Source organism: Athene noctua, chromosome 1 (genome assembly GCF_965140245.1).
Source record: "Athene noctua chromosome 1, bAthNoc1.hap1.1, whole genome shotgun sequence".
Lineage (NCBI taxonomy): Eukaryota > Metazoa > Chordata > Aves > Strigiformes > Strigidae > Athene > Athene noctua.
The window spans coordinates 13,699,366-13,766,645 of record NC_134037.1 but is presented as its reverse complement, the minus strand read 5'-3'; the positions used below and the strand labels follow the sequence as shown (position 1 = coordinate 13,766,645).

At 41.4% G+C, this 67,280-nt stretch overlaps 2 protein-coding genes across 2 annotated transcripts; one reads left to right on the top strand and one right to left on the bottom strand.

Annotated features, from left to right (window-relative positions):
* The first annotated feature begins 13,264 nt into the window (after nt 1–13,264).
* Nucleotides 13,265–13,783, top strand: MSGN1 (mesogenin 1). The gene has a single exon (XM_074921995.1). It carries the CDS (start codon nt 13,265–13,267, stop codon nt 13,781–13,783), a length of 519 nt encoding a protein of 172 aa, XP_074778096.1.
* Nucleotides 13,784–22,377: 8,594 nt separating this feature from the next.
* On the bottom strand, nt 22,378–37,412 carry LOC141974164 (uncharacterized). Its single transcript, XM_074933506.1, has 22 exons — nt 37,390–37,412; nt 37,073–37,136; nt 36,609–36,672; nt 35,582–35,674; nt 31,919–32,046; nt 30,709–30,852; nt 29,989–30,072; nt 29,280–29,447; nt 29,115–29,211; nt 28,795–29,018; nt 27,906–28,059; nt 27,622–27,830; nt 27,418–27,535; nt 27,060–27,265; nt 26,490–26,607; nt 25,702–25,871; nt 24,871–24,944; nt 24,665–24,792; nt 23,647–23,836; nt 23,096–23,237; nt 22,735–22,831; nt 22,378–22,430 (listed from the first exon to the last, which is right to left on the bottom strand). The coding sequence occupies exons 1-22, from the start codon at nt 37,410–37,412 to the stop codon at nt 22,378–22,380; spliced, it is 2,748 nt and encodes a 915-aa protein (XP_074789607.1).
* Between the last annotated feature and the right edge of the window lie 29,868 nt (nt 37,413–67,280).

The window sequence follows — 67,280 nt, the reverse complement described above, 5'->3', positions numbered from 1 at the left end:
TCTCCTTCTCCATTATCTTTTTAAACTGAAAATACTAGCTTTTACAGCGTGGTTTCAGATAGGGGTTTGCACTGTCTATGTATTTATTTTGAACATCATGAGAAGTGTGGGGTTTGTAGGTGTTCTTACCATCAAGTCCAAATGAAGGTGATGGGATCACACCCATGCATCTCCAAGCCCAAATGCACCTTTGTTCTGGTGTCTGTTGATATGCCCTCATCAAAGAGGATGACACTCTGTTTCCCAGACTTTTCTTTGTTCACCTTTCTGAAAATCCCAAATCTTACTGCTTGCAGGTTGCTGAGAATTTGCAAATAGATATTTGGGAAAAAATGTAGCCTTGTGGTTTTTGTGATTTCTAAAGAAATACTGTTTTCAGTTGATGGTATAATTATATTTTCCCCCAGTATTACTGTCAGTTGCTAACTGTTATGATTGTTAGTATGCTACTTGTAAAAACCCATGGAGTATGTTATTCTGTTGTTCTTTAAGAATATTCTTTCTGGCAATCTCAGAAGAAAAAACAACGATAATCACATGATTAAGAGGCTCTGAGATATAATATTGAAAGCAAGCAGGATTCACAATTACATTTTCCATTTTGTTGGTTTTGGTTTGGGGTTTTGGTTTTTTTGTTTGTTTGTTTTGTTGTTGTTGTTGTTTGGTTGGTTTGGGTTTTGTTTTTTCCTTCTGCAAAGGCCAAGTTGATTCTATTTACTAAAAAAGCCTTTCCCAGCGCCATTTCTGCAGCAGCTTCCACACTGTAGTCTCTGGTGGTAGTGATTTGGAGGGTATCCCATAGTAGTTAACTGATTTCCATAGACCAGTAAAGCAGATTTCATAAATAATTTTTTAAAACGCACTAGACCTTTGCTTGTTCTGTTATCTATAGCCCACCAATGAGGTCTTATGGAGGACATTCCTCTCCCCACACTGATAATCTGAAAAATGTAACTGTGTAAAATGGGCATTTGGCTGTCACTGAAAGTGTTTGGATTTCTACACAGAACTGAAAAATTCCTTCAAGAAAATGATGTGCCTGCCAATAATAGTGGTGTGTATCTTGAAACAACTTCTTTGTAATGGCATATTTATCTTGTAAGATACCAGCAACTGAAGTTTTACATTTTTTATGTTTTTCTTTCTTAGTAAAAAAAACAAACAAACATTTTGTGCTGGGAGGCTATGAATTAGAGATACAGAAAAAAGGACTACCAACAAGGATAAACATCTTCCAACTGCCAGGCCACTCTCACCATGGAAGCCCAAAACTTGGAACTGCTTTAACATGACAGTGAACAGGGAAAAGCTTTGAAAGCTGTAGGATCCTGGTGGTGTGACATCCATGTAGCTAGCTATATAACCTTGTACAGCTTTCTCCTATGAACTCATACCTTGCTACTTGCTCCTGGGGAGAAGACCCTAGTTTGTACATTGTGTTTAACCGATCATATAATTCAGAATATAACCAAGTTGGTGACTGTGAAGGGATGAACATTTCAGAGGGGGAATATATCAAAACTTTGACCAACAGAAGAGCCAGTGAGGTACCAAGCATCCCTGGTGCAGATAACAGTTACCAGCACAGATGTTCTGGGGTGTGTCACTGTAGCCAGTACAAATGTTTCTTGTTGAATAGAAGAACCCCTCATCACCAGCTCTATTAAGTGACTCTGTTGTGTAAGGCTAATATGATGTAGGCCTTGCTGATGACTTTACCACTGAAAAGGAGCTGAAAGATTCATAAGAAGAGAACATCCAACCCCAGAAGCCACAAGAGGTGGGATGATTGCTCAAGAAGCATGAAGTCAGCAAAAACCTGTGGTAACTGAGGGAGAGGTAAAAGTGGCAGAAGGGTATCGTGGCGATTGATTGACTCAAGACCAAAAAAACCTTACCACACCACACCTGTAAGGAGCATGCATACTAATTTACATAGCAAGCGAGGCTAATTTGAATATAACTAACCAATAGCAGATGAAACGGTAATTACAGACCAATGATTGTAAACTTAGGTTTTTGATAATCATGTAACAAGATAAATAGGCTGTAGTTCCTTTGTGTAGCATGCTAGCTTTGTTTTTTGCCACCTAGCGCCCATCTTTGCACAAATATGGAGTAAAATGATAGCTCTGTATGCTTTTTTGCACACCGGGTAACAAACCATGTTTGAGGGACAACATCACCAGTTCCCACCGAGGACACTTTCTGAAGATGCTGGCTGAGCTCAGGATCCCCAGTCAGCTCCCCTCAGACAACCCTTTGTCCATCCTGACCAAGAGCTTGCTGATCAAGGTACATCCTCTTTCAATGATCCCAATAAAGCTCACTTAACAAAACCTCTCTGCAATTGTTCGTCTAACAAAATACAGTGCTAGGATTTCCCCTTATAAATAAAGATTAAGTATAGAGCAATTGGGTTTTTTCTTTAACTCTTGCTCTTCTAGTCAATTAGATCAATCGAATATTCTATTATATCACTGAAACTAATTATAAAAAACCCAAGACATACACCTTTTAGGAAAGTAATATGTTTTCAGAATAATGACAGCCTAAAATAAGGATAGGAATGGCATATATCTAGAGAACATACAGTCTAGGAAGTGCACATAAAAAAAATCCCCCTAAATTTAATTCAAGCTAAGAAGCCAGTTGGTAGTTGCTAGTACATAAATCACAGTAGCTTATAGTTTGGCAATTAAAAAGAGTGTCTTATTTTAAGTACTCTTTTAATAACCTATTGTCACAGATCTCAGTTTAACTTTAAGAGTAACATTATGTGATCACATATTTTATTTATGAATCATTTAAAGAATTTGTTATGCAGATATTCTGATTAGTGGGCTATTGGACCATTAGCCAAATATATCTAAATGTAATAAAACTCACAGGAAGATAAATGACTTTCTTTTTCTTGTTCTTTTCAGCCAATTCAGGCTAATTTAAGCCTTTCACAGAATGGTGATAATGAAGGATTTGTTCTTAGCAGCATTATGGCAGGTGATTTGCATTTGAAAGTTTGACACTTTTATAGGCCTTTGATCTTTTCCCTCCAGTGCTGTGCCCCTGGCCAGACACCACATGCAGGTTTTACCAGGTGGAAGATCTAGGGGCAAAAGTAGCTCTGAAAGTCACTCTAAAGATGTACACTAGAAAAAATAATCATATAATTTGTGTCCAGAAAATACTCTACTGGTGAATTTGAGTGTCTTTTATCTAATGGAAGACAAAATATATTTTAACTTCTTTTATTAGAGTTTCATTTGAGCTAGAGAAAGTGTGGAAAATTTTAAAGGAAAACAGTCTGATGTAAAGCCCACTGAGATGTAAAGATTGGCTTCTTCTTGGTTTGAATTTATTGTTGAAATGGAACTCACTGTAGGACAGATCAAGAATTTTGGCATCAAGTGAACTCAAGAAAAGGGCTGTGGAGCCATGGAGCCATTTCTTACATATTATTTATATTTTTTGATTTGTTATTAAAGAAAAAATAATAATTCTCTGGTTAGGAGAGCTATCATAGGGCTGGAAGAAGAAGCCTTGAAAACAAATCAGGGTGTTAGTGGCACCATGAGTAAAATTAAGCATATAACCTAGGACATATAAGTCACTAACACCCTGATTTTTAAATTTTTAAAATTTTTAATTTTTAAATATATTATGAGTGATCTTAATGTTTACTATTTGACCCCAAAATAAGTAGGGAGTCACGGTATTCAATAGGAACATAGCTGAATATTTGAAACAGGACTATTGCATCCCTCATGATTGTCTAAAATTTAATATAATCAGATGATTTCTCTTCTGGAACATAATGGTTAATTCCAGGTCTGTGAGACAGGGGCTCATTTCAGTGTCATCTCAGACTTGATTCCTAAGGTAGTCTGGGTTCACTGATTTAAAAAATCCCTACATGAAATTCCTTCCTGTGACATGAGCAGATGATACTTCTCCAAACTGAGCTTTTCCTCTGAGAGAAGAGAAGGCTTGCTAGGTTCCTTGGAGGAGGACAGCCTGTCTGATCTCAGGAAAACTCCAAGGATGGGGGTGTCTGGCCACATATCTGGCTTCAGGCTCTATGTTGTATTTAGGAGGATGCGGCTCAGCACCTCGGAATACTCAGCCTTTTTAAAGCTGTGTAATGAGTATTGATTAGCCATTGTCTGAAGTACATTGAAAGTAGCAGGGACTGTGTAAATGTTAGCTTACCTTAAATGCACGTTAATAGGGAATCCCCAATAGCCCTTCTGAGTACTTTTTTTTTTTTTTTTCTTTCCCTCCCTCTGATTTAAAAGACGTTCCTTCAGTTTGAGAGATAACTTCGCATCGAATGTACTTGAAGATTCAGTTCTTGGTACATTTTGTTCTTCAAAAGAGAGCACTATCAATCTGTGTTACTTTGCTTTCAACTCATCACAGAATGTCAGGTAACAGATAAGAGCAAGAGATGGATGAATGTGAATCCCAGCCTGACAGGGCAGGTCAATGTCAGGGAAATTAAACTTTATCTTCTTCTTTTTTTTTTTTTTTTCCCCCTTTTTTCTTTTCTGGGCTTGTTTGGTTTTTGGGTTGGGTTTTCTTTGCTTGGGTGTTTTTTTTATTTTTTACTACAACCCATTTGCCAGTATTTACTTCAGTAAAAACATTTCTCTGGGGGCTCAACTGGCTTAAAGCAATATTACCTGGAGAATTTAGGTTTAATTGTTTTCTGATACTGTCTCCACTTTATACAGTATTTTGTAATAGGACAGTGTCACAAGCTTTAAGTTAACCACTGGTGGGCATCATGCAGAAGATCTCTGTAGAGAGGTAATCCCTCTCCTGACACAGGCTATATCTACAGAAGGGAGAGATTTGGAGGAGTAGGAGCAGAAGACAGGATCTTTTTATGATCATGCAGGTCAGTAGCAGGGCTGAGAACAAGACGTTTGTGAACTGATTTCCTGTCTGTGTGATTGTGCTGCCTCTCCAGACAGCACTTTACTGTTATCCCTGGTTTTCAGCAAACTGGACCCTAAGCAGAATTTTTGCCACAACCAGTTGCCCTCAAGATTTGCATACCTGCTGGTGTAAGATCTACCTGCTTATTCATGCATGCCCCAATTTTACACATCCCAGTCAACATTAACTAGGCAGGAATTTAGGGTGCAAACCAGATGTCTGTGTTTCATCAGAGTGATGGTGTGGTCAGCAGCATACAGTTAAATGGGCTCTCAGAGTGAAGACAAGCTAAGAGTTTGATCAGTAATCCCATTTTCCCACCAGTTCTACATTTTATCTTCTCTATGTTTGACCTAATAGCTTTATAAGCTTGACTTACTGGCCCATACATAAGTTTTGTTGGTAGGAATTCAGGTATTTTCTTTCTCGTGTGTTTCAAAATAGGAATGAAAATAATATAAGTTTTCAAAATAGTGGTGGCCTAAAGTAAATTACTTCTTGCAACTTGACAACCTTAACTGAGCCCCTATCTGTAACTGTATACGATAACTATAACTACTGTGACTATTTATTCAATAACCTGTGCTTTGGACTTCCTGACAAGCCTGTTTCAAGCGGATAATTAAATGTTTCCTGCTTCTAACATTAACTTTACCCATGCAACTCAGCAGATAAAGAGATTTATATGGGCAGGGAATATTAAAAAAGGCACTGTGTTCTACTGTCAACTAGTATCAAGAAGCACCAAAAGAATGAGAAACAGACTGAAAAACCTTAAAAAGCAAGCAAACAAACAAACAAAAAAAACAGAGAGAAAGGAAAAGAAAATATGGAGAAAAGAGGGAAAAAATGTTTATTGATAGATGGGACAAGCTAGAGAGAGAAAAATTGAGAAGAGGTGGAAAATGAAAGCTGATCATGAGTCAAAGAAAAGGATGAGAGTCTTCAGTGGTAGAGAATACAGACCTCTGCACCATGCCCTTGTCACCCAAGCACAGCTGTCCAAAAATCTAATCAGGCAGGAAAAATATCTATGTCTTCTACCACCAGAAGTACAGCAGGAAACCTATAATGCATCATTGAAAGGTCAAAGGCTTGCAAGACTCAGAGCTTGATGTGTTTGTTGTCTCTCTTTCTTCCACTGTGAATTTCAGAGTTTGGTTGCTTTCTTTTCACTCTCCCATCAGGTAGTCGCCAGGAGTGGTAAGATCTCGCCTGAGACTTCTTGTCTCCAGGCTAGACAGAGCAACTCCCTGGGCCTCTCTCCATACAGTGTGTTCTCCAGCCCTCTGGCCAGCTTAGTGACCCTTCTCTGGACTTGCTCCAATATGTCAACCCACTGAGCCTGCACTGCTGCGTGGGGTTATCCCACCCAGCACAGGGCTTTGCATTTACTTTTCTTGCACCTCCCAGGGTGCTCCTGGATCATTTTCTTCAAGCTGTCCAGTCCCTCTGAATGTCAGCTCTGCTCTCCTATACATTAACTACTTCCCCCATTTCAGTATAATCTAAAAACCTCTGTGTGTGCAATGTTACCTATAAAAAAAATGGGAATGATTTTACTCAAATGTATTTGTGGGACTGTTATAACACTGAATTTAATTTGTTAGGCAAAATTCATGGAAGCAGTCGGAGCAAATGCAAAAAAATATCCCAAACTTAATGTGCCGTTCATGTTCATCAGTAGACTGAATGACAGACTTGTTTTTTTTTTCTGGGACCGACTGTGATTAAGATTTAGCAACTTGCCAAGAAATTTATGATCACAGTTTAAAATCAATGGTCCTCACCCACAGGTTAACCACATGCTTTTGAAAGGTGGCTTGAGCAGGCACACAGCTCTTTATTTCAGAATGTGAAATATGTAAGAGCTAAATAAAATTTGTAATCTAACACTTGTTATGTTGTCTCTTACCCAGACAATGGATCCATTTTATAATTATTAAACTGAGCTGCAGTCTGTGCCCAGAGCATAACTTCATTTAGCACTGAGATGAAACATAGTTTCTATTAGCAGCATGCAGAAATTCTGCACGTCAGTGCTAGGACACGGGGGAGGAAGAATTGAGCGGTACTGATGAGGAGGTTCAGTGGATGAAAAGGAACAGCCTGAGCTGGAATGTAATCACAGCAATTGAAAAATAACTGCCTTCACAAACACCCAGCTTCAGCTGTGCAGCTTGACTAGAAATAGTCACAACTGAGCTTTTAATGCAATTTTCCTTGCTATTGAAATTTCTTGTAAGATTTACCCAGTTTTGGAAAATTCATCATGCTGCAAAATGAAGTATATAGAGAACAGGGCATGAAAGGCCTGTAATAGCAGGAAAGCAAGAGTACAAACCCTTAGGTGCTATCCCGTTTTTTAAAAAAGACCTGTGAAACCACTATCACACACGGCAAAGGCAATCATCAAGCTGTTCATGGGGAGAGTAAAAGAAACACCTGGAGACAAACTGTGTTGTACTTTATCATTTATTAAATTTGAACACATGCTTTTGGGTAGAAAAGGAGGCATTGCTGATGATCTTGAAATATTTGCAAGAGGTAACCTTCCACCTCTCCCATGAAAAACTGTCCACTTCATTACAGCAGGCAAAATTTTTTAAAACCAAATGTGAAAGCCGATACAATTAAGCTGCACTAAGCAATAAAGGAGTTCTCTTACTGAAACAGCTTCTATTATTTTTATAATATGTTACTTCTCATTTTCTGAGAAAAATAAACCTTGTTAGGCTCCCCTTCCTCCCCCAACTTTGCCCGTTCCTTCTGGCTGAAGTAGCCAGTAGACATTAAAGACCAACCACGTAGTTGAACCTCCTTTCAACTTCTGTTAACAGGGGTATTAAAAAGACATTCCTAAATATCAGCTGAAAACCACTAGGTAATAAACTTCCTACTTAAAAGGTGGGTAGGTGTAAATTCCACACGTAGGGCTTTTCATCTGGGAAGCCAGTTGCTTGAACATCAGATGTTTTAAATGAATTGCCGAGCTGATGTCACTTGTCGGTTCATGGAGACTGCCACTATTTGGAGGATCAAATACTTACATTTGATGATGTATAACAAATAAATGGGTCCTGATCCTGCCAGGGCAATGCCAGAGAGATGCTTTTCACTATGCAAAGCTCCAGTGAAATCAATGTTACTAACCTGAATGTTTCTTCTCCATGCTCTTTGGCATTTTGGAGCTGTGCCCTTGAGAACATTAAAGGTCTTAAACATTTATGGCAGGATTTTTTAACATCACCAAAACTAGCTTATTTCTGGTCTTCTGCACGTGAATAACATTTTCTCTTGTGATAACCACAGGTTTGTTTGGCCAAAGGTGGTAATAACAATTAGACATCCAATTTACAGTTTTCACTGATTATCGTAAGGGATGTGGGTTCCCTTTCATAGGGCTGGAATCAGGATCAATCCTGGTTCTCTTACTGCCTCCTTTCCCTCTGGGAGTTGTAGCTAGCTATTCATCCGTATTCTTTGGCATATTAACCTCAATTAAAAAAATTAAAAAAAAAAAAAAAAAAAGTATGTATTTTGTTGACCAGCTTGCTTACCTAGAAGTCTTATTTATTCCAGTTGAGGTAGGACCCAGATTAAACCATCTTCCACAAGTAGAAAAAAAGCTGCAATGTCTATGCATTTTTTAAAAAAAAAAAAAGCATCTATCCAAAATAAGGGAAAGCCTTAAAAAGCAGAGAAGCATTGTCTGGTGGCTAATGTGACAAATGTGGTTGATCCTTTCCTTCCTTTATTGCCAGCTTGAGTGTAAACTGAGGTGTTCAACACTGTTTTTCGGAAGTGTTGAACACCTGCTGCGCCTGCTGAAGTTATTGAGACCTGCAGCTGCTCACCCCCCATTTTATATAGGAGCGATTGACTCCTCATCTGCGCCTGTCTAAAGCAGGATGGTAACAGCCACCTCCACAGCAAGTGGGCGGTGTAGCAGCAAATACTTGGGAAACCTCTTTTTAAATAAGAGATTAAGTGATTTTAAAAGCTTTGGGAGGCAGATATTTTTTCATGGTACAAACTGCAAGGTGAGGCTTTATCGTCTAAGTGCTCTACAAGGATATTAGTATGATCTGCTTCTTGTCAATAAAATAAGACTAGACTTCTGTCCTAATTGTAAAGGGAGGCTGACTGTTTTGTGATCAGTCCTGTTGAAGCACATTTATCCACGTTTACTCAGTTTCAGCCCGCATTCTTCCCATCCGATACGACTTTTTAACTTATTGTTACAAGTCTGGTTTTCCTACTAAATTCACTGCTTGGTAGAAATACACTCTAACACAGAAAAAAAAAATATGTAGATCGATAGTTAAATAATTGTACACAAAAAACCCCATTTATCTACCATACTTGCAGATGGCAGTGATTGTATGGACAACTTATTTTAAATTTAAAACCTGAATCAGACACATATGAAAGTTCTAAAAAATCCCTATCTGTGGGTAGTTTTTTTTAAAGGGAAAAATTTTTGTTCCTTCTGTGCATCCATGCTTCTCCTCCCTTTCATAGTGAATTCAGAAATATGAGCAGGGAACCTTTCATTTTAAAGGAGATGAAGACTGAGATGTTAACTTTTATATTGCCGAACAAATGACTGAAATGAAAATCAAAACTATCAGTCAAGCAGAAAATGCCTTATCATCTTTCAAGTGTCAGTTCATATTTCATTGCTGTTAGCCTCATACCTCACTACCCTCCAATGTTTTGACATGGCTGACAGACAAAAAAGGAATTCCTAAAATTTGCAAGAGGTAGAATAAAATAAAGATTGCAAACACTTTTTAAATTTTTTTTTTTAAATGTGTATTTATTTTCTAGGAAGGTGCCATCTGAAATACTAGACTTTATTAGCTCTTTAGTGAGAGAGCATCAAATAGTCATAGGGTAGAGAAAAATCAACCTGCTATCCAGCCTGTAGCCATGCCTTCCTCTGTATGGTACTTTTTAAGGCCCTGTTATAAAACAGCACTGTGAACTGTTCTACCATTTCCAGTAATTTTTGCCTGTTAGAATTGTCTCTACTTTGTGAGATTTTCCCAACTGAGGATTCTAGAATTTCCTAACTGAGGATTGTCATACTTGTGGGTGGAAATGTAGCAGTATCCAAAAGAAGCTAATCCAAGAACAGCTACACACCATGAGACTCTATTGTCTTACATAGGCTATGGACCGTAGAGAGATGTTAGGTACCTTCCTGGTTTGGTTAAAACTGAGGCATGCTTCCTGTAAGTACATTTTGGGAACCTGTGAGCTGTGGGTAGAAATGGGTGGGTATTTTTCAAAATTGAACCTTTGGCTGCATCTATATCAGTAGAGCAAAGAGGGCCACAGCGCATTCTTTGGCTCTGAAGACACATGCTAAGGCAAAGCTTGCTTTCGCATGGGTAAACCCTTTGCTCATGCCTATGCCTTTGGTGGCATCCCTTGAAGCACAGCCAGGGAATATCTGGGACATAGCTAGGTGGGTCCAAGCTAAGATAGCACTCTGGAGCATGATCGTAATAAAACAGTATGTGCAACTGCAAGGCAATTTTCAAGTCTGAGCATTAGCTCCATATTATCTATTAATATAGAAAAGCCTGTAATTTTCTTGCCCATGTAACATTTTATAAGAGATAAGCTTATAAGATCCAGTGATTTTTCATGCAACCAGAGCAGTTGTCCACATACTTTAATATCCTGACTTGGTTGCTCTAAAGGTTTACCCATAAGATACAAGAAAAGATACAGCTATTTTTATAACTTGCATTCCTTTTCCCTGCCAAATCTCATCCAAATCCCTATATATCAGAATACAGAGATGAAATCTGGCTGTGTTCACCTGTCATTTACAGCAATGGCATCTTGCACGTGTACAAAGTCTTTTCCCCCTTGATGTCTGAGCAGCACGTTCTATGATTTACTCATAGATTAGGGGTATAAACTAGTAACGTGCATTCTTTATGTCAGCAAACAAGTGACTTGTTGAAATATTTGCTTCTAAATTTGACTGCATTTAATTAACATTTGATTCCAGAATCAAAACTGCTGAGCAGTATATACATATATATATGCTCAATATGTGTATTTTAATATATTTATATATATACACACATACATATATTTGCAAGCTCCTTTTGCTTGACACACCCTGGTAGAATTTCTTCCTCTTCCACCTTCCCCTTCTGATTTTTGTCTATTTGTAGACTTCGAGTGGTTGTGTTTGCCAAAAAATGGAAAGACATAAAATAAAAGCAAGGGACATGTCAAATGGTAAAGGCACTATAAACATTAATATGGAGAGGAAAAGAGAAAAGGAGTGTGAGAGGGATTTTAACTGAGACAAAACTGAGTCCCCTATTTATGCTAAATCAGACCTTGTGTCTAACTTGTGACCTTGTGACTGTTGTCTTCTTGCTCAATGAAACTCATTCAGTTCATCACTGAAGTCACAGAAAATACTTGTTGTTTATCTTAGTTTTAATTTGTAGCAGGCATTTGTGATTCTTAGTACTGTTTCAGCTTATTTTCCTTAAGGAGCAAAGCAGAGCTCAGAATACAAAAGGGTAACCATAAAATCTAAAGCAATCCTGACTGTGGAGAGCTGTGCCCTGAGTTCCTGTGTGTGGTAGATGTCATCATGGTCAAACTGTCTCAGCCTAGGTTGAAAGGTAAAAATCCTTGACTTTCTGTTTCTTCCTTATTCATCTCAGCCTAAAATCTGGAAGTCTCCCACAAGCCGCTTCCCAAAATTTTGATCTTAAACTCATAAAAATTTACAAAAGCCATCGTAATGACTATGGTGAATATTGGATTGGGGGTTTTTTGAGTTGTTGTAGTGAGGATTTCACAATCAGAAAGAAAGGGTGTATTCCAGAAATCCTCAGCTTGTTTCAGCCATGTGCCATTCAGAGGCATTTCCACACACTTTTTTCAGGGTGGATTGTGGTACACACAAAGGTTGTTACACAGAAGGAATCTCTAAAAGATACCCCTTTTTACTTTTTCCTACAGACTGGCATTCTTTCTCCCCTTCTTTTCATTATATATTATATTTTGCTTCCTTTATGGGCCAATAAAAGTCATGGCTGGCAGACGAGCTGCTCAGTAGAACTGCAGAACTCAGTCGTTTTGAACAGTTTTTTCTGGCTCTCTTAATGATTTGCTGTGTGATTTTGGGCAAGTTACTCCTTGACTCTGCTGATCCATTTCCTGAGAGTAATAGAGATCATTAATCATCACTGTAAGCTGCTCTGAAGCCTAGAGATGAAAAGTGCTCATTATTAATGCTATTAATTTCTAAGATACACATCTTCACTTGAACTGCCTAACATATAACTTGACTGTTGCATTGAGTCAGGGCTGGAAAAACTCTTTTTGGCAGAAGAATGGATTCCTAGAGGTAGAAAATTTTACAGAACTAGCTTCTAGTCTCACACGCGTCTAATCTGTATATTACTTTGGATTAAATTTCTATGTAAAATATTTGTCTGGGCCCAAAGTTTATACACTGTTTATTTTATTTCTTAGACTTTTTTATTTTTTAAATTACATTTTCCTATTTCTTTATTTAAATGGGACTTTAACTTTGTTTACAATTACAGATTTCCTTTTTGATTTCCCAGTCATGATTTAAAATAGCAAATGAATCTACAGACTGAAGGTAATGCATTGCTGTTCTTTCTTTCTTTCTCCTGTTGAAAACCAAAATGATCCAAAGAGAATTTATAATCTAATGAGAAGAGGAATCCACATGCACAAATCCAAACAAACTGTCTTTGATTTTCACGATTAAGATGCAGATAATAAGAGACTACTTCAGTAGCAGTCATCATGGATCAAATCATCACTGTTGTAGTGCCATCACCTTCAAATAGTTGTGCAGAAATCAGGGCTTGGTGGCTTAAATTCAGTGTTTGTTTCAGTGGTCGTTATCTTTAAGTTCTACATCTGTAAATTGTTTTGTAAAATTGTTAATTTTCTTTTTCCTCTCTCACCACTTATCCCCCCAGTGCAACGTTGCATGTAGATGCGCAGCCTTAATTGGTTTAGTTGCAAGAAGATAATCTTTTTTTCCTCCTTTCTCACTGTTGCCTGTTAGCTTAAAGGCTTTTTAGCTGAAGGTTGATAATTATCATTGAGAAGAAACTAGCACATCAGGAGTTCATTTTCCATCTTAGCACTTGTGGTGCTCCTTTGAACTCCTCTCACCAAACCTACGTTCCCACTCTGTCACTTTCCTCCCTCTGTCATAAAAAGGTCTCAGCAGCCGGAGGCCCCAGCCTTTGCTGGCGGGCAGGGCATTGCTTCTCCCAAGCGCTCCTCCAGCATGGACAAACTGCATGAGACGTTGATAAACATGGAAGATGCTTTGGGTTCGGAGCACTCTGTCTGCTTATCATCCTGGGACTGGAAAGGTGCCACTGGGGCTTTCGAGCTGCACCCCATCTCGTCTCCGCACAGCTTATCCCCGACACCCTCCTTCGAATCCTACTCCACGTCCCCTTGCCCGGTGGCGGCAGAGACCCCCTACGGCAGCGGCGGTGGCGGCAGCCTGGTGGGCTACAGCCTGGTGGACTTCCCCCCCGCCTACCTGCCCAGCCCTGGGCAGGCTCGGCTGCCCAAGGGCACCAAGGTGCGGATGTCTGCCCAGCGCAGGAGGAAGGCCAGCGAGAGGGAGAAGCTGCGGATGAGGACCCTGGCCGACGCGCTCCACACGCTGCGCAACTACCTGCCCCCCGTCTACAGCCAGAGGGGACAGCCCCTCACCAAAATACAAACCCTGAAGTACACCATCAAGTACATCAGCGAACTGACGGAGCTCCTCAACAGCGTCAAGCGGGTGTAGATGGCATGTGGAGCACCCGCCCCGGCACGCTCAGGGTCTTTACAAACAAAAAACCAGCAAGATTTCTTCCTTGCCAGAGTACACGGACACAGGGTGTAAGAGGAGGACGAAGCAAGGGAGGGAGAACGAGGGCCACCGTTGTACATAGGACACAATTCTGGAAGGTGATGTAGGATTACCTAAAAACCTGAGCTGCAGGTTACTGAGACAGAAGTTTTGAAGTTTTGCCTTTTTTCATGTCTTTTTTTTTTTTTTTTTTAATAATAAGCTTCTGAGAAATACTAAACCTAGTCTGATACAAAAGTAAAAAAAAAGCCAACTGATCTTCCTAGGATCTACATATCACTGTTCTGATTGATCTGTTTAATAAGGACAATAGTATCCAATACAAATCCATATGTTTTAAACTGAATTTTAAAAATGCAAATGACAACACTATAAGAATATTAAGTGTATTGATTTGTTGGCACTTTAATGCTAGGATGAGGAAGAACATGTATAGTTAGTTCAAGTATTGTCTATTTATCCACATTTCCACTGTATCTAAAAATCAAGAAACTAAACAATAGTGAGAACATCTTTCTCGTAAACAAATAAATATCAGTGTCATAGTCTGTATCTTGTATTATATATTTGATTGATAGATAAATAAAATCTAGCAGTGACCAATAAATATTGGAAATTAAATATAAGCAAACTGACATTGTATAGATAAATTGCTGACAAATACTATCTTTATTAATATATTTAGAAACATAATATTTCTGTATTTAATGTATAAAACCTCCTTGCTTCTGATAAATTATGGAAGATATTCATACATCAAATTGCTAGAACAAATAAGATTAAGCTGAGTTATCTTCCTTCTATCTAACATGAAATAAATTTATTCAGGTATTGGAAAGATGCAAAATTTTATCCTTCTCAAGGTGTAATGAAACCTAGGAGGTCTCTAGTAGCTGCAATGTCTCCTTATTAAAAGGTATTGGATCAGCTGTTTCCTACAGCTAGTAACAGTTTTGTAAAACACAGACACACACACAAAACCCTTCAAAAATGAAAGAAATGAGGACATAGCCTTAATTACTTTGACTTTCATCTGATAGGTATCACACAGGTGTCACCAGAACCACTAGAAATATGGGTTGCTTTGTAAATCTCACTGCAGACTGATTCATAAGACTTGGCTGTGCTGAAGCCAGCAACAGGGAGAGAGGAGCAAAATCCCAGGCTGAGTTGTGTGGTGCTAATTAGGCGAGATTAACCTTTTCTCCACGGGGAAATGTAAGGCACAGAGAGAGCAGCAGCCAGGAGGTAACAGGCTGGTCTCACCGGGATGGATAGATCAACATGTCTGTGTGGGGCAATGATTTAGGATCATGGATACATCCTGTAGCAGATGCATGCCATAGCAGAGCACCACAAAGCTAAAATTTTATTGCATCCGACTCTTTTTTTCTTTCCCTCTTTCTGTTTATTTGGAAGGAAATACAATTGCCTTTATACATTTTTTTTCTCCAAAGTTCAGCCTAAGATGACTCAGTGCTCTTCTCATGTGGTATGTGTGGATTGGAGCAATCACCATGAAATCCATCAGTGTCTCAAAAAAGCAGCTACATTCAGATTTATGCAGGTAGCACAGTCACCCAAGATGTAATCACATGTAAGCATGTCCCATATGCTTCTGTTGTTTTAACCCATGTTAGATTTCTCACAAGCTTTAGTGTTTCAGCAAAAATACAAATAGAATATTTTTTAAGCCCTACAAAACTGTCAAACTAGAGAAAATTTTATGCACATAAAAGATGTCAGCACAAATGTCAGCATAGCATTCCTCAGTATAAATCTGTGCAGTTGATCCAGATTTGAGCAGATAGAGAGCCACAGAGGCAAGGGCAGTCTGGATTATGTTTCCTCAAGGGACTGAAACTGCACATTGCCTGTGGGATCTTGCACAGAACTATAACTGAGCTTGATTCCACATCCTTTCTCAGACGTTCATGGTCACTAACAACTGCAAAGGGGTTCTTGCTCACTAGCCCAGCAAATCACCAGCAGATGCACAGGCAGAGCGCTCTGCCATTCTGTGATGTTAAAGACCATCATCGTTCACAAGTATAGTGTTTGGTTATATTGTCTATGCTTGGGAAGACGTGTAACCTTGTTCCTTAATTCTTCCACACCTGCAACTACAGATAGTGAATATACTTTTGAACTCTTTAGCTAGGGAAGGCTATAGGGTCATGGTTAAAACAGAGGAGCAAAGAGTTAGAAGTATCTACTTTTGTTACCAATCTTTCTATGACCATGGCTGGTCAGCATTGCTGCCTCAGTTTACCCACCTACAAATGAAAACTCTGATAGCTAATGGTTTCAGAAGGCTGCTGTTCATAGACAGAACTAAGTAACGCTGTATGCACAGGAGATACCCCACAGATCTGAGAAGCAGCTCAGGGTCAGCATTTCTCACCACCCCAGAGAAAGGGGCAGGCAAAGGCTATGAATGTGCTAGGCTATAGCTTGTTAGGTGGCTGCAGAGTTCCTCTGTCTCCCTAAAAGTCCAAGGTGGAGCAACAGCTCTAAGCAACCACAAAGGCAAGGCTTTGTGTTTAGAGGGACACTTTACTGCTTCTGTGCCAGTGAACCAGACCTTGCCTGTGCCTACTTCCTAGCCCCAGAACTCCAGTAGCCACTGCCATACCTTTAAATAGTTTGAGATCCATCATAATGTTTGTACTCTTGCACTACTTAATTTGGTCGATTCCCTTTCAGGGAATCTCTCCTTCCACCTGCATGTGAGTGGGGAAAAAAGCAACTGAGGCACACAAGTAGGAGGTGGAGGTAGGTTCAGCACCTGGCTGTGGCTTGGCTTGTCCTAGGATCTGTCAGGTTTGTTCCTCCATTCACAGAAAGAAAGGAATTCTTTCTCTGCCTGACATTGAGCATCTCTCTAAACCCCTCCCTTTATAATTCTTCACCTTGACAGAGACATTTCACTGATTTCAGAGGAAGTAATCCAAATTATTATATTCTTGATGGCAGAAGTCCTGTGGCTACTAAATACTGGATTTCATTTGTTTTTGAATAGAACTGAAGACAGGCAAGGTTCTTCCTCTTTTTTTCTTTCCTTTACCCCCAGAAATTTAGATATATAATTGGTGTGAAAGAAACCAAGTTAAGTCCCACAGTTGAGGGAATGAGATCTAACCCCCAGGACTGAACTCCAGGTCCATAAAGCTAAACTGAATTCCAACAGCAATGCCATAATAATCCATAAAACAGAAGTCTAAGAGTACAACATCAGTCTGAAAGTGGCATAAGTCACAAAAGTAGAGGACATCTTTAATATACAATCATCTTCTCTTAATGCAATGTGTTAAAAAATCTACATGGGAATAAAACTAAAGCAGCAGCCCAACAGTCACTGGAAGTTCATGGCTGAGGAATTAAATTACATTCTGCTTACGGGTAGAATTGTTTACTCTATGGGTCAAGAAAGAGATACAGGAGAGCAAACTGGGGTTAGCTCCAATTAAATCAACACTTCTGGCCCCAGTGTCTCCCCCTTTACAGGTTAGAACAGCACTGAAATTCCTCACTAATGTGGAGAACAGAACACAGGTACTAAAAAAGAAACCACCACCACCACAACATTGTTTTCCACTACATACACAATTTTCTCATACAAGAAACTGTTACATGAAATCATACTTCATGAATGATAACAGTCATAATGCTGAAAGGGCAGCAGGTTAGTGCTAAAAACCTAAATGTAGAAAGGAGAAAGAACATCATAAGATCTTGTACAGAAACAGTTAATTGAAGCCTATTTTAGAATTTTAGGAAAAGCCCCAAGATACAGAAAACTGGCAATCTGATTGAACTAGTGGTCCTCCACTCTCAGTTTACTGACTGGATGATTACACCATCCTGCTGCTCCCAGTCAGTTGCTGTACACTATGAATAGTTATTTTGCCTTTTAACAAATGCTCACAGACAATAAATAAACAATACACCCCACTCCCTCCCCCCAGAAAGAAAAACCCACCACAAAGTCTCAAGCCAAAGAGAAACAGCCCAGACCATGCATATGCTCTACCTGCCCAAAGGCACTGGAGAGCCGTGCAGTGATGCAGGCTAGAGGCAAGAGAAAAGATGTGTGAGGGGCACCAAATCAGAGACGAGATGGCTTGGAGCCCCCAGCTGCACTCCTGAGCAGCTCTCTCTGTTTGACTCTGCTCTGGATGAATCGCTGAAGGGGGACCAACTGTGATCACAGGCAGAATCCTTGAAGTTTCAGAAGGCAGAGAAAAGAGGGTCTTTTCCCCCATAGTCATCCTAATCCTTTTATTAGGGAAGAACAAGGTAGGGAAGAGCAGGGAGTTTCATATAATGGATTTTATGTAAGTTAACTCCTTGGGTGCCATCGGCCTGGCAGTTGGTGCTGCTGGAAGAAGTTGATGCTGCTATCAACAGTATGAGAATACGCTCTGGATTTCTCCTCATACCTCAGAGACCAGAGGCTGTTCTGGTGCTGCTAGAAGTATATGATACTGCTTTATTTCACAGAAGACACACCGATGGAAAGGAAGAATCCTACTAGACAGGCTATTGGACCAGGATAGAGTTCTGCTCTCCAGGGCAGGCTTTCCATCTGAATTCAGCAGTGACAACTTCTGTCCCTACCCTATAAAAACAGTGCAGAGGTGTGTTGCCTGCCAGCAGAAGTAATACCCAGGTAAACACCCTGAAGACAGCAAGAAGGTCAAGTTCCGGCATACTGTGGGGACAATAGTCCCCAGTGGTTAAAGATCACACATGGAAGTAGGTCCCCAGGCAAGCTCTGGCTGTGTGAGCAGAGCTCACCCCCCACTCCCCATAGCAGAGGGGAGCCAGGGGCCACCCACCGGGCTTTGAAATTCTATGCTGAGGAGCACCACATAGGTGCCAAGAGGTTTTATGGTTACACATTTGGGCTACACATAGGTGTGCTTGGGGGGAAGAAAGCTGCCTGCTTTACTCCAGCCAGTTCATTGGGGGAGCTGCTTATCTGGTAGCTCCCACAGCTCCACAGCTCTTCTGCCTAGGGATGCCAGGGGCCATCCCTCCAGCTCTGCATGCCAGTAGCTAAAAAAAACCAACCCCAAACCAAACCAAACACCACCAAAAAACCCCCCCCAAACAAACCCACAACATTATACATCATGTACACCAGCTTCTAAGGAGTAAGTACCTGACTTTTGTTCCCCAATTTATTTGCTATGCAACCATAAGTGCTATTAGAGCATTTAACAGATTGGAAAAACTTAGCTGTGGAGAAAAGTCCCAGCTCCCAATAAAGTAGTTTGTCTTTAATGAGCTATAGAAGTTGGGTCCATCTGAACCCCCCCCCCCGACCAAGCCCCTGACTTTTTTGCTTCTTTACAAAGCAACCTGAGCCTAGGCTTGCTCTTTTATTTATGCACCACATATTGTAAGAAGGCCAATTCAGCTTACTTCTGCTTTAAAGCATTTATTTCAAAGCACGTGCCTGTCTGGGATTTGGGGACCTAGCTAACACTGTGTTTAGGTGTTTCTGGACTTGCATGCACAAACAGAAACAGCATTTATACGGTAGTGACCAGCTGAAGACTCAAATAGACCTGTGGCAAAAGCCAAATCTTGAACCAAAAGCTTCCCAAATAATTAGATCATTGTCAGAACATGTTTTCCTCTAGATATAGGTACATAGCATTTACTTTTTTATTGAAGACACCAAGATTTAAAACAAAAAGCAAAGCAATATATCAAAAAGGAAGTTAATTGGGCCAGTAAATGTAAATGCCAGTTTTCTTAATTTCAATATTCATAGTAAGTTGTTGCTGTTTTAACTCGTTTAAACAGTACATAGCTTTAAAATACTAGCCGTGTCATTGAATACAGCCTATAGTAAAAGTGAGAGCTCTGTGTAGTAGCGCCAGTGAGGCTAGTTGTAGCACTGACTTACCACCATTTATTTGAAGTGGAAATAACTGTCTGCAGTACACTTCTGTTATTGTTCCTATTTTCCTATAAAAACAAATCACACCAGACTTCTCCTTTCCCTTAGACTTTTATCATTCACCTGTTGAAATTGCAGAAGACATTAAGCATAAACAAAGAAGATTGATCTGCTTTCAACTTGTGTTAACAGGGATATAAAAATAACATCCCAAATACCAGGGAGAAAAGCATGTGGTCATAAAATATCCACTTAAAAGGCAAAGAGGTGTTGATACAACACTTGAAGAGCATTTTTTCCCCCTTTTTTTATATATTTATAACTAGGAAGGCAGTTCCTGAATTTTAGTTTAAACAGACACCTCTGAGGTGGAGAGAGTATTAGTGTCATGTCTTCTAAAGATTTTACTGATATTCAAATGGGTTTTGAGTCTCACATACTGTTGGAAAATCTGACAAGCAGCTTCATATAAATCCTAATCCAACCATGGAGGAGAATCTCCTTGAATTTTCCCACATATTAAAAAGATAAAGGAACCATCTTATCTATTAACATTTGATATTTTGCAAAATGGCACAAAGCAGAGCTTTTAGAAGAGCTGAAAAGTAGAGCCACGGTTTACCTGCACATCATCTTGCTTTACAACACTAAACCCCCACCAAGATAAAGACTCTCGAGATATTAACTAATTTTATGAAAACAAATTAAGGCACCTTAGATGAGATTGTAAATAACAGATTCCTATTCTTAAGTGATGCTGTCCTCAAATTTTGGTTTGAAGAAAGGAATCAAACCTGAGAAGCCACAATTTAGACTGAGTTAACAGTACTGAAATAGGCTGCCCTAACTCATGCTTGGTTCTCAAAGCAGTCCCTAGTTGCTATGTTTTTCCCCACACACAGCTGTAGTAGGGAAGAAGATGTCTCAGCCTCCCCAAGGCAGCCTACGCTGTACTGGTAGAGCACTGTCATGGCAGGTGAAGATTGTTACTCACCTATCTGGGAAAGACACTGCACAAAAGTCTCATTCCTTGGGAGATACTCAGCACGATGAGGACACACACCATACCACTTAAAGTGCCCACACTCATGTCCTGTTAGGTGCAAAACCCTAGCAGCAGGTGTGTCCTTTGATTTTGCAATAGATTGTGCCTGTAGACTGAGGAATGACTAGTACTTAACCCACTGGGTTACCATTGGGTAAAGCACTAAGCATGAAGTCACTGACTTCTCCTCAAGTCTGTCAGCCTCCTATGTTCCGCATTTCCCTTTTATTCCCATGCTGATATATTTACATTTCATTTCTCAATATCACTTCTCCATGGCTTTAATCTTCACCTATCACAAGAGTAACAAAATAAGAGTCCTTTAGCACAGTAGACTCCTCTAACAGAAAACCGTCTTGATGCGCAGCTACAGACTTGACATGTCCCTCATCATGAAGCCCACACAGATTTTTCCAGAAACTACAGTAAAAGACACCTACTACAGATATGCTTAGCAGGCAACTGAAAGACAGACAAGACTTATAAACATGAGCTTGTAATTATAGCACAAACTGTTTAGTGGGATCTCTGTACAGGTATTGTAGCAAGAGTTACAGTCTTTTACATACCATGCTTTTTCATAAAGTGCAAAGAGATTCACAGAGTAGTTTCTTAATTAAGTTAGCCTTCACAGACATTCCTGTAGTATAATCCTATTTAATATAAAGTTTAAAAGCAGACACCCATTATTGTATCTTTAGCCCTAAGGGATAATAATTCATGCTGAGCAATAGATTTCCTTAGAACAGGAAAGTACAATATTGAATCTGAACTGTTTACACATCATTGTTCAGATGCAAAGAAGAAATCAATAAATTTTCCTCTTATTAAAAAGAAAAAAAAAAAGACATCATTATGATCTCACAGGAGCTCCTAAGCATCATGTTCTCTATCATGTCATCCTTAATACTTTGTAGATAGAGTCCATGTATTATTGTTACTACTACTTCAAGTCTTCACTAAAAGGTTTTTTCCCATTTAGGCTGACAGCTTACTCAGCGAAGCAATCACTGATGCTACCTGTGAGCAATTTCCTCTCACCTAGGGAAGACAACTTGACATTGCAGATCCACAACACTCCTGTAAGTTACACAGTTTACAGTTTTTCTGTCAATAGCCACTATAGGATCAAGTATGTTCCTCCCCATCTTGCGTCAGAAAACCACTTTCTTTTACTGACATGAAGTTCCCTGCAATCATTTGTTCACATGGAAGCTTTAAAAAAAAAAAAAGCTTAAAGTGATTTACAATTGACTTCACACCTGTTGTCACCTTCCTGCCCCTATCCCAAACCAGATGCTCCCAAGTGTAAAGTGCCTGGACACAAGACATGTTAGCTGAGTGGACTAGGACAAATGCAAGATACAAAAGAACTAAGAGCTTAACACCGTGGAGGAACACAAGAGAGAAACACACTGATTTAACTTAAAGACAAAGATACACCTATACTGGTTAGCTGACACTTTCTCAGTAAACATCATCAATGTATTTTCCCCATAGGTATTTTCAAGATGTCTTTACTTGTAAGTCTGGACAGGCTGTTCCTGCTTAGGCCACCTAACTGCAACTTTATGAAGCTAAATAGTTCTTGCTTAGTGTCTGTCGAAAGCTGGTGTATTCACCTACAGGGAGAAGAGAGGCTTACAGAAGTCTGTTACATTACAACATTACATTACAACAACAGTATGCTTGGTATTTCAGTAGATTGACACCAACCTCCGCTTGTTGTTTTCCTTCCTAAAAAGCACTGCTCCAGATGATGCTTGTCCATGCAGATGTGGTCCTGCACTGCGGTCTAGTGAGAGATTTCACATTTTAATTTTCTGTACAGCACACACTTGAACTAGGTCTGTCATCTGACACAGCTCATGAGAGCATGTGCCACATTACTGAGCTTTAGGAGTGACTTGAGAAGTACTTTCTTACCAAGTCTGTGTTTCCCAGGATTACATCTTCTTGGACAAAGCAAGCTTGAAGGCTGTTGCACAGTGCTGCAGATCACCACACTGCAGTGAAAATACAGCTACAAGACAAGAATATTAATATTATGTGTAGAGAACTCTTGGCAAACATCCAATACGTGTACTGACTCTGATGGAGAAGAACTGAACACTGCTAAGTGGCTCGTCTTTATTCACTACTGTTATAGTGCTATGCCTTCAAGGAGGGGGCTAATAGCCTCAGTCATCACTTGGCCATCTGAGACCTTACACAGGTCCTGCGTGCACTGCTCCAGGCTCACATACCGGGGCTGCTGACAGCATGTGACAGACTGCAGAGACCTCACCTGCTCTTCCAACAGAGCTGCGCCTTGTACAAAGGTGAACATCCTCACTTCAAACCTCTTCAGGTGCTGAGGAAATTTTACTCTGAGGCTATAATTAACTTCATGGAAGACAGTTCTGTAGGAGTCTTCATGGTTTTCACACCTTATTAGGAAAGTAAAAGAGTGTAATTAGTCTAAGCCTTTATCACTTCAATCAGATATTTAAGCAATGAAAGAAGATGAAATACAGAGGAGCTTCGCTCTGTTTTCCTTGGTCCATAGGGGTACGGGTAGAGCCTCCCCCAGTCATGCCTTTAGCCACAGTCAGGGTAACTTCTTGTTCTTTCTTTGCAGCTGGAAGCACTTCTGCCCACCCCAAGGACCTGTTGCCACCAGAAGGCACAGCCACTGTGCTGGCACAAACGTGGTCCACAGCCTAGCGCTGTATCCTGCCCATCGGGAGAAAACAATGCATCCAAGCTGACTTTTGCCCTCTTCCCCTTTCCTCCCACCTAAGGTGAGAGGCCTTGTGCTGAACAGTTACCAAATAACAGGAGGGAAGCCCTCCTTACCCATTTTTAATGATGGGCCACTGCAGAAGACTGTCCTGGCTTTGGGACTTCATAGCCCAACAGTCATCCAGGTTTAGTTCTAGTCTCACATCTTTAGGCTGGAGCAGTTCAACTTCAAAATAAAGTGCCTCTTTCAGGTATTTTACCACAGGATATTCTGATTCCTGGTAGGACTCTGAATAGGATTTCTCTAGAAGGGAATATTGATGTTAGAGTTTCCTTTTTACAGAGTAAGTATTCACAAACTTTCTGCTTCACTCTTCCTTTCACCACCACTTAATCTGACACAACAATGCTAAAATATGGGAGAGTATGACTGTCAACAAATGGGAATAGGATGGAAGAAAAGTAAGAACTGGCAGTTAAAGCAAAAATCTGAACTGTATTCCTTGGCTCTGAGGATCCAGAATTGAGACACACCTCATTCTGTAAAAACTCATTGGAGTAAGATGCTAATTCAAAACTGTCTCTACAAAGATATTGGGGGCAGAGGGGAAAGGATGGGGCAGGAAAGTAAAAAAAATTCATCATGGCCACTCTAGTCATGGTGAAAGTTTGGGTCAGGCTTCAGTTAACCCTTTGTGCTAGCACAGTTACCATTTTACAGTAATATTGCATGTAGCTTCTTTCTTTGACACAGGTTATGATTGTTTCAGTCAGTGATAACTCTGCTTAGTAATGCTTAAGGACTTGATAGAAGAGAGAAGTTGACATCGCATCCACTACAGAGAACTTTTAGTAAGCCCATACGGAAAATGACACATATCAGATGCTAAGTCTGATCCACTGGAGATACTTGATGATTTATGTTGCATTCTGGAATGGAAAACCTCTGCTAGAGGCCTTAAAGAGGTTTCCACTTCATCTTTGGAGATGTTCAAAAGTCATCTGGACGTGGTCCTGAGCAGCCTGCTCTAGGGCCCCTGCTTGAGCAGAGTGGGTGGACAAGATGACCTTCAGAGGTCCCTTCCAACCTCAACTGCTCAGTGCTTCTGTGGAGTTCAGTCATACATGTTACCTTTGAAAATCTTCATTGAAAGATCAAGAGAGCCAAACCATGGTTTAACACTTGGTGGTGGGTTCTTCTTAGATTCATACTGGACATCAACAGTTTGCTTGATTGCATACCAGCATACAAATTTCAGTCTGAGGGAAGAAATTTAGTATTAGATTTTAAAAAACCTAAACGCCTTGGACAACCTCCTTCTAGGCAGTGACACTTACTGGTATACTGGTGTATCATTGCCAGGTCTGAAATAGAGTACATCGTTTTCGTATGTCATAGTTGTGCTATTGAACTGAAAGACAGACATCATTACAAGCAGGACAGTTACATCAGAGTTTACTTTGATATTGACACAATATCCATATTTCTTCACTTGGCTGACAGATTGCACTGAGCAGAGCGCACTTAGGAATGTCTAGAAATTACCAGCCAACAGCCTACCAAACTAAAGCTGAGTGTAGCTGACAGCTATGCCATAGTCAAGAAGAAACAGTTTATTAGCTAACAATACCTTGAATATGACATAGCACCCAAGTGAGTGAGTGCACAGGGCCTGAGAAAAGAGATCAGTTGTTTCTGTTGACAGAATCAACATATAGCATGAGATACAACTCTTGCAGAACCAAGGTGCATTTGTGGTGACCTGAGTTTGAGCATGATCTAATCCTTTGTTGTTTTGTCCGATTTCTCTTTATACAGAATGTAGGTAGCAGGAACAGAACACATTCTAGTCCTGGGCCAGATAATCATTAGCAACACCTAAGGAGCTTCTGCAAGGCATATGAGTATCTCTCAACAACAGAAACTGACATTCAAGCCCATTGCTAAACAAGGTAGTTTCAGAAGGTACCTCTGACTTAAAACTGTTTTTACCAAATAAGAACTTCTGTGCAACTAAATTTAGTATCATCAGAAAAAGAATAGATGTACTACTTCACACAAATTCAGCTGTGACCTACTTGCAGCTTCTGCTGAACTCTGAACCTCTGTCAGTTCTAGCAATAATCCTACCCCAATGCAAAGTAAACTTTGTGTGACTAAGCCCTTGCCTTTCTACTTGTTCCACAGGTGTTCACATTAAACTTGAAGGTTGCAGTCTTCTCTGTCACTAGACTGGGTTTGCACCGTCTGTCCCTCAAAACAAACAGGCTGGTGTCCAGGTCTTCAACTCCTACCAATTTTACTGCAGTAATAACCACAGTCCCATTGGGTAAGCACTCTGAAAGAGAAAAATGTTTTCATTCAAATCAGGACTCAGAGTCCTTTATTTTGTAGCCTAGCACAACAGAGAGGTTCTGCATGGATTTGCCGCCAAGTTTTTTGGCAGCTCACAAGGATTAAGTTTTGAGCAAGATTCTTCAGTACTAACGCTTGATTTCCCTCAAGCTAATTGCAAGTATAGTGTGCACTACATGAACAAAGCTGTTGATTTCACTTGTCTTTCTCCTCTTAGAAACTCTCACCCTCTCTTAAAAGGGATTTTTCTGGACAAAATATTCAGTGCATTCAATATTGATGAGTAGCTTTAGAATGACTGATTCATATGCTGGTGCTCCACCCCATCAAAAACCCCCAAACCAACCACAAAAACCCTTTAAGAAAGATTCATGATTCTGGAGGTGTGAGGGGAAGTAGTTTCCCACCTCCTCCCCCCCTGTCCTGTACTAGACAGGATAGTCACTCCAATCTGTAACTTGCCTTGCAGCATATTACTTTGTAGGAAATCTGACAGGCAAATAGAGTATCATACAAGTATAAACTCTAGAAACATTTCAGGCTTGTGTGACTTAAGTATGCAGCTCAGAGCATTAACACCTAGTCCCCAACACATTATTACGTATTAGCTCTGAAGGTGAAAATCTGCAGGAAATTGAGAAGTCCTTCCTGTTAGCCAAGGTGATGCCATCCTTCAGGGTTAAGTGTAGCGAGGCCTTTATTCCAGAGGTATGAAAATCCTGGAGATGACAATCACAGAAAACAAGACAGATACACTCTTCAACTAAAGGATTCAAAAAACTAAGAGGGTGAGTTGTCACAAGCCAAAGGTAATGGTGCTTGATCAAAGTCAAATCCACAGGAGAGATTATTTTAAAAAATTTATAAGCTTACACAACAAACTTATTTCAATCATTTTGCAACAGAGTGCAGTACAAACTCAACTGCATGTTTAGTTGCCATTAAAGATAGCTCAGTCTTTAAGTGCTAGTAGAATTTTTCCTTGACTACTTCTGCCAACATTAACCAACAGAAATTAAGGTGTTCTTCCAAGGGCAGAAAATAGTCCTCCATTAATCCTCTGAAGCCTATCTTAAAGGGAAGTTTCTTTCACTTTCAAAGACAGAGCGTATCACGTTCAGAATTTTCAGCTAGAGCATGCCTTTTAATTGCCACATGCTGGCATCCTTACCTCATAGCTTACATGGGAAGAAAGGAAAGGAACAGATATTGTCAGGTGAGTGCCATTGTCCCTCAGGCCATAGTTGTACTTCTGCGCAGCCTCTGGGGTCAGGTGCCAGTCTGAGATGAAGGGTAGCCAGTTTTTGTCCACATTCCCATGAATGATTACGAGATGAATGTTTCTGCCATCACAAAATCCTCTCACACTGGGGAGTACTGTAATACAGTTAAAAGTCAGCCAGCACACTAGCAGCCATCAGAGTTTAATAGGCTATTTAGGACACAGTATCCCTGGCTGAAATAAACCCAGTTAACAGCTGAGTTCACAGCCATGTTCGTGCAGTTTTGCCCAAGTTCCACTAGTTTACCTGCATCTTTAACAGCTGACACTGTTATGACTGGGACAGCAAAGGTCTCACTTGTTGGGTGGATTATAAAAGCAAGTGTGACATTCAGGGTGTATGATCTCATGTCCGCACTCATGTACTAGGAAAATAATATTTAGAAATAAAAGTCACCAAGTGGTATCATCATTTCTATACCATGGCATGCTACAGTGTCTTAGCACACACCTCTTTCTTTATGCTTGGTGCATCAAGCGGGACTTGTATTACATAAGCTTTGCTTCCATTAGCGTGTCTGATCTCGTATGTTAGATATCCATGCTGAACAGCTTCAGGTACAGCAACAGTTACACCCTCAATGGTTAAGTTCACAAGCTCCACATCTGGGAGGAACGTTCCTACTGTCACATTCATTAGCCTTGCACTCAGATTTGAGTCTGAAGAGGAATAGAATAATATTAAGTTTTTTGCAATAACAAAACCTTCAGTAAATTCAATGGTAGGCTACTTACTCTTTGCTATAGTAAGTTCTACTTGCTCAAATGGCGTTTCTATTTTCTTGATGATAGTATGTCTGGTTAGTCCCCATTTATTATCTTCCCACTGGTGTTCTAAGAACAGATTGATGGTGTATTTTGCCCCGTGCTGTCCACTGCTCACAGAACTCTAGAATTTCAAATCAACACCCTTTAGTATGATTATACATTTAAGTTGTATTGTAGCATCTCAATGTCAACTATTGCTGCAGCTCCAAACCATTGTCCTTCTCAGATCAGGAATCATGAACTCTTAAGTGGCACTTGCTGTATCCCCGTGAGTTTAGATTATCTCAGAATATTCAGAAGACTTCCTTTGGGAAAGGTTTGAAAACTCTCAAGTTTCAAAGCAGCAGGGAATGATTTTACCAGTGAAAGGGCTACTCCTGCAACTTACTCTGAAGTTCAGTTGTTACGACACTTGCTCAGGATTCAGTTCTAGATTTAGATGTATAGTCTCAGCCCATTCCCATATTAGAGTCTGGTGAACAAATGGGTCATTTCCATTCTCTTAAATGGTCTGTGTAAAATACAACAGAACCCATACATGCTTTACTGTCCAGTTAAGACTGTCTCCAAGGTCTATGACATCAAGACTAACAGTCAAAAGCTCTGTGTTGGCCTGAGGAAGGAGACAAATCAACAGTTCTGTGTAGAATTCTGTGCTTGTAAGAAAAGAAATTCTTCAAAGTGGTGCTTATAAGCGCTATCTTTGGTCAGGGCTTTTGGAATTTTTAATATACCCTTTCTTCCCCTTCACCTCCACTTTTCATTTAAAAGGAACAGATAAAGAATTATTCCTCCCCCCCAAAAAAAAGAAAGAACAGAAAAATATGAGCTGTCAGGCAACAGACAAGTCACTAACCTTGTAATAGCCACCTTTTGCACCTATTGGTATCTTCACTGTAATTGCATTTAAGTCATTCAAAACCACATATTTCCTGGAAGCCATTTCTTTGGCAGAGAGTTTGTGTAGATCCACACCAGCTTCAACAAGCACATCCTTAAAGCTAGTCGCACCAGCAGAGAGCAGTTGAATATATTTTGGAACAGTCCAGATGATTGTTTTGTTAGTGTACTCCACGCCATCTTAGGGACAAGATACAAGAGCTGTCAGCTCATTACTCTAGTCATAAGACAGGCCCTGTACATTTAAGTATCGGAGTAAGGTACCTCATTTCTCACCTATAGGACATGCCACAGCAGTATCCACCATCAGGATCATCCATCGCTGTTTGTAAAACGTACTTGATCTCACTGCAGAAAAGGTAATTCCCTGATCCTGTAGGAAGACATCTGGTTAGACCTACAAGGCCTGGCAGCTATCTGGGCCAGAATGAGCATACCAACCTTGATCAGCTGGATTTGCGCAGCAGTGTATGGTATTCGCAGCACAACCCTGGTGTCTGTAGTGTTGAGCCCATAGCCTGCACTCCAAGCATCACTCACAAGCAGAGCCTTTTTTTCTTCTGGCTGATGAAACACGATTTGCCATATTGAGGCTTCATCTGCTTTTGTCTGCCCAGAGAAATTCATTAACAGTTTAAACATGTGGTTCAAAGTCACAGATTTACTATATAGAACGATTTATTGTATTGAACCGCCCAGCAGTTTTGTTGCCTCGTTCTCAATACTGCTGGGGGATACCCCTCCAGCTTTCATCCCTTCACACATAGACAAAAATTTCCATATTGAGCATCAGAAATTAACTGCACTGCTACATTGCAAATACAGGATCCAAGAAGAAAAAAGCCTATCCACAGTTCACTCCTGGGCCATAGAGTCTTAGGGAATGTTTTTGTTGCACAGCCTCTTGCCTGGGGAAGACCTGCTTTCTAGGCTTTTTGAGAAATCAGTTTCCATTTCTTCCTTGCAGACATGGCCTACAGCTGTCTATTTCTAACATATAAAATCTCTAGACTAAAATCACATGGTACAGAAATTCTGCTCTTAAAGTGTTTTGTGAAAGGCCATTTTCTAGTATGTGGACATGGAATAGAAGGATGGTTGTGCCAGAAGTAGCACTAGTTTTCACTAGGAAGAAAACCTGTAGTGTTACCTCTGGAAAGGAAAATGTCCAGTCCTCAGGTTCATCTTGAATAAAGTCTTTTACAGTCTGTGGAACCTCTCTCCTGACAGAAACCTGAAGGCAAAAAGCCTTTGTAAGATATTTGCTGATGGCACTTGTTTCCTTGTCTTCAACACCCTATGAGTCTTTTTCAACTGAGTACAGCTTTCCTACAGGGACATTTCCTCCCACCAAGTAAAAAATTATGGCATGATGCCATGGTACATTATCAGTAGTCCACTTGATTTCAGCTTCTTTTATTTTCTCCCTATCTTCCCATTTCTACTTGCAGTTAAGGCCAGGAATTCATCCTTGACTTTCATGTCCTCTTTCAAGAGGAGTCCTTTTTCCTCCCCACTCTGCATTTCTTCCTCGCAGATTCAGTAGGGAAACTTTCTTTAGAAAGTATACACTTCTGTTACCTCAAAGAAGATTATTTTAAGCAACATTTAGTGAGTTCAATCAATTAGCTTAAACATTTGGATACCATATGAGAACTTTATTAACTATTAATTCTGGCAAGTGGGCTATATAAGCATAATATAAATGTATCACTAAACTCAGGATGCAGGCTGTACATTCACTAGTAAGCTGTTCATGGTGGGGCATTCAAACTCTGTTTCCAATGCACTTTCCTAGTATCTAATCAGCTGTAAAGAGAGCATCTTTCTTACTTTGAAGTACCTTCCCATAAGTACTTCTAGTACTTACCTCCATGTAGTTACTTTCACATACTAATTCCCTTGGACTCCATGGATCATAATGGCAACTTGCACTTTTCAGATGAGTTGTAGCATTTTTCATAGCAGGACTATGAGATGCTTTGATTTGTATAGTTACTATGAACACATCTTTCTGTATGGACACAAGGAATGCTTGCTTGTTAGACTGATTTTCTCTAGTTAGGCACCACCTGTTCTTGTGACCTAGAAGTAAATTACAAAACCCACCCACCAGCCTTTGCACAGAAGAGCAACTCCATACTAAATCATTATTATATGCTTTCTACTTGATTAACTACATAGGCTACATGCATATAGGTACATAGCAACATGGTGCAGGGTCTGGAGCACATGTCATATGAGGAGCGGCTGAGGGAACTGGGGGGGGGGGGGGGGGGTTAGTCTGGAGAAGAGGAGGCTGAGGGGAGACCTCATTGCCCTCTACAGCTCCCTGAAAGGAAGGTGCAGAGAGCTGGGGATGGGTCTCTTTAATCAAGTAATAAGTGATAGGACAAGAGGTAATGGCCTCAAATTGCACCAGGGAAGGTTTAGATTAGATATTAGGAAGTATTTCTTTACAGAACGGGTTGGACTGGGCTGCCCAGGGAGGTGGTGGAGTCCCCATCCCTGGAGGTGTTCAAGAGTTGGGCTGACATAGCGCTGAGGGATCTGGTGTAGTTGGGAACGGTTAATGTTGGGTTGATGGTTGGACTGGATGATCTTCAAGGTCTTTTCCAACCTAGACAATTCTGTGAAATACTTTAGGGAGCAGCTTCAACCTTTCACATAGCCCAAGAACTGGAAGAAAAAGAAATGCTCCCTAAAATATAGCTGATTTTGTATTTTATGACATAGTAGCAGTGAGCAAGTGTTTGAGATTATACCCGACACTAAATGTTAGAGCAGAATGCAACCCAGCTGCCAGACAGAATTTCCTATTCTTGTCCAAGAGAAAACAGTCACCCTTCAAAGGCATGTGATATGCTGCTTCACATGCTCATCTGTAGGCCATTCAGATGTCAGTACCATAGAATATTCTCAGACCTCTGAATATATTTGAAGATAATTAAATCATTTTCTGAGATTAGATTTAAAAGACATTATGACACCTCAGTTAATACCTATCAATAATTTGACAATCTTTTGCATCAAAGTCACATACAACAGCACTGTAGGTAAAATGCCTATGACAGACTTACCTCTAAGTGAGAATGGCAGCTCAGGGCAGAAGCACGAAACTCGATGTCACTCCAGTTGCTGTAAGTTACTGTATAGCCACACTGTGATGCCATGGCCTCATCTAGCTCCCAGGCTATTCCAGATCGATCTATGGGCCATTAGTGAAGAGTGATACTAATGAGTACAGTTACTGCTCTGTAAACTCCCTGAGCCACCCGCCCTTGCCCCAGGGTCCTCCTTCAATAGGCCCAGCTGCAAACCATGGACATAAGAGAACTGTGAAGTGGTGAAAGAGAGCTGTAATAAAGTCTATAGAACTAAGAAAAGTAAAATTAGACAGCTTTGAACAGGAATACTAGCAGCTCAAGGACTGAAGGTTAAAAAAAAAAAATCACCGACATAGAAAGATATTAAATCTTAAAGGGGCAAAACCCCCAGTAAAACACAGAGCAGTCACTTAGATCATCAGTGTCAAAGTTGCGAGGACTGACAGATTGATGACAGCATAGCAACATCAGGAGTCTGATCTGTGGTTGACACAGGCCCCTATTTTTCTCTGATGCCTGTCTGGCCAACAGTCTCTTCAGGGGTCTTACCAGGATGATGAACCCACTGAAGCTGAGAACAGATTTTTTTTTTAGGCTGCAAAATTGTTTTTCTGGTTTTAGGCTTTTTCATTTTGTGTTTTAGTGGTTTTTTTGTTTTGTTTTTCCTTCCAAAAGTAATTGCTTTATACTTTCAAGCTGTGTCAAGCTTTATACTTTCAAACTGTGCAGAGTGTCTTTGTGTATGGATGAAGATGCCTGAACAAAGAACATATATTAAGGGGTTTTTACAAAAGTTTAACATTCTAGAAAGGTGGATGTTAGGTTATGGATCATAGAATAATTGAATAGCTTGAGATGGAATGCAGCCTAAAGATAATCTAGTTCCAACCCCCCTGCCATGGGCAGGGACACCTTCCACTAGCCCAGGTTGCCCAAAGCCCCGTCCAACCTGGCCTGGAACACTGCCAGGGAGGGGGCAGCCACAGCTTCTCTGGGCAACCTGTGCCAGTGTCTCACCATCCTCACAGTAAATAGTTTATTCCTTACATCTAATCTAAACCTACACTCTTTCAGTCTAAAACTGTTACTGCTCATCCTATCACTACACCTCTGATAAAAAAATCTCTCCCCATCTTTCCTGTAGCCCCCTTTAAGTACTGGAAGGCCACTATAAAGTCTCCCCAGAGCCTTCCCTTCTTCAGGCTGAACAACCCCAACTCTCTCAGCCTGTCCTCATAAGGGAGGTGCTCCAGCCCCCTCATGACCCTCCTCTGGACTCACTCCACAAGGTTCATGTCCTCCTCGTGTTGGGGCCCAAGAGCTGGACACAATACTCCAGGTGGGGTGTCACAAGAATGGAGTAGAGGGAGAATCCTACCCCTCCCTGCCGTCCTTGTTGGGCTGCTTGGTGCCAGGTGTGATTCCATCCACATTCCCCCGAGCCATACACCAATCTATGGAGATAAGGACTGAATAACCTTGAGGAGCCTGGCTCCTGCCATTGAAAAGGTTATAATGGCCCATCATCTCCTGATGGCCTGACACACCTGTGCCTGGGATGTGGTCAGATGGAACAATAACAGGGTTGCATGTTATTCAAATTCTTGTGCAACTGCCGGAAGGCACCAGGTAGCATTTGACAAAAGTCAATTATCTTGGATCCTATAAACTGCGACCACCAGAGAGGCCCTTTGAGCTCTCCTGGATCGCAGCGGCCTGTGACCAGCATCTCCCCTGAGCTGGGACGCCTCTCAGGTATCGTCTGCTCCAGACGGAAGGCCAGGGCGAAGTCCCCCCGCTCGAGTCTCAATTATCGCCCGTTGACTAATGCCAAGGCATTGTGAGTATTTGCTCTAAACTCAAGAGAGGGAAATTTTATTTGAGCTAGCTTCTATTTCACCTATTTATTGGTGGGTGTGTGTGGGGGTACGTACCCTTACCCTTGTTCCTGTGTGCTTATCCCTTTTGTGTTCATTTTACCGAACCCAAACCCCTTTGTTTCTGTATGTATATGTCTGGTTTATGTATGTGCATGTATATATGTGTATAAATTAAGGTACCGTTAAGTAAGTTAGAGTGAATATTGTCCTTTTAGAACCTGAATATGTTGCTTTTCTGAGTTATTTTGTATTGACAAATAGTTGTTAGTTATTAATAAATCTAGATTATTTTTCTAAATCTTTACCGTGTCAATACTTTCATCCGCGACACTGGCCACTCTTCTCTTGATTCATCCCAGGATACAGTTGACTTTCTGGGCTGTGAGCACACATTGCTGGCTCATAGTGAGTTTCTCTCCACCAATACTCCAAAGTCTTTCTCCTCAGGGCTGCTCTCAATCCACTCACTGCCTAGACTCTATTTGTGCTTGGGATTGCCCCAACCCATGTGCAGACCTTGCACTTGGCCTTGTTGACCTTCACGAGGTTTTAAGAGACCACCTCTCAAGCCTGCCAAGGTCCTTCTGGAGAGCATCCCTTCCCTCCAGCATGTCAACAGCACACAGCTTGGTGTCATCAGGAAGCTTGCTGAGGGTGCACTCAATCTCACTGTTCATGTCACCAGCAAAGATGTTAAACAGCACTGGTCCCAACTCTAACACTTGAGGAACGCCACTTGCTCTCCACCTGGACACCAAGTCATTGATTACAACTCTGAGTGCAACCATCCAGCCAATTCCTTATCCACTGAGGGATCCATTTATCAAATCCAACCCTCCTCAATTTAGAGACAAGGACATCACGTGGGACAGTGTCAAATGTTTTGCTTAAGACCAGGTAGATGACATCATTGTCTCTTCCCTTATTGGCCAGTGCTGTAAACCCATCATAGAAGACCACCAAATTTGTCAGGGATGATTCGCCCTTGGTGAAGCCATGTTGGGTGTCACCTATCACCTCCTGATTTTTCATGTGGCCTAGCATAGTTTCCAGGAGAATGCACTCCGTAATCTTGCCAGGCACAAAGATGATCCTGACTGGACCATAGTTCCCTGGGTCTTCCTTTTGGATGTCATGGACTATATCTAGTTAGACAGCTAACTAACAGCGAGATAGTTCAAGGATGAGTTTAAATTTTATGCATATAATCTTACACATGATGATGTTTATAGGCCAAAAGTTGTTTCACTTTCAGTGAGATAAAAGTTATATCCTTCTAGAGCACTCTGGGGTGCTTTTCACTCAAATGTACCACTTGTTGACTACTAAGACCACAGCCATAGGGCCCCATCTTATTTTGTTAAGCTTTAAGAAACTATACACCTCCACCAAGTCTCTTAGCTGTGAAAGCCACTAGTGCAAAATCAGTAATGTAGTGCCAACTTCAACTGGGGAACATTTTTACCAGGAGGGAAATCCACCACCATTAACATGCCTAGAAACCAACATGCATTTCAATTCGAGTCCAAAGTAGTCCAAAATAGCTATGATTAGACTTGATATTGCTATGTTATCACAAAACAAGACTACAGGATAGGTTATAGAGAAATAAAGGTAGTATTTGACTTTACTTCTGACCTACCAAGCTCTATGTTCTTCAAATAATCCAGGGAATTTTAGCATAGGAGGACTCCAGAGAATTTTAGACATTTCACCATGTACAATTCCCTCTCCAAGTTATTCAGTATCAACTTACCAACAACAGAGAAGGATAAGTATTTGTTCTTAAAGTATTCTGCATTTAACGTGATACGCATAAGGTTCCCCAAGCACTCTGAACTCATGGGTCCTGTGTTGAACATATTGAAAAGGTAGGAAGTGTGGGATTAAAGTTAACATACAAACATAAATATATTACTTCCCAGATAGCTTGATAAAGTCAGTGTTGTGACAGTCATATTCCAGCATCTCTGGTCAGGTAGTGTTAGACGTTTTTTTTTAAACCAGCAATACTTCCAGGAGAAAAGTCAGTCCCGAAATCAGTATTCCAGTAGTAATTGTGTCTGATCAGCTGGCAATGCTATCTGCAACAACCAGTCATGGAAACGGGATTTTGGAACAGACTCAAAAACCCACTAAGTTAGCCATCCCAATCTGAACACTTTAAATGGAATAAAATAGAACAAGAAAGTATCCCCACCGTCCTGAAGAAAACCAAACACCTAAACCAAAAAGTCCCAACCAACAAAACCCCACAAGCCACAGAACCAAAAAAACCCCATACACACCTATTCACAAGAGGAGCCACAGGCCAAACCTCAGTGGGGAGCAGCCACATCAGCTACGCATCAACCTATCCTGTTCACCTGCCCAAGTACCAGTACCAGAAGCCAATTGGCTTATGTTCTAGATGTAGGACTAGAGACCAGAGAAAACTTTTCATTTAACACATATTTCTAATAAACTGGGATTTGTTGTTTCAAGCAGAAGTTGCTATGGCATAATGAGCTAATACTAACTGGACCTTTTATAGCAATAGTGCATTTCCAGGGCCAAGGGGACCATTTATCCTAGAGAGTTCAGCACTATACCCTTAAGTTAACCAGAGATGCAACTCCTGTGTCAGAAATTATCATACTAGGGAACATCAGATAGATATGACCATATTCCAAGCTACAATGGTAATTCAGTGCAGAAGTTATAATTACTCCAAGCTAGATAGAACCTCCTCCAATATCTCTTTACTTTGATCTTTGGTAAACGCCAACACGTTTGTGCAGTACCTGCAGTGAGGAGTGCATACAGTCCTGGAACTAGCTCTCTGTATCTGCTCTTTGAAGTCCAGCTCTATTTTGTATGGAAGAAGTTAAAGTAGACAACAGTTTTGGTTAAGAAAACTGTTCTTCTCAGACAAAACACTGATATCTTTATAGCATTTAGAAGACCTTACATGTTGTATGGTCAATAACAATAACTAGACTCAGGAAAACAAAAACAATTAAGTCCCTATTAATTAATCAGTGTTTGTTAGAGTGAGTAAATGTAGAAACATTTGCTTGATGTGATAGTACATAAAACTAAAGAGTGGTCATGAGTAGCTGCCAATAGACACTTGTATGTTTGGAATTTCTTAGAAAAATGTGTGAGTAAGTCTGCCACAAGAGTTTCAGACTCTTTTGAAACACACACACAAACACAGATATCACCTATGAAAAAGGCTGGAAATTGTTATGTGAAAACAGTTTACAGCAGCATTACCTGGTCTCTCTCGAGTCCATATTTCAGAGATTAATATTCCTATAAGTAACAACCTGTAAGAGAAGACAGGGATTAGTAGCAGCTTCAGCTGTGACAACAGTTTGCTAACAAGTTTCTCTGCTTTGAAAGTTCTAGCCTAGATATTAAACTAGTTTTAAGTTTAGAGCTACATGTCCAGACTTGGAAATTACAAAATGAGATTTCCAGTCACCACTAGAAAGGTAGAGAAGGCAAACTAGAAACATTAATATATTTAGCACCTCAGGTAAGACCATTTATGGTTTTAGGCAGCTATGAAGCTCTCACCTCTGCACCAAGCTCAGCTCCATCTTGTCTTTGCTCAGCCTCTACCTGTAATGCTTTTTTTCTTTATAGCCATACACAAACAAAAAACTTCATCATCAACTTTGCCCAGAAATCAAAAGCTTTCTGCCTTCTTAGAGTCTTCCATTAAACAGAAAGGCTGCCCCCTTTATACTGATGAAACTAATTTTCAGCTGTTTACTCTCCTAACTATGAATCTATAATTCATGTCACCTGTTCATTTTCTTTCCTGATTAAATCTGCTCCTACTTAAGTCCCTAGGTCCCCCTATTTTGATAGTTGCTGGCTCCTAACTATCTGGTTGTCAGGAAACTGTAGAATAACTGGTGCTCTCTGGGAAAGCAAACAACAATTCATTGTTTCAGAGTTATTTCTCTTCACCCTGTGTGGTGGGTTGACCCTGGCTGGATGCCAGGTGCCCATCAAAGTCACTTTATCATTCTCCCTCCTCAGCTGGATAGAGGAGAGAAGGCTTATGGGTTGAGATAAGGACAGGGAATGGTCATTCCCCATTTACTGTCACACGCAAAACAGACTCTACTTGGGGGAAATTTAATATATTACCAATTAGATCAAATTAGGGTAATGAGAAATAAACCCCAAATCTTAAAATGCCTTCCCCCCACCTCTCCCTTCTTGTTGAGCTCAGATTTACTTCCCATTTCTCTACCTGCCACTGCCCCAAGCAGTGCAGGGGATTGGGGGTTACTGTCACTTCATCTCCCATTGTCTCTGCTGCTCCTTCCTCCTAGGGGAGGACTCCTCACACTCTTCCCCTGCCCCAGCGTGGGTCCCTCCCACAGGAGACAGTCCTCCATGAACTTACCCAACGTGAGTCCTTCCCATGGGCTGCAGCTCTTCACAAACTGCCCCAGCGTGGGTCCCTCCCGGGGGGTGCAGCCCTTCAGGCACCGGCTGCCCCAGCGCGGGTCCCCCACGGGGTCACAAGTCCTGCCAGCAAACCTGCTCCAGCGGGGGCTCCTCTCTCCATGGGGCCACAGGTCCTGCCAGGAGCCTGCCCCAGCTCAGGCTTTCTGCAGGGTCACAGCCTCCTTTGGGCATCCACCCGCTCCGGCGTGGGGTCCCCCACGGGCTGCAGGTGTGTGTCTGCCCCACCGTGCCCCTCCCTGGGCGCAGGGCACAGCTGCCTCCCCATGGGCTGCACCACGGGTGTGGGGGAATCTCTGCTCCGGGCCTGGAGCACCTCCTGCCCCTCCTTCTGCACTGGCCTGGATGTCTGCACAGTTGTTGCTGTCGCACATTCTCACTCCTCTCTCCTGGCTGCTGTTGTGCAGGGTTTTTTTCCACTTCTTAAATATGTTCTCACAGAGGCGCTACCACCATTGCTGCGAGGCTTGGCCTTGGCCAGCGGCAGGTCTGCCTTGGAGCCAGCTGGCCTTGGCTCTGTTGGACATGGGGGAAGCGTCTTAGCAGCGTCTCACAGAAGCCACCCCTGTAGCATCCCTGCTACTAAAACCTTGCCACGCAAACCCAATACACCCTGTTTCCTCTGTAGAGGAATTTGCATATGCTTCCCTGGACAGCTGAAGTGTACCAGAGGCAAATGTATAAAATGCAGTTTTAAGGTAACTGGTGTAACAAAAAAGGGAAGGAACTCTTGACATTTAAGGTAAGTGGTCAAAGCTAACAGTAAAAGGGAACCTAGCTGGAGACTGATGGGTATCACAAACTAAATGAGGAGCTATCTCACAGGGTGACCTGTGGGACACCTAGACCAGAAATCATCCCCAAATTTGGGGAAAATTAATCCAAAAACTGTGGAGAAGTGAATTTGACCACAGACAGATTGAAGAAAAGAACCCTGCCTTTGCTGCATGCTGAAGGCAGAGGAGTTATACCTGTGCCCTGGGTCTGGATCAGTGATGATTTCCCACCATCATCAGCGTGGGCTCACTCGGGTCTCTGTGAGTGATGTGTGGGAGCGTGGTGTCCCTGGGGCTGCTGAGCTGAGCTGCTGATGGTCAGAAGGTGGCCGGGTGTGCAAAGGGGTTGGTGTGGTGGCCATTCACATTGTCTGGAAATGTTGAGCATTGTTTGTGTATAATTATAGCAATAACAGCAGCATAAACAATAATAGCTGCAATGTTGTTTTCTGTATTAAAGGGTGCTAGAATTCAGTATTCTTTGTCTTGGTCATTATTCAGTTCAGTTGTCAGTCACTCTGTGCAAATACATCCTCAGCAATCAGAGCCATAGCTCCTCTGTGACAATGATAATTTCTCTTCTTCCATGGCTAAAATACCGCTTTGTTTTCCACATTTTCTTTGTGCACCTATGTATTTCATAAGGAATATTGTGCATGTCAACACATGCCATTCTTCTGTTTGAAACAACCCTGCCAAAAGGCAAGCTTGGCAGTATTTCATAATTTAATAACTAGACTAACCTTATATTGGGGATTCTTCTGTCCTAGGCTTATGTCTGTAACGTGGCGTTTTCTCCTTCCTTTCCACATGTGACGGCTGCAGAACTGGAGGATTTTTATGTAATTAACACCGATGTCCTCGAGAGGGAGCTTGAGACTCTCCTACGAGGCTGCTCAGCCGCGTCCCGCCGGCCCGCGGCGCCTTCCCAAGGGGGCAGCGACTCTTACTCAGAGTTTGCTCTTAAACCTAACCCAGAGTACACAGGGTAGTTTTAGCAAACACGTATTTTTGCTGCTTATCACAGTTAACCTTACTGCACCACTCCCACCTCTTCAAGGGTATAAAAAAATTATGCAAAACCCAAAGTTTGCTGTGCTCCAAAATGTTGGTATTTACCTCTGAAACAAGTACGATCCCCAACTGGTTTGTGTTGCTGTTGTTTCCTTCTGAAATTCTCCATATGATAAATTTTTAACTTTACAGTGAATTTTCCACAGAAACACTACCCATCAAGAATATCATGTAAATAATGGATTATAATAATAAATTAAACTACGATCAGACAGTCAGGGTTTAAATATTAGATAGCACATCCCTGTTTATTATTGTTGGAGTGGAGACCATTTGAATTATGGCTTTATTTCACTGTGCACTGTGCTTTTACAGTATTACAAAAAAGGTTATTATACTTCTCCAGAGCTTGATTTTTGGTACAGGCAGGGCAGTGCCTGAGATTTCCTCTAGCTTGCATCAACTCTAATTGACATTTAAAGCAGATCTGCACTGTTGACAAGCCCATCACACCAATTATATGGTGTCAGGGTTGCTCATGCTTTGCCACCCTAAACTGATTCTAGTCATGTTTCCATTAATCCTGCAACCCACCAATCTCACATGCAGGCTGAGGTTATGGGGCAAAGTGGCATCCTGGAAGTGTCTTACTCACTTCTTGCAGTTTAAGCAGGATCATGATAACTAGCAAGAATGAGAGGAGAATTGCAGCAGTCCTGCTACAACCCTTATCACAGTGGCACTGAAACCATTACTCATCTAATTTACCCACACAGTCACTGTTTGTTTCCTTCTTTTTCTTTTTTTTACCAATCAACTGTAGATTAATTCCGGGGTTGTCGTGGGGTTTTTGTTGCCCCCCCCCCCTCCTTTTTTTTTTTTTTTTTTTTTTTTTAGTATGTAGCACATGTTGACATGTCTTGGACCATAATTATGATTCTGGGCAATACAGTAACACAACTAAATCTGAGATTATGTATATTTAGTCAAAACTAAATTACCAGCTGACTTGACTAAAAAGAGAAGTCTTTTTTGTCACCATTTTAGTTTCTAAACAATACTGAAATTTAAAAGGCTTTGCTCAAATTGGCCAAAATGTCCAAGATGACAGATGAATTTTTCCTTCTGGACTTTTGATCATTATCAGGGCAAGAAGAGGAAGAAATGATGTAGTATTATGCACACTTTCAGGGCTAACAACTATGTGGAACCATGTGCTGGTATCAGCATATCTTAATGTTACCAGCCTTTCATCTGGTAACTGATAATTCTCCCAAAGCAAGCAGCAACCGGGCAGTAAGGTCAGGTCATGTAGTGTCATGACCCTTGGATGAAAGAAAAAAGGAGCCATAACAGATAAGTTAAAGTCAAATCATAGTTCCTCTAGGATTAGGTAACTGATAATTCTATGGTAATAGGAATAATAAAACTGAGAGAGATTTTACAGTCTCACTCTTATAAAGTGAGCCTTGTAAAATGTCCACCAGGAAATGTATTACTCATTTTCTTCACAGGATTTCAACGCAGAATAATAGATATTCAATCAGCTACTCTATCTGTCTCTCTGTTTCCTCTTCCTCCCATGAATCTTTTCCTAGACAGTGTGTTTATGTGCTAGCCTAATTCAAATATTTTCCATATTAAAAAAAAAAAAAAAAGGAGATAAAGAAAACACACAGTTCATCTGTAAGTGATATCTGCAAGAGCAGACACATTAGATAGAACAAGGCCATTAACTAAAACTCAGCAATTTATGCTGTGTTGTCTCTGCTGCAAAATATGCCTCCTCTGGGGATATGATTTCCTAAATCATTACTGACTTGATTTTCAGTTAGTCACAGTCCTGCTATAGGAGTACAGTAGAGCTAAGATCCCCAGAGAGTCAGGAAGCCATCTGTTTCAGAGTCATGGGTGGTTTTCTTTGGGCTGCCCCTTACTCGGAGGCAGTAGGTATGATGATTGTCAGCTGACAATTCACAGACTGAACCAGGGACCAGCACATTTAAAGGAACAAATATCCTGAGTTAAAGCTTTATAAGGCATGCTATGGTAGTCCTTTCTTCTCTGAATAGGGTACAGGAGGATAAATTAAACAAGCCTTCCCCCAAGAGTCTTGATCACTACCATATCGTCTTGTGAAGCACATCATGTTTTGCACACAGAGCCCTCATGAAGCCATGCCTCCACTCTGCCTTCTCCCCACTCATGTTTTCTGAGTGTCATCTTCAAAGTGGTGGTGCAAGAGCAGCAGATGCCCTCCCCTGAACCAGGACCATAACCTATGGAGTTATGTACAACATCTCCTATAATTCTCAAAGTTTGTCTGCATCAATAAAACTGAGACAAGTTAAGTGAAACAGTTGCACCAGGAAGTAATTTGGCCCTTGAAGTCCAGTTAGGATTTGAGAATAGGAATTTATGTATGGTGGAGAGCAGTTTGTGGAAATGTCTGGAACGAAATGCAAAGCAATTTAGATTACTGTGATAGTACAAAAGCGCTTTGTGTAGACAATTTAAGACATCTGCCCATGGTCCAGACATCTGTGTGCAATGAATACCATTTTTGAGCTAGCTCTTTATTTATCATTCAGTGATGACCATTAATAATTGCTGCCCCCGTACAACCCTGTCTTTGTCTATACATAGTTATATATGGTTACTTGACAACTGTAATAAACAAGGAAAGAATTACATGTTCTTAAATTGAAAATACAATCTGTGATCTAGTTCTATTTCAAATACAGACAAACACATTTTACTCTTCCCTCCCATCCTCTCTCTTTGTCTATATTTGAAGATGCTATTGCACATTTATATTCCTCAAAGTAATGGTCACATAAACTAGCTCCTGTCATGCAGATGGGTCACACAGATATGATCCTTTGTATTTTTAGCTCATTTTCAGTTGCAATGCTCCTGCAATGCTGAAGAACCTGAAATACTCCAGCCTATGCTCAGAAGCTGGGATTTTTCTCTTCAGACAGTTTTCTTTTCTTTGGTCACTTCTAAGAATTCTCTGGATTTATATTCATTATTTCACTGATTTGGGATCCTATCTTTTCTCTAGTTATGTAAAGTATTTGAGATCTTGCAATATCATTTACTTATCTAGCAAGTCTTTGGTGCTGTAAGAAGGAAGAAAATTTTATTTGGTGCAAGACCATGCACCAGTACTAATTAGACTTTGTAGCAACAGAGATAACAAAATAGTGTATAATCACCAGCAAATAAGCAGATTTGTTCCATCTGTCCAAGTAATTCTGTGTCTTATTATCAGTCAAAAAGAAGCAATATAGAACCAAGAGACGAGTAATCTTCCCAGAGTATCTTTATAAAATTTAACTTGTAAGTCTAATTGTAATTTATTTAAATACATACAGTTTTATGCTTATTTATTTAAGTCTCTATTGTTTAATTCTGCAGTCTTGAATGAACAACAATCTGACCCTCTCTGATATTAGTGAGTTTTGGATTAGGCTCTCAAAGTTTGGAGAATGAAGTAGTATGTGCTCCCAGTACACTGTAAACAGTGAAAAACTTTTTTTAGTGATTGATTTATTCTGGAATTTGGAAGTGTTTTCAATTGCATCAGTGTTTATCTGCATTGCTCTGCTGATAGAACTCTATATTGCCATTGGGGAAGAAGATAAGTTCAAATTTGGATGACATGTCTCCTCTCCCCAGAACTGGCAGCCATCCAGTGTTAAGTTAAAGGTCTCACAGCACTTTTCATAACGGTTAAGGGACACCTCTGGCTTTTTGTCAGATTCCCTTCCTCTGTGGAAACAGATTCTAATCATAGAGAGCCAGATGATGAATGGCCTTTATGCAGGACCATGAAATATATGGGTAAGGTCTGGGAATATCCCCACCTTGTGCGATGGATTGTGTAAGGAACCAGTCAGTCTTTTGTATATGGAGACTACCCTATGTATAAGGTCAGAGAGGCAAAATGAGCTTAACCTCCAATATGACTCCACAGTAGTCTATGAAAAAGATTATGCTAAAGGAAAACCATGTTGAGATTGAGGCAGTCTGCTTCAGGTTTCTATGTGATCTTGGAAGTCTCATCAATATCTACATCCCCCATTTATAAAACAGGGTTAATAATGTTTCACAGTACTGTTAGGCAAGATACAAAAATGTTTGTGAACTGCTCATACACTACAGAATATGTGTACCAAACAAGCTATATAAATAGAAGATCATTTATGTTTTACTGTAGCAGAATTATTTTAAATATAATCAATCTAGTTTCACATTGCCTTTGGGTAACTGCAGATAAAATTGGCCCTAGATCAAGTATTTTACAGGAAAGAGAGAAGTTTGTGGCTTAAGGAGATACTACTCACATCTTTTCTGTGTTTCATATACCTTTACTTATTCTACAATAAATGTCATTGAACATTCATCTGTTCCAGTCAAAAAAATGGCATTATGTCCTGGTAATAAGTTTGACATTTGTTTTTCTCCCAAATAGAGATAAAAAGCAGAAATAATGAAACACTTATCAGAAGAGAAAGCTCAGAAGAACTCAACTTCAGTCTGGAAAGAAGAAGAATTCAGAAGAAATTAAGTCTGCCAGAATCGAGGGGCTTTACTTCAGCTTGTTTCGATGTTGGGCTGAAATCTCTTGGGGTTCTGTGGTATCTTTTGGAGATTATAGACTATATCCTTACAGTTGGACTCAATTAAGACACTTAAACGTCTTTTCCAACCTAAATGATTCCATGATTCTATGGGGTCAGTGCTCTCCACAGTATGGCAAATTACCCTGCCAGACTTCCCCATCTGCAACACACTCTGGTGTCTCAATGCATAACAGTCTGTCCCATGTCCTGGAAGATGTTGCATGGCAAGAGGATCCAGACCATGGAGAAGAACAGGAGATATTCAGCAACTGAATCACAGCTTCCATCAGGTACCATGATAGCTGATGACAGTATGCCGATACTAATCATTTCAGAGTTCATGGACACTTAGTAGTTTGGCAGTAAGACATGGTAAGTTTTAATATAGATACTGATGTCATTTTGCCAAAAGGAATTACTCTATAGTAATTACAATTACAGTTGAAGGATAAAGGGTGATGTTGAAATTAGGAATTGTTTTTCTGAAATCAGTGAAGACCTGTTAGGACAAGTCTCCTGTCATATGACCCATGATCTAGCTCTGAACAGGTTCCGTAATTTCATTATTTAGTTTATAGGAAGGATGTAAAATTAGAGATTCTTGAAGAGTTCAGGAGTGCTTTCAGTACAGCTTGGTGAAAACACTTTTTTATTAACTTACTTGTCTCCTTTCAGAATAGGCTATGATTTGACTATGCATTGTCCACAGTGGCAAAATTGCTTTGATCTCTTCCCTGCTTGCTTCCCACAATCTGGTACACCTTTCTGTCTTCATGCTGCAAGGTGGTGCCCTCACAGGAGCATCATTTTGACTGTTTATGGGGCTATGCTGTGGCTGACTGCACTACTGTTAGAAGAAAATACATATTTTTGTAGTTCTAAATCAATGGTGGCACAACAGGACACAAAGAGAGGAGATGGGTTGTTTTGTTGCATGGGAAGGACTGTGGAGAGATGGTGTACTGCTGCTGGTAACAGATTGTCAAACAATGTGCTTTCAGATGCTTCAACTACTTCTGCCAGTTATTGCAGAGACAGGCAGGATCTGGAAACTTTGAGCAGTAGGGAGTGTGACTTACACTTCTCTTGAACTTAGATGACATGGCTGTAGTCAGAATGCCTAAGTGAAGCATCTGTTAAATGTGATTTGAATATGGCCTGTAGCTACTAGAGAAGCCTCCTGAAAATTGTGGTTTAGATGCTTCATATCCGTGTCTGTTTAAAAAATTACTACGTTACTGTGCTGAACTTGCAGGTCCATTTATAAGCTTGAGCCTGTGATATGGCCCAGCAAGAACAAGCCTCTCAGGAGACTCCTGACACTAAGAGCGGTATTAAAAGAGGGGGAAGAGCTGGGGAGTAGCAGCTTTAATTTTTTATGATACAGTTGCCATACCCCAAACAACACATCAATAAGGTATTCCAGATTTTATACATATTAGAGGCAAGATTACTACAGTTGAGAATAAAATCATGTTAGACTTAGCGACATGATTTAATTTTACATAAGTCGAAGAGATGACCTTTCAATGTTATTTTTAAACTAAAGAGCAACACTCTGACATCAGGAGTAATGATGCAGCTTTTTGAACTATCTGTCAGCCTGATGATATTGCATATTAGCCCAGTTGATGTCCCAGGACTGCTTTTAAAGCTCCTGTGTATAACAAGTGAATCCTATATGGTTGCAAAGCAGTTGGCTTTAAACTCCTTTGCAGACTCTTTATAGCAAAGGAATGGGAAGCAATGCTGATGTTAAGTTGATTTTCTTTTCAGAAAGCACTATGTGCTTTGAATGTCTTCAGCTCCTTAAGACGATGAGTGTCGATTTTTCCTCTTGCAAGGCAATGAGAAGTGGCTGGTGTTCAGGAAAGTATTAATAAAAAAACAGATTTTGCTGCAACTAATTTAACTCAGGTATTTTGGAAAATCCAAGTGTTATAGGGATCACCCAAAAAATTTTCATACACCAGTAGGTGTCTAAAACCTCATGTTTTGACACTGTGTTAATTATCCTAATTAATTCAGATAAATATTTCACTGAGTTCTGTATTATTTATTGCATTTGTGCAAGGGGGTGCTACAGTGCCATTAAACTGAAGCTCACTGTGGGATTCATATATCTTCCCACTAAGCAATCAGGTTGCTCTGTAGCTGATTTGTAATTGACCTCCCTGTTTTTACTTTGGTATATACTGCTTGCATCTATGTTCATCTAGTGTTTTCACATTCAAACTGGGCATATAAATAGATGTTTGTTGCTGAAGGAAGCAGTTCTTAAAGCACCTGATTCTAATCACTGTAAGAAAATGGATATAGCATTAAAAGAGCTTTCGATCAGGGTATCTATTCACAGCTTCCTTTGTGCAAATGTTAAATGCTGCTACTTTAATTTAGAGGTTTTCCATATTTACTTGCAGTGTCATCCTTAAAAATCTCTGGACTAGGAAGAAGTCCATAAATCCATGTACTTCCACTATACAATTCATGTACAATCGTCTATACAGTAATTTTCATCATTTGATTAAAACTCACTCCAAAAGCAATCAAATTTGTTGCCCCCCCAACTTTCTAACGAAAGAATGTTCCAGATCTTTACTTCCCTGACATTTGGAAATGTTCTAATTTTTATCCAGATTGTGTTCTTGAGCAGTTTATATTGATTTGTTCTTGTACGAGTACAGCTCTTGAGCCTAAATTACTCTTATTCACCTCCTGGGTTTATTTCTCATTTTCAGAAGGAGAAGTCACATTGACTATTACTCTTCATTTTGTGGACTGAAGTATCCTAGTCTTTCTCATCCTATCTTACACTTGACTCTCCATTCTTCTGAACATCCTAGTAGCATATTTTTCTGTAATATGAATGATCAGAATACAGATAAGGTTTTATATGTATATAAAACTATATATAATGATATGAGTGTTCTTTTGTCTCTACTGAAAATACCTTGAGGTTTTTATGGTCATGTCCTTTTGATGGCTCATAGCCATGGTGTGACCAATTACCTTAATGACATCTTTCTCTACTCTTTCTAGGCAAAACTCTGAGCAGATGGATTCAGAAAAAGGTATATCTCCTTGCTGCATTTGAACTGTTGTATGTGACATGGCTCTTACCTTTAAGCAGTACAAAACTGCCCAATTAATAAAGCTGTATGAAACGTAGCTTGTTTACATTCAAAAAACTTCCAGAAAGGACAGAGAAACCCCACAAAAAAGGTACGTGCAATGTGAAAAATAAACCAGTCATATGTACTAATAACCACCAGTGCATACTGTGTCCTTCTTACTCATGCTTTGCTGGACATTAGTCTTGATATGAGTTCTAAGCTGAGGTTTTAAAGATGATAATGATCTGAGTTCAGGGAGATTTTTGGGGAGACTATAGAGCGTACTGAGCATAATGTAACAGAACATATTGCTGTGTGATGGAAAATCAGATAGCAGCCAAAGAAGACTTTGGCAAAGCAGGACTTTACAGCTGATAGCAAAGCAGGATAAAACACCCTATTTCATCCACTTTCTCTACTCAACATCAACATTTTTAGCCAGTTTGTAGATGTACTGATGAGGATGGTTATCAATTCTTTTGAGGGCAGAACAAGCATTCTTTCTCAAACATCAGTGTTTCTTCTTGGTTGTCTCACTGAGAATGTGTTAATGTCTCATCTGCAATTGGCGGTGCAGTCATTTTGTTGGTGCTGCTCTTTTGGTCAGTGTTTTCCATAACTGCTAAATCACAAAAACATAATCATGTAAATATCCTTTGTCATAGCCAGAAAGAGAGTTCCCGGTTCTTTAATCACATAGAATGCAAATCACTTTACTTTTAGTCCTTTCTTTTTATGTTTTTAGCTTAATACATTAGGCGTAAGCACTTCCTGTAGTCAGTCAGATGAAAATGAGCACCCCCAAAAAAGCAATTCTTATCAGGTGTGCGTCTAATATACATGGAATAAGTCACTTGTCATTGACAGAAGATGGTCCTAACTGATTATCTTAGATTGAAGACCTAACCTTTGAAGGGATGTAAATGGGTGAACTTTGTATCATTTTACTAAAATGCAGTATCTCTAGAGCTGAAAGACTTCTGTATTAACCCTCTTTGGAATGTGCATAGTAATTGTGTCAATGGTCTGTCTCCACGGATTCTTCAAAATAGAAACTTTCCAAAATGTGGACAATGCACTTTTTTTTTTTTTTTTCCCCCAGAGCAAATTAAGTAAACACAGTATGGTAATGAAGATGTGGTAGTCCTTCATACACTCCAAAGATTTTATTTGGCTAAACCAGACCCACAAGAATGTCATGACTTCTTTCATTATTCATGAGAAGAGCAAGGTGGAATGCTTTCAGATGTAAATACCCTTACATCTCAATAATCAGTGCTATATGCCTGCATAGCAATATTGATTCCTGGCCCATTTTTCTCTTATGTATTGAGGGAAATCTTTGCAACTCTTTCACCCACACAGTCAGTGACTGATGGAAAGTCAGAGCAATGGACATGTCAAGGACTTCAGAGCTGATCAGAAATGCAAAGTAAGGACAAATCCCCATAGAAGAAAAGAAGGTTTAAAAGTTAAGCAAATTGAAAGACTGCTATAGCTTTAATATCACTCTATTCATTTTAGTATTATCTTGTTTTCCAAACCCTGATTTTCAGTTTCTTCTATAGCCTTGTCTGTCTTATCCAATCTTCAGGATTTCTTCCTTTGTATTTGATTGTATCACATCTACCCACACGAAGTTATGTGCCTGGACTGAGGTTCCTAAGGGACTACCTTAGTAACACTGAATAGTAATAGAGTTGAAAACTGAGAAAGACAGCAAAGGAGAAAAAAAATAATAAAGAGAAAGAAAGTTGAAGAAAGAAGGCCCCACCTTCTACTTCACCTTTTTAAGCAACACTCCCAAATTTGTAGGAGAAATGAAAAGATTATATATGATCTTTTTTTCCCCATTCTTTACAGATGTCATTTTCCCACTGAAAGACCTTATCTTCTTTTACCTAACTATGCTTTCCCATTAATTTTATTAAAAGGAGTAGCACTGTAAAGCTCACTGTATTTGTTGTAACAACAATTCAGCAGTGACAGGCAAGACAGATTATATATCCAGTGTGTAATTATTGTATTAGTAGCCTGTGTAATGATAGCTGCTGCATTCAGCATTTCCACATGAGTTGTCATTTATATATTGTGCTTCCAAGGCCCTACTTTAGACCTATTCTGCTACAGGTCATATTGTAATTTCAGATTAGTTTGTGTTAGGAAAAGTACAAGGAATTTCCGTCTACCTCAGTAAATACTGATTCAGTAACTTGATGTCCATCATCTTATATTAAACAATCTTCTGTATTAATATGTTTTCAAAATAAATGGAAAACATACTTTCCAGAAATGGAATATGCTTAATGCATATGTACATTTGACTTATTTTCCTAAGAAATGTGTCAAAACCCCACCAACCAAGGAGTAGCTGGCACAGATAAATTTCTTTCCTTCTGCTTGCTTGAAGATCTGGTATGGTTCACATATTCCTAGAAATATTTATGTATGCTTAAATTCAAATGCTAGCAGTATTCTCTTCTGACTGCTTATACTTTACTACCAAACTCAGCATTAAAAAATCAGTGAAAAACTCTGGAGCTCTAAGTTCTGTTCCTGGCTCTCTAGCAGGTGTGGTGTTTCCTTGAGTTACTTGATCGTGCTGCCTCGCACTTTTTAAAACTTTTTATCTTTCTCTTGGCAACACTTTGTTGTCATTAGAAATATACTATTTAGTGAATTGAAAGTGCTATGTTGCATTATATGAAGGTTTTTTTTTTTCAAGCTAGTTAAGGAGGGACCCTATCATTTACAAAGTTAGTTTGTCTTCCTGGACTAAACAACAAAAGTTGTAATTTCTCATCGATCTTCTTAAATCAAAAGAGCATAGACAGTCCCCCAGATCGAGAGCACAAAAGTACAGGAGTGCTCTGATTCCAATCTGCCTCTCACTTGTGACAATGTGAAAATATAGTATTACAACAGTAGTTGCCGTGATTTGTATGAGAGGGAGAACCGAGCCTCTGTGGATGTAGCACAAACTGCATGTAAAACTCAACTGAGTGAGGCAATTTGTATCCAGCCAGGGCGCAAATGAAACCCAGAGTCCTGCACTGGGAAACATGTAAGTCAAAGGGAGAGTGAAAAGTTGTGATTCGTAGGGGTGGTTGTGCGGCAAGTGACACCTCCCTGTGCCCACTGGTGTGGTGGCCGTGGATGCACACTAGCCACCGCTGCAGGGACTGGAAGTGGTGTTGCGGCCCCTGTCCCACGTACCCTCCTGCAGGCTGGAGTGGGTGGGATTGCAGCAGGCAGAGCAGATCAGATTCAGCTTTCGCTGACAGAAGAATTGCCATTCTAATTGCTTTTTTTCTTTTTCCCCCCCCTCTTTTCTTTTCTCCCCAAAAAAGCACCTAAGGCAAAGTTACTCCCACTTTGTCCTACAGCTGTGCAGTTTAAATTATGAGCATTTGTGGAGGAAGAACATTGAGCCCATTTGCCTTTAATAGGGTCTCCCTGGTGTAACTGCTGTCAGAGTTTGGCTGAGCGAAGTCAATTCAGGGAAGAAAACAAATAGGGGTAAAAATGGCCAACCCCTAGGGATGGCAGCATTACACAAACACAACAAACTCATGCACAACAGTGCTCAGGGCATTGTTGTTTCCAGTTTAGATTAGCCAGTGGCAGACTGACTTTGGACAGGCTCACTGCAGGCTTTAGAGAGCCATGAAAAGGATGTGAGCCATTTTATGGGGGGTCATAATCCCTTCCGATGTAACCATATGTTCACTAGCATAAACTTTTCACTCTATTCACTCCACTGGTGAAAATCTTCTCATTTTAAGAGGGATTTAAAACAACAGGTTTGTCTTAAGTTATTACCAGCAGCTTTGAAAGAGTTAATATTTGTAAAAACTAGTCTGGACACTTTGTAATGATTTGTTCCAGAATACATATATTTCTGGTTGATGTTTGGCTAGAGCACAAGATACTGGGAGCCAGTCTTATATATGCCATTTTCCCTCACAGTCTTCATCTCACAATCCTCTTAAGCCAGTGAGCAACAGTTAACACCATTTTGCAATATTGTAAACCACTGCAGTGAAATGAAGATGATGGTGTTATAGCCTAGATTTCCCTTCATCTCTTTTTCCCACTGCCAGCAGCTAAACTCATGCCCACTATAAACAGCTGCCAATAAGTTTTCCTACATCAGGAAGCTAGAAATGACCTCTCTCCTTTTCCAGATGAAAGAGTCGGGCAAATTCCAGGGCATGTTTTCAAACGAAGATGCAAAAACCTGCCAAAAAACCTCAGTCATCCCTCTGTGTAAAAGCATGATCACAGCTCAGGGGAGTTGCTGTGTTTTAGTGGAAGCACATGAAAAACTGCTTTATAGGGGAAGATGCTCCTTCAGACAGCTCAGTGTCCTCAGACACTGCTTATGTGAAAAGAAACCATGATGCATCAAATACAAAAGTAAATGCAGTTCCTAAGTCTTGTGATATTTCTTGATGCAGATTAAAAAAAAAAAAAAAAAAAGAAAAAAAAGAAAAAAGAGGATGTCTGGGTCTGCAGAACACTAGGAGGAGAGAACTGGCATTTCTAAATGCTGCCCCCAAAGGACTGGGTCTGTTGTCCAGAAAAGAGCAATGCAAGATCATGCTGATGTAAGGAGCTGTAAGTTATGATAATGCATATTGCAGCTTGTCAGGCTTGGTGAGAAGCCAAGACAGCACGTTTCTGCCCTCCATACCAGGCAGAACAGGACCATTGGCCACAACAGTGGCTAAGGACAGGGTCACCAGTGCCACCAGCTGTGCTGACCTGAGTGATGAGCCCACCACATCCCCCTTTGCCACTACAGATCATGCCAGGCGTTACAGAAATGCATGTGCCCCTGCTGCCCAGGGAGCTGCTGCTCACCTTCCTGGGCAATTTCCAGCATCTCACATTCTCTCCTGTGATGGCTTAGGTTGTGTAACCGCCTGATGGGCTGCTGTGCTGCAGTATCATTTCCAAAGTCAGTAACAATATTTCTGCAGGATCTTTCCTTTCAAATTTTATGGTGAAATCTCCAAATGACCCACTAAGATGACCTCATTTATCTTCAGGAAGGATTCTGTTCACATTGTTGTGTTTGGATAATTCTGAGAAATTCACTCTGCACTCAGTGCTTTGCTTTCTCACAAACTTTCTGTAACTAAATGTCATTCCACGCAGGCCATTATGTTTGATGTTAATATACTGCTGGTTAATTATGTTTTTCGAAGAAACACATAGCCAAAATGCAGATTGCTGTGCGCAACGTTAAAAGTTTGATGTAATATCTGAACAAGACATATTCTGCAGTGATTAAAACTTCTATGATTAATGAAACAGGAAGGTGATAAACAATGTATTTATTAGTGCAGTTATAAACCATAACTTGTAAGAAAAAGAACTCTTTCTGCATAGAAATAGTAATTTAAGGGAATTCCGGTAAACACAATCAGGGAAATATATTATCTCAGGATCCCCACCCTCCTCAGTCTGCACAAGTGAGGACACTTGTAAGACTTCAAAATTATTACCAGGAACACAAAAACATAGTGAGTATTTATGTTGACTTTACAAGAGGTCATTGAACAATTTTCCTTAAAACATGTAATGAATTCTAGAAAAACCCACAAACGAACCCTCCAAAAACCAGGGGAGAATTTTCTGTAACATTTAAGCACGGGTTTTTTTCAAGGTAATATTGTTTACAAAAAAAACTTGTCAGAAATAGTTACTAAGCAGTTGTTTGGTTGTTTTTTTTGGGTGGTTGTTTTTTTTTGTTTGTTTGGTTTTTTTTTTTTTTTTTTCAAATCCTGTAGTTGGTTATGACGATGTTGATTGTTTAGAGGACTATTTTTAATGAAAAGTTTGGAAAAGTTTGCCAAATGTGCAGAAAATACTTTTCTTTGTGTCAAGATTTGTAACGAATAGGAAAAGGAATAAAAGGATTAACCCTCCACGCTCATCTTCGGTAATTTTCAAAACGATACCAGTGGAATAGGCGAAGTGTTCCATCCTGGCAGGCTGTCGAGGCTGTGCTTTGCAGTGACACGTGGAGCTGGCCGGGCTCTCCAGTACCCTCTGCCTTTGATCGAGGCAGAAATGAGCCCTGATAAAGACAATTTCTTGGGGGCACAACACGGAGAAGCAATCACTTCCCTCTGCAGCAGGTGGGGGGACACTCCAGGTCTCTCGCCGTGCAGCCGGCAAATGACGCCGTGTGTTTGCCACTTCAGCAAATCAGCGGCAGTGAATCCGTAGCAGATCAATCCCGTTCGCGTTGTCATTATCTGCGTGGTTCTTGGCACCGTCGCCGCACAAAAGCGGGGAGGCAAAAGCCGAGCAGCGCAGTTTGCGGGGCCCCGCGGCAGCCGCAGAACTTGCTCGGCCGCGCCGCCGCAGCCCCGGGGCCGGCGGGGGCTCCCTCCCTCCCGCCCCCTCGGCCCAGCCTCGGCAGCATCACCCGCCCCGGACGGGCCGCCCCTCTCCCCGCGCCTTCCTCCGGGTCCTGGGAGGGAGGGACGGAGGGAGGGGATCGCCTGGTGGTGCCTGGTAGGTGGCCGCGGGGGGGAGCGGTGCACTGGGGTCCCCACGCGTGTTCCGGGGCCGGGGGCCGGGTGGGTGCGGGACGCCCCGCGGGCACTGAGCGGGACCCACCCAACCCCGGAGGCGGAGCGGGACTCTGCGGGCGCGGCGTGACACCCCACGGATGCGGTGCGGGGACGACAGGCAAAGTGCGGAAACTCTCCGGGAGAGAAGAGGGACCCCCCGGGAGCGGTGTGGGACCCCCGGGGCCACGGCGCGGGATGCCCCGGGCGCGGAGCCGCACTTCTAGGGAGCGCCGAGCGCGACCTCCCGGGCACGACCGGGACCCCCGGGCGCGAAGCGGGGCCCCCCAGAGGCAAGGCGACCCCTCTCAGGCTCGCTGCGGGACGCGGGGTGCGGTGCGGGGCCCCCCGAGGGCGCTGCGGGACCCTCAGGGGCGGAGGCAGCGCGTCTCCGCGGCGGCGCCCGCCCCGCCGGGACAGCGCGGGTCCGGTGCGGCGCTGGGACGGGAGCGGGGCGCCGGGCGGGGGCCGGGGGATGCCCGGGGCCGGGGTGGGGACTCGCCTGATCCCGCCCGCCGCCGCCTGCCTTCCCCTCCCACCTCGGGCTGCGCGGGGCGGCCCCGCGGTGCCGGGCGGAGCGCGGCGGGGCGGCCGGCGGCGGCTCCGCAGCTCCAGGTAGGCAGCGCTGAGCGCCCGCTGCGCCCCGGCCCGCGGCCGCGCTCCCCACCGCGGCGGGGCGGGCGGCGTGGCGGCCCGGTGGGGAGGGGGAGCGGCCCGGCCCGGCGCGGTGCCGGAGGTGCGATGGTTTCCGCTTGGGTTTCGCGGGGCAGGCAGCCGGGGGAGGAGGAGGAGGAGGAGGAGGAGGGGGACGCAGCCCGGTGCTGGGGGAGCCCCGGCGGGCTTCCTTGCTCCGCCGAAGTCTTGCCCTGAACTCTCCGCTCGGGACGCGCAGCCCCTCGCCGGCGCCCCGAAGGGAGGCGGCTCTGGGGGGTCGGCGGCGGGGGCACCGCTTTGCCCCCCGCGGGGGGCACGGGGCGCTGCCAGGGCGGCCCGCGGTTTTTCTGCCGACTTCTCCGCGGGTCCTTAGTAATGGCTTGTGCGGGAGCGGATCAATAGAGATGTCTCTGAATCCCTTTCGCATTGCAGAGCTCTGCCTTGCCTTCTAAAAACACATTTAGATTAAAAAAATAAACTAGATTTAAGCGGTCGCGAATCACTGCAGTAGCCTCTATGGCTAAAGAAACGTGGGAGAAGTCTCCTCTCTGCCTGGCTGACTTAAAGCAGACTTAGGAAGTTGGGGATAGTTCACCTGATTTTAGAACCTGGTGGATTTTGAAGGGGCTTTCTCTTTTTATGAAAAAAACTTTTCTTACGTGCTGCTGTAAGACAATGAAAATCCTCACCGCTCATTTTCTGGATTTTCCTCCCGGTGAGGTAGCCCTGTCTTGGTGTAATTTCTCTTTTGCCTAATGCAAAGCACAACGGCTGGTTATTCTGGGACCTGAACTCAGAGTGTCTGCTGGGCAAGGTAGACCTCAAGATCTGAGCAGTGGCAGCATATTGATTCCATTAGCAAAATTTACAGATCTACCGACAGATCACTTTAAACACAGTCGCTTTCCCAGAATTAAAGTTCTTCTTAGAGCACCCGTCGCTGGTCTAGGCCAATAGATGGCATAAGGTACCCAGGCTAACATCTTGAGAGGACAGAGGAGGCAAGAACACAGTACAGACCAGGATTTGCAGAGGGTATGTGTGAGTCAAATTCTGGGCGTCTGACTTGGGATAACAAGGGAAGATCTCATTTTCAGAGGCACGTCCTGGGCCATTCATTCTTATTTTTGTCAGTCACAACTGCAGTATTTTCCAAAATCCTTCTCCGCTCTAAGCAGTTAGGGTTAAATCATCCACAGTTTTAGTAGGATTTGATCAGTGTTGATATCCTAAGCTCATTAGGAAGCAGAGGTCTCTCTTTCAAGTTTGTGAGGTGTGTTTAGCATCTGCTGCTGGGGAGAAGCTGCCCATTGCAGCAGAGTTGAAATTAGTAATCACTTGTGATGACAAGGGTTTTTTTTTATAGAGAACTGTATCCTCATTGCCCTCTACTTTTCTAGATTTCACTGTTCAAAAAGGTAGTACTTTGGGGAATGGAAGACAATTGGCTAATAAGGAAAAAACTTAGTTTTCTGTATCTAAACTTCTGCTGGGATAGCACTGTGGGTAGACAAAGATAATTTTATGTTCTGAAATTGTGTAGATTATTTGTATATAGATAGGTATCTAAAGGATGATAAAAGGGCTTTAACTGACAGTAATCATACCTAGCTTTTATATGGTGCTTGTTATCTACAGATTTCAAAACAGTTCTTTTTGTAAAGAGGTGCAGTATTGTTATTTTTTTTCAGTTGCAGGAACTGAAAAATGGGAAACGTCCAGAATTAGTATCCAAATTTCCTAAATGACAGTTCTTTACTTGTCTGTTAGACCTGTTTTATACAGCCTGAGCAGATTTGTCTAAGTTGATTTTAAAATAAGAAAAATCTATATGTATTCATAGCAGAGGACATTCAAATTCTTTTTGAAGAGACCTTCCTCCTTGAACGCTATATCTAAATGTCTGTGTCTTATTATCGGTCTCAGCACTAAGGCAACCCACAGAAATGGTAACAGCCCTTCAACTTACTATTTGTGAGTGTGGGCAAAGAAAATCAATGAACAGCAGGTTTCAGCTGAACTGATGCAAACTCCAGTGTGATCCCTAGCATTATTCCTGAGACAGGTGAGGTCAGAAGTTCTCCTGAGATGTCCTTTGTAGAATCAGAGAGGTCCTGAAGCAGGAGAGTTTATTTGCACGCTCTCTCTCTCTCTCTGATTTAGCAAATTTCCCAGGGCAAGAAGAATAAAACCACCTCAAACCTGAACAGATGATAAATCAGTATTAAGCCACCAGTATTGCCTTAGTTGTTCAATTACAGATATAAGCAAGGTAAAATCAACTATTAATGCTCGGTGTCAAGACCATGGGCCAGGTTCAGCCTCAATGCAAAACAGGGTTCAGCAGTGACTGAGGCTGAGCTGCAGAGGCACCTTAAACCTATACAGAGAGTGGAGACAGCTGGGCTTTCCCTGCCCAGCATCTGCCAGAGGTGTGCTCTTTGTTCTGGCTGAGCTGCCAGCAAAGCCAGCGTTGGATGCGTTGCCTGCCTGTGTGCTGGGATCACTGCCAGAGACCGCTGCCACCGCTCCTGTGCCTGCCTGCTATTTGCATCCCTCCTCCCTGCCAGCTGAGCAAGCCGAGCCCCACATGCTCTCAGGTGGAATAAGTGCCGGTTAACGAGGAGTGTGTGTGAAAGGCAGACTCTGCAGACTCTGATGTGAGCTAGGATCGGAGCGAGAAGCAGCCTGTATCCTGTTGGGCAACGTCTTTCCTAACAGCATGTCCTTCCTCTTGGTTACTTGAAAACAGGTTGTGGCCACACTTGCTTATTGTCTTTTCTCCCAGAATCCTTTTCTAGCTAAGCACGTTTCTTTGCAGCATGCCTTCTGTCTAAGGGCTTTTGATTTGAAGAACTTGTTTACTCGCTGCTGGGGCACATATATTAAAAAGACCTGCCCAAGGCTAATGATTAGAAACAAAGCTCAAGTATCTGAACTTGCATCGTTCCCTGCTTTGCAAATTTTCAGTTATGGGATGTCTGCCAAGGACACATAATAAAACAGAGCTCATGAATAAATAAAATGCATTAGACTAACCTGTGAATATTTTCTTCTTATCTTCTCTTTGCTCCATCTCTTTGTTCTTCTTTCTTGCTCTTCATGCATTTTTTCCCATTTACCCTCTTTCTCCCTTTTAATTTATGGGATCATCTTATTTTCTTCCTGTGTTGCATCTTTACTTTCTGAGGGGAGGAACTCTCCCTGCCACCAGAAACCAGGCTATCTGATTGCCTTTGTCTGGTTCTGTGTAGAGGGCCAAATCCTCAGCTGATAGAAACATTTTTTGACTTGTTCCAGTCAATGGTTCTGCACCAGTTAATGTCAGATGATCATCTGCTCCAAGGTGTCACTCCAATATCCTTTTCCATTCTTTACCATTTATTCTTTTTTATAACCCATTTCCTTCTGACCCCTTTTATTTTTCCCTCTTTTACTGATGCTTCTTCCCTTCATACTCTACCGCTCATTTTATTTGAGTATGTTCTATTCTCTCTTGTCTTACCATCATTCATAACGTATCTAACGTAACGCAGTGTGTTAAACTGCTATCATGTGTGACTTACGGATAATGTACTCATTTTTTCTTCAAAGGGAGTTCTGTGTGTGACAGGTGCTTGTAATGGTTTTGTTTAGTTTTGTTTTTCATTGTACTCCAGAAGAGATGACTTCTAGAATACTTATCTTGCTTGGAGATGTAGGTGGTCCTTAGTTTCTGAGAGAGCTCATTCCACAGTTATGATCTTATTTTCAAGAGAGATTTGTCTTCTGTGAAGATGAACTTTATCAGTTATGTTAGAAGATCCCATTGTGGTCACTGTTATTGTTCTGGAGATCAGTTTACTCTGGATTCAGGCCAGTTGCTGTGTTACAAGTAAAGCCTGAGACCTTGAATTTCATGCGCTATTCTGCAAGGAGCTAGGGTAAGCCTGGAGTAAGCATGGTGGTCTCTGTGCTTGAAATGTTGGTGATGTTGTTATAAAGGATTGTGGAAGGCTTCACTTATTTTGGCCTCTCTAAACTGTTTCCCTCACTGATACCTGTCTGCTGGGTACTCCTGGTGTCCTTAGTCTTAGCATGACTTTCCATTCTCTATCCCTTTATCTGCAAGCTCTCCAGTTCATCTTCTCACCCTTCACACCAAAGTGCCTTATACATTTTGCCTTCCCATCCCTGGCAGGTGAGTTTGGACTGAGGTGAGACATCTTGCTTTACCAGCTCTCATAGCTGCTGAGGAATTACTGGGAGGGGGCACAAGGGGAGCCCGTTATGGCTCACCCTGTTGGACTCCATTCTGTTCAGAAGGGCCACGTGCCCTGACTGCAGACATCAGCCTGACTTCAGTTTGCTCTGTGCCTGTTTCCATTTCTTCCAGGTAGGTTTATTTCTTAAAGTTTGAACTTGGACAGGGTGAGCTGCCTGATTGTGATGCAGCAGAATCGATCCACCTGTGGTGGCAGTCAGGCAGCATTGCACCATCCTTATCCCTGCCAGCAGCAGCAAGAAATTCAGTTATCGCCTCTTGCTTTGCAAGGGGTTGTGCTGGCGAGGTATGAGTGCTCTGGAGGTGTACCTATTGTGCTGCAGCCATGTCTTGGTCTGAACAGGATTGTCTTGGGGTAAAGGCTAATAGATAAACTTTTATTTTCTTCAATTTTTTCCAAATGTTTTGGTCTTACCAGCCTGCCAGCAAAAACCAGCAAAGGCCACATGGACAAAGTGAGCTGTAGCTGGTTTAAGGAGGGTAAGTTATTTATCGTCTGAGACAGAATTTTGCTTCCCCTATTTTTCTTCCTCTTTTGTATACTTTTGTCCTTTGTTCATCAACTTGGACAACCAATTTAGATGCCAATTGATATCTTAAAACCAGGTTAATTCTTTCATGTGTTTAATCATTATAGCCCAGTACTACTCTAATGGCAGTTTCAGAGCTCAGCCTGTGCAGAGGGTTGCTTGTATTCTCTTTTGATTCTCTCTAAAAGAAACCAAAGACAGAGTCTTTATGGACTTGAAGTAGAACGTGTTGACCTGCTGTGTGACATTGACCAGGTCACTTCTCAAGTCTCACGTTTGGCTCCCAAAGCATGGAGCTCAAGGCATCTGCTTCACAGTACTTTTAAGTTAGTAAATGCTGTGAGATTTATGGACAAAAACCGTCTTGCATGTAACAGTCTTGTAAAACTTAACATTAGCAATTTGCTGCCCCATATAGGAGGCATTTCATATTTCTCTGGTTTTTTGTTCTTTTTCTCTGAGCATAACAAATTGATTGCTGCTCTTCATGTAACTATAGGCAGGTTACCTGTGGGAGGCAGATAACCAACTCAGGAAAAATCTATGACAGCTTTGATTTGCATGGAGGAGTTAAGACACAGCCTGGGTAGTTTGATAAAAATTGGAAGCACTTCTAATAGCTCTCCTCTGCTACTTGCTTCTACCTTCTCTCCTTGAGCTGATGCTGCTTCCAGCAGTGTAACTGCTGTGAAGCCTTTAGCTCAGAAACCTCCTTCATATTGCAGAGAGCTAGGGAATTCTCACTTTTGACTTTAGTGAGAGAAGAATCAACCTCATAGCTTGTGAGATGCAATGATAAATCTACAATATTTCTTTAGTGCACAATTATGGTCGATCAGTATGTTTAAAAGGGGGGCAAGTGGAGGATTGGGTATGTCCCAAAGAAGACTCTTTTTTTATTGAAGGCTTTATTATATCTCTTTTTTTAATTAAAATTCTGCAGTTATCTGAATCATTGTAACTGCTGATTTAACTGGATTATGATTCTAAAGATGCTTTGTAATTTTATGAACTCTATTTATTGTCAGTTGAACAAACAAATAGAGCCATAAGTTAGGTTTTGATTATTGCAGCACAAATTTAAATCAGGCCTCCGTGTTTTAGCCTTAGCTAGTGACAAACACTGAATGATGATTTCAGCATGACATTTTAGTGGCAGACACCTTTTCCTTGAATAAACTGCTGAAAAGGATGCTGCCTTGTATATTCTTAAGAAGATCTGTGTGTTTCCCTGTCCAGTGCAGTGTTTGCACTGAAAAGGACAGCCAGTATGGATCAATACTGCTCTTTTAATTCACACATGAAATTGATAAAACATTGAGCTGAACAGGGGGGATAGCATGGGTCCTTGCTGATATTTTAGGTTAGTGCCATTAGTCTGGAAACAGTAATGGTGTTTATGGTCTCATTTTTTGGTAAGCCATTCTTTTCAGGGAGTTGCGACTTTGTTTTACTGGTTTTTGTGTTAGGCCAGGCAGAGAGCAGTTTTTCCCACTTATTTTGATTGGTTAGGATGACAGAAAAGTACAAAACTAAGGACAAGTTAGCTCTTTGGGTCTCTATATTTGACACTTGAATAAGAGTTGTTGTGGGACACATTGAAACCTGTGAATCTTAAAAATGGGAAAATCTTAATGTGCAAACCATTGATGCTAGGCAAAGTGTTTATTCCTGCCTCTCTGGGATGCTCCATCCATCTTCTGGCTATGAAGCCAGCCTTTTCTGGGAAGTCTTCCTGCTAGAGGCAGGGGATGTGCTTTAGCCTTCTTAAGCTACCAGTTTTCCTTGGAGCTGTGCAAAAGCTCCAGTTCAAGGTAATACCCAAGTACCAGTTTGTTCATTAGCTTGTAAGAAATCTTGAAAGAGATTGTCTTGAAAGATACTCTTTTTGCTTGTGTGTATCCACCTCTATCTGAAAACTTTGGACTGAGTCTGAGCTGGCACAGCTCCTGGCCCTAGGCCTGCGACTTGGATCTTCATCAATCAGACATGTTTCTCTTTGTGATAAACCTTACTGATTTCAGCTGGTATCAAGTGTTTGCATATTCAGATACAAAGTCTGTAATTTAAAGATCTTTGGGGCCCCTAGGTCCTGTGGGAAACTGCTACACAAATGAAGTGAGAGGCAGACGTCAACATTTTTCTCTTCAAAGTTTTACTGGGCTCATACTGAAGTACCTCATTCAAACATAGTTCTAAAGAAAGACATGTAATTTCAGGTGCCATCTTATTCTTCCTAGTGATTTGTGGATTAACGCTGCTGCTAAAGCCAAACAGGTTTTTGCTTAAAGTGGTGTTTAGTGGTACTTGGCTTTAAGCAGCAGCTTATAAAGGGAAACTGCCAACTGAGAACAAATATGTACAGCTCTTAAACCAGTTTCTTTCGATGCACTGCGTATTCTTAATTAAATGTAATTCCTTCTCTGAAGATGTGTAGTCAGGTTCTCAGACCTTCCTCTGGACCTCTTGGTATGAACTGCCTCCATATTGTGGTGCCTTCAAAATCCTCGGGGGTCATTGTGGGAGGTTAGGAACTTGTCTAGCTGAAGTTCAGCCCAGGCAAAAACCTAAGAAATCCCTCATCCTGTTAAAGTCTCCTGCAAAACCTCTGCTGATTTTGTGGAATTAGGATTTACCCAGTCACAAGTCTTATTTTTTTCTTCTTTGGACATTTTTATGGGTCATTTTAGACATTAGAAAAATATTTTTGTAAAGATAAGGTGGGAGAAGGAAGGGGAGGAAGGTCTGTTTCTGGCTTCTGAAATTCTTTCTAATTTGGTTTGGCTTTATATTGTGTTCCAAACTTTCTGTCATTGGAGGGAAATAGTAAAAATTACGTCTGAGTAACTTTATAGGGCCTGACATTGGGTTGAGTAAATGACTATATTGTTATGGGCTGTGCAAACACATGTATTAATATTGCCAGAATCCAGCCCATGGACATAACATCTATAGTATTTTAGAAGTTGTGCCAATGTGCAGTATTATTTTGCATATGTAAATTTAGGTGTTAGTAGCTACTCAACTCTTCCTGAAAAAAATGTTGGGTAATAAGACTGACAGGTGATGAGAGGAAATGCACTAGCAGGACTAACGCTTATTTGGTGAAAAACTTATTTGCTGGTTATTCCTTTTTGTGTACAATGACAATGCCTCAGCTATTTCTATGAATATTCAGTTGAACAGTGGTGCAGTGATGCAATTTTATATTTTAGCCTGCCATGTACTTGCTTCACACATTTTCCGGCAAATTTTCTTTCTTGTTGAATGCTTTGTGGCGACAGCTGAATTGAAGTAAGTGGGGAAAATACCTTTGGTCTTTGAGGACTGAGATGGCTAATACTGTACTGATATGCTGATGGGATGCTGTTAAAAGGGATTTCAACATCGTGGAGAAACTCCATCTGGGCTGCAGTAGCCCCGTGCAACAGGGTGACTGACTGAATGGAAAGCAGCTCTGTAGAGAAGGACGTGGGCATCCTGGTAGGTAACATGTTGAACACAAGTGAGCAGTGTGCCCTCACAGTGAAGGCCAGCATCATCCTGGGTTTTATTAGCAAGGCTGTAGCCAGCAGGTCCACAGAAACAGTTGTTACTCTCTGTTTGGCACTGTGAGACTGCATCCGAAGGATTGTGTCCAGATTTGGTCTCTACTCTACAGACACTGACATACTGGAGTGAGTCCTGCAGAAGACTATCAAGATGGTTGGGGGTTGAAGCACAGGGCATACAAAGAGAGGCTGGCAAAGATGTGTTTGTTCAATGTGGAGAAGAGAAGGTGCAGGAGAAACCTTACTGTGGTCTACAGTTACCTGATGGGTAACTTTTCTGAGATATACAGCAATGGGATGCAAGCCAGTGAACTCAAGTTGGAAAAAACCCTCATCTGATTAGACTTTAGGAAAAATATTTTCAGTGTAAGAGGGGTCCATCACTGGCCCAGGTTGGCCAGAGAGGTTGAGAAATCCTGGAGGTAGTCAGTTGGTCCTGAACAGCCTGCTCTAACTGGACCAGCTTTGAACACTGCGATGGACAAGATGACCTCTAAAGGACCTTGTCAACACAAATTAATTTGTGATATTACCTGGAAAGTCAAGAGGAAGGGTGAAACAAAGCAATGTCCAGTATAGGAGTGGTGAGCATGTGTCTCAAAATCTGAGTGCTCCGAGAAGTTGAGGATTTTTAAGGCCTAAGTATGGGTAAGGTTTACACAGTGGCTCTGAACAATATGTCCCAGAGGTTGGTCTGCATCTAACATTTCTGTAGCACCATGCTACAGTCTGTCTCTCACTCTGAGATGGCACCTGATGGGCACAACTGACTGGCTTGACCAGTTGCTCCCAGTGTTGTCTGGAAGGCTATGTCCAAGTTGTTTTTTGCACTAAAGATTTCTATGCTTAAGAATGTTGCTCTTACAGATATTCTCTCCAGCTGCTCCCACATATCCTTTCTTAGCATGTGGCCTCATGTCATGCATGCTCACACATTGCAAAAGTTACTACTTGGATGCTTTGAAAGTGATTGTTGGATCAAAGCAGACTGCAGGACTTACATAAGTGAGTCCTGGAGCTCTGATTCAGAGTCGTTTTGGGTCAAGAGAATTTTATTTTTGAAGCATGTTTTTACAATTTTTCAGTTGAAGGTTTCACCCAAAATATCCACAATAACAATTGCTTGTGTTCTTGTTGCCTAAGAGACTCTGCAAGTATCATAGAGAATTTCACCATGATAAAGGAAACCTTTATTTATTTCTGAGATTAATAGGTTTTTTTCAAAACATATAAAAATAAATACCATGTAACTTTAGCTACTCAGACTGACTAGTAAAATTAGATATGTAGCAAAGGAAGAAACTGAACTGTTACAGAGAATTTATAGATAACCTGTTTCTGTTGTCCACCCTGTTTTGCCAATTATCAGGCCTAGCATAAAGGGCACAGCCAGCATAAAGATAAACCAATAACCAAATTGTATGTGATACAAAAGGGTCAGTACATGGGCAAGTGCTGGGGGTACAAACAAGTCAGTCAGATTATACATAATGGACATCAATCCCACTGACCCCAACGACAACACCGCGCAACCAACAATGGGTGGAATAAATGGTGAAATGCAGTCTCCCGTAGAAGGGACAGGAGACAACCGAGTCAACAAGCCAAACACATAAGACCAGGGAAGCCACACACTGAATCTCTACACAGCCTGCATTTACAAAGGCCAGACCTGACTGGCGCCCAGTCCCAGGGAGGCGGGAGGTCCTTCCCCAACAGGGAACTCTGCACAGAGCATCCACCTCACAGACAGACACTGCCCCTCCTGCAAGGGGTCCCAGCTTTTATCCCTCAGTGGGACACCTGACCTTTGCTTAATGTGGGACCCCTGGGGCTCATTTACCCAATGGCTCTGTCTGCAAGGCCGCCGCACCCTGGAGGGAAGCCTAAAGGTAAACTCACCCCCCTTTGTGAAGGGCTGTGGGAATCACCCACGTCAGCCTTAATTTGGGGTTGAAACCCCAGCATTTCACACCCTCAGTGACTCCATCCCATTCCAAATCTACTCAAAGTATGTAAATCTGTGAGCCTGAACTGCAGCACAATATGCTTAAGCAGATGTTAGGAAAATAATTTTGAGATGATACCAAGGGCATTCAAGCACTGGACTAGATTCCTTAATCTGTCTGGGCAGGCTTTATTGATATTGTAAATAAACATCTGTCAAAAATTGTTTAGGAATAACTGATCCTGCCTTGAGGTGGGGGACGAATTGAATTGTGTTACTTTTCAGGGCCCATTCCCAATCTAATTTCTGTAGTTGATAGTACATTAAAAATGTAGCCATTTTATTTATACATTAAAAAAACCCAAATAACTGAGATACACCCATAACAATATTGTGGGGAGAGAATTTTTTTAGGCAGCTTATCCCAAAGCTACGACTTTACAGAATAAACCTGTAATGTATTCAGAAGTTATGGGTAGCCAATTGAATGGTTTAGCAGTGTGCCATCTGTGGCTCAAGTTGCCCTTTTAACTCTTTTGGTCCTGTGGCTGAGTGCTAGTGAAGGTGTGATTGGGAGAACAGGTGGGACTGATTTCACATGTCTCCTAACAGTTTTTCTTGCTATGATATGTTACAGCATAGTCCTGGGTTTTATGTTTATAGATGTCTCTTCTCAGCATAAGGTGGAAAAGCCCTACTTTGAGGTGCATAGATTTGTCATTGTTCAGAACAACTTCTTCACCCAGTGAAACTGACTGTTGTGATTAGACTTTGTGTCCTTTAGAAATATTTTCTTACTTAAAAAAAAAAAAGAGCGAAAGATTAGTAGGGGGAAGAGGTAATCTAGGAGCAGAAATGATCAACAGTCCTGCAGCATCAGGAATCATCTGTGCTAGGAATTGGAGGACAATTCCTCAGTCTCCAAAGTAAGGAGTAAGAATAACTAGTTTTCCTTTACGGTCAGGAAATGTAGGATGGACTAATGAATGGAAAATTTTGAATATCAGGTCAGTCATAATTTTATTTCTCTGTTCCCTTTCCACAAGAGATAAGAATATTCTGAATTTCACGAAACTCTGTATTCTTTAACATGGAAGAGTTATGGTTCACCGTGGATATAATTTGCCTCTGTGTAGAGTCTTGTGAACCGTTAACACTGTTCTTGAAAACTTAGAAGAGTCTTAAATGATTGATGGAGCTGTGCATTAGAGAAAAATATCATGTCTAATTGTTTATTCCTTTATGTTAGGCCTGGAGGGGTTGTAGTAGTGGGATACATTGTGCAGTTTCTCACCTCTACCATCACAGACTCAGTGCAACCACTGACTCTTGAAACTGCACTACAAATGCAGGAGTATTTACATTTTCTTCTCTAACTAAATGTACTTTTCTAAAAAATGAAGAAATATTTGAAGATGTCATATTTCAGGAAGGAGCTTGCATAGGATCATTAAAAGGCCAGCTGAGTGGTTTTGCTGGATAACAGCAGCAGCATCCATGTTAAACAGAGGCTACTGGACCTATGGCTGAGTTCAGTTAGAGGCTGTACTTTTCTGTTTGTGAGGGGAGTCCTAAAGGATGACTTTTATTAAAAATTACCTGCTATAGGGCTAGTCTGTCAGAAAGCTTTTGGCTCTGGGCCCAAGTATCTGATCCTGTGTCTCAGAGTACCAGTACCTGGTTTGGTATGTGATAGCTAGTGAGGAGACTGTGAAGAGGATAATGGTGTGAAGGGATGTGGGCTGCGCTTGTTTGTGGACAGCTGATCTGGTCTGTGACCTCAGGCATGCTGCATTCCCTGCCTGGGTATCTGCATCGTCTTATTTGCTTAGGTGATTAACCTTTCAGTGCCAAACTACCTCTGTGAGTGGAGTTTCACTGAGGACCTCCTTAGACTCTAGACTAGTCAATGATGAA

What these genes read in the sequence shown, in the direction of transcription:
- MSGN1 (XM_074921995.1), top strand. Translation starts at nt 13,265, where the DNA reads ATGGACAAACTGCATGAGACGTTGATAAACATGGAAGATGCTTTGGGT.
- LOC141974164 (XM_074933506.1), bottom strand. Translation starts at nt 37,412, where the DNA reads ATGGAGCTGAGCTTGGTGCAGAG. An exon ending in CAAAAGGTGGCTATTACAAG is followed by an intron (nt 28,060 to 28,794) that starts GTTAGTGACTTG and finishes TTGAAATTCTAG; the next exon opens with AGTTCTGTGAGCAGTGGACA. An exon ending in TCCTGGGAAACACAGACTTG is followed by an intron (nt 22,431 to 22,734) that starts GTAAGAAAGTAC and finishes TTCTCCCTGTAG; the next exon opens with GTGAATACACCAGCTTTCGA.